The sequence below is a fragment of the Oncorhynchus kisutch genome, linkage group LG3 (assembly GCF_002021735.2).
Source record: "Oncorhynchus kisutch isolate 150728-3 linkage group LG3, Okis_V2, whole genome shotgun sequence".
Taxonomy (NCBI): domain Eukaryota; kingdom Metazoa; phylum Chordata; class Actinopteri; order Salmoniformes; family Salmonidae; genus Oncorhynchus; species Oncorhynchus kisutch.
The window spans coordinates 28,807,819-28,879,907 of NC_034176.2; the positions used below are offsets into that span (position 1 = coordinate 28,807,819).

Below are 72,089 nucleotides of genomic sequence, written 5' to 3' on the forward strand. Positions count from 1 at the left end.
GTCATGTAGTGCATGTAGCTGCAATGTATAAAATTCATATTTGAACAAATGCTATCCTATTTGTTCCTTCATACATACAGGCCAGAAACGGAATGAATTTTTCTTGATATTAGTATTTTAGGTTTTTATTTGCACAACATTGTAGAGTCTGAATCCTTAGCCCCTCGTTGATTAACTATAATAGAGTGACAATTAAATCTTATGATGGAACAAATGTAGTAATAGCGTTCTACCTATAAACATTTTCCTGATCCCATTTGAAAATAACAGATATTAGTACTGTATATTTATTGAAAGAGGGGGGGGGGGTATTGTCAATCCTTGTAAGTGTGCATCCCTAGCCCTTACTGGTCACAGTTTATCGAATTATAAGTATTGTATTTGGTTGCATCTACTAGATAACTGCCATGTGCACAAGGTCAGATTTAATACATGTTAATTTTGCTCATTAAATTCTTGCAGTCTCTTGTCAAGGTTCTTTTTTGGGCCCTCATTTGATCTCAAATTCATTCCAGGTTAACCCTTTGATATTTCAAATGCATGACATGGAGACATTGCATAGACAAGTCTCCACTGTAGAGACCCAAATAAGTACCCCATTAGACAGAGGAGTTAATATGACTCCTCTCAGGTTAGAATATCAGTGGTTAATTCTTGAATTCAATAAATAATACTATTTGATTATAGAGAAGGATCCATTCAGATTGGCATTCAGGAGACACTGTAACATCCTGTTATTATATGCAGGTAGCATGGACATAAAATCCTAGTAGTGGCTTATAGGCTACAATATTCAAGTCTGGCTAGCACATTGAACCTTTATTTAACTAGGCAAGTCCGTTAAGAACAAATTATTATTTACAATGACGGCCTACCCCGGCCAAACCTGAACAACGCTGGACCAATTGTGCGTTCTATAGTACTCCCAATCACGGCCGGATGTGATACAGCCTGGATTCAAACCAGGGACTGTAGTGACACCTCTTGCACTGAGATGCAGTGCCTTAGACTGCTGCGCCACTCGGGAGCCCAAAACCTAAACCTAGCCCTAACTGTTGATTTTAGCCTGTGGAATGTTGTCCCACTCCTCTTCAATGGCTGTGCATTAGTTGCTGGATTTCGGTTGGAACTGGAACATGTTGTTGTACACGTTTATCCTGAACATCCCAAACGTGCGTAATGGTTGACATATTTGGTGAATATGCAGGCCATGGAAGAACTGGTACATTTTCATTTTACAGGAATTGTGTACAGATCCTTGTGACATGGGGCCTTGGATTACCATGCTGAAACATGAGGTGATGGCAGTGGATGAATGGCACAACAATGGGCCTCAGGATCTCATCACGGTATCTCTGTGCATTCAAATTGCCATTGACAAAATGCAATTGGGTTCGATGTCCATTGCTTATGCCTGCCTGCCCATACCATAACCCCACCACCACCATGGGTCACCCTGTTCACAACATTGACATCAGCAAACCGTTTGCCCACACAATGCCATACACGTGGTCTGCAGTTGTGAGGCCGATTGGACGTACTGCCAAAATCCATAAAATGATGTTGGAGGTGGCTTATGGTAGAAAAATGAATATTCAATCATCTGACAACTGCTCTGGTGGACACTTCTAAGGCAGCATGCCAATTGAACGTTTCCTGAAAACTTGAGACATCTGTGGCATTGTATAGTATGACAAAACTGCACATTTTAGAGTAGCCTTTTAATGTCCCCAGCACAAGGTGCCCCTGTGTAATTATCACGCTGTTTAATCAGCTTCTTGAGATGCCAAGATAATCCATCCACTTGACAGGTGTGGCAAAGGAGAAATGCTCACTAACAGGGATGTAAACAAATGTGTGCACAAAATTTGAGAGAAGTTTTTTGTGTGTATTAAACATTTCTGGGATCTTTTATTCAGCTCATGAAACATGGGACCAACATTTCACATGTTGCGTTTTATATTTTTGTTCAGTGTATATCAAGTTTCGCAAATTCATAACATATAACACAATTTGTAGTTCGTAACATATCATACAATTTAATACATACCATACGAAATGTAAATATCATTCTAAATGGAGGGTCCCGGATTTACGTACAGAATAATACGAAATGTGCTGAGACCAGGTTTCACAATGTTGTTGGTTCAAATCCCATAAGGAGCATTTTTTTTATCCTTCAAGGTGGTTTGGTTTAAGAAATCCATTGTTTTTATTAAGTAAAGGTTTCTTATGTATTTTGTCAGCAGAGCCTAGCGGTTGGAGTGTTGGGCCAGTGAACGAAAAGTTGTTAGTTGCGTGAAATAGGACAAATGTAATTATTATTTTATGGTGTCATATTAAATGACATTGGGATCCATGCCGATCTTACTGTGAACACATTCATATGCAAATGCAGAGAGATTCAGTGGGGTCTGACTACTACCATGGAGCTGTTTGTCAATTTGTGCAATAAAAAGCTCTAGATCCTCCTAGGCGCAGCAAAGTAAACATTCAAAGTAAACATTCAATATGTGCAAAAGCCTTGAGATAATCTTCCTTACGGAATCATCAATAAAATGCAACTTGTTTGAGCACACAACCTGAGATTGTGGGAGTGATAATCATCCAAATGTTAATGAGAGGTATTTTACATCTCAGCTGGAAACAAGAGACCTGTGGATTCTTGTCATGAATGTGTCTTCATTATGGTATTTGACATTTAGAAAGTTGGATCATCTATCTCATTCTTGAGTTACATTTGCATTCCCTTCTTTAAGGTCAAATGGGTATGAATAATACATTAAGAATGGGGTTCTTAAGCTCACAGCAAGTGATACCTGTCTTCATAGAGGTGCCAGCTGAGTCTTGTCAAACTGGGGGGGAAACAATCAATTGATATCACGTTGAGAAAGCAGGGTAGAAGCAAACACACTGGAACCTTCCAGACACTTCCAACATCCTGATATCTATCGATATGGACACCAAGATAATGATAGCACAGGAAAAAGCAGTCATGATTGTATAAGTACAGGAATAATGACATATTTGACCCTATATTTGAACCCTGTATGCATGTATTACTTTAGTTGATAATCTGGTAGACTCTTTCCGTTCTGTCTGTAGACAATAACATAATTGAAATTTGAGATAAGCAGCACTCCATTTATTTTTTGCAGCCCTACCCCTCCTAGACAGCCCATGTAGAATGTGGATTACTTACTCATTCTGACTGTTATTATGGCTCATATATAAAATTTTATTTGTCACATGCGCCAAATACAACAGGTGAAATTACAGTGAAATGCTTACTTACAAGCCCTTAAACCAACAATGCAGTTAAAAAAAAAAAAAGTAAGAGATAAGAATAACAAATCATTAAAGAGCAGCAGTAAATAACAATAGCGGGGCTATATACAGGGGGTGCGGTACAGAATCAATGTGGGGCGGCAGGGTAGCCTAGTGGTTAGAGTAACCGAAAGGTTGCAAGTTCAAATCCCTGAGCTGACAAGGTAAGAAATTTGTCGTTCTACACCCGAACAAGGCAGTTAACCCACTGTTCCTAGGCCGTCAGTGAAAATAAGAATTTGTTCTTAACTGACTTGCCTAGTTACAGTGCCTTGCGAAAGTATTCGGCCCCCTTGAACTTTGCCACATTTCAGGCTTCAAACATAAAGATATAAAACTGTATTTTTTTGTGAAGAATCAACAACAAGTGGGACACAATCATGAAGTGGAACGACATTTATTGGATATTTCAAACTTTTTTAACAAATCAAAAACTGAAAAATTGGGCGTGCAAAATTATTCAGCCCCTTTACTTTCAGTGCAACAAACTCTCTCCAGAAGTTCAGTGAGGATCTCTGAATGATCCAATGTTGACCTAAATGACTAATGATGATAAATACAATCCACCTGTGTGTAATCAAGTCTCCGTATAAATGCACCTGCACTGTGATAGTCTCAGAGGTCCGTTAAAAGCGCAGAGAGCATCATGAAGAACAAGGAACACACCAGGCAGGTCCGAGATACTGTTGTGAAGAAGTTTAAAGCCGGATTTGGATACAAAAAGATTTCCCAAGCTTTAAACATCCCAAAGAGCACTGTGCAAGCGATAATATTGAAATGGAAGGAGTATCAGACCACTGCAAATCTACCAAGACCTGGCCGTCCCTCTAAACTTTCAGCTCATGCAAGGAGAAGACTGATCAGAGATGCAGCCAAGAGGCCCATGATCACTCTGGATGAATTGCAGAGATCTACAGCTGAGGTGGGAGACTCTGTCCATAGGACAACAATCAGTCGTATATTGCACAAATCTGGCCTTTATGGAAGAGTGGCAAGAAGAAAGCCATTTCTTAAAGATATCCATAAAAAGTGTTGTTTAAAGTTTGCCACAAGCCACCTGGGAGACACACCAAACATGTGGAAGAAGGTGCTCTGGTCAGATGAAACCAAAATTGAACTTTTTGGCAACAATGCAAAACGTTATGTTTGGCGTAAAAGCAACACAGCTCATCACCCTGAACACACCATCCCCACTGTCAAACATGGTGGTGGCAGCATCATGGTTTGGGCCTGCTTTTCTTCAGCAGGGACAGGGAAGATGGTTAAAATTGATGGGAAGATGGATGGAGCCAAATCCAGGACCATTCTGGAAGAAAACCTGATGGAGTCTGCAAAAGACCTGAGACCGGGACGGAGATTTGTCTTCCAACAAGACAATGATCCAAAACATAAAGCAAAATCTACAATGGAATGGTTCAAAAATAAACATATCCAGGTGTTAGAATGGCCAAGTCAAAGTCCAGACCTGAATCCAATCGAGAATCTGTGGAAAGAACTGAAAACTGCTGTTCACAAATTCTCTCCATCCAACCTCACTGAGCTCGAGCTGTTTTGCAAGGAGGAATGGGAAAAAAATGTCAGTCTCTCGATGTGCAAAACTGATAGAGACATACCCCAAGCGACTTACAGCTGTAATCGCAGCAAAAGGTGGCGCTACAAAGTATTAACTTAAGGGGGCTGAATAATTTTGCACGCCCAATTTTTCAGTTTTTGATTTGTTTAAAAAGTTTGAAATATCCAATAAATGTCGTTCCACTTCATGATTGTGTCCCACTTGTTGTTGATTCTTCACAAAAAAATACAGTTTTATATCTTTATGTTTGAAGCCTGAAATGTGGCAAAAGGTTGCAAAGTTCAAGGGGGCCGAATACTTTGGCAAGGCACTGTAAATAAAGGTTACATTTAAAAAATGAAAAGTGAAGGGTTAGCTAAAAGGGTTAGGGTTAGCTAACTTGCAAAGTAGCTAAAAAGTAGTTGGGAAAGTTGTTTGTGATGAAATTTGAACTCACAACCTTTGGGTTACTATACATTTGCGTTATACACCCACCCATCCATCCACGCTGACCAAGTAAGTCTTATGTAACATTTTATACTAAATGGAGTGTCTCGGATTTACATACAGAATAATACAAAATGCTAAGAGACCAGGTAGCATTTTGGTCTGTAAACATATCCCATTAGACCTTAGCTGCAAACTGGCCTTTCTCCTATACAGATTGTGACAGGCTCTAGTAGCTAGCAGGCCTATGCTTATTGGAAATGTTTCACAAATGTAATATGAATCTGTATATATAGGCGTCTAAACAGACCAGTATAAATATTATTCTAATATACACTTCTAAGACATATTGGAAAACATGGTTTAATGTGATATTCTATGATACTGGTGATCAACTTCAAGGTTTATCACATCATCAGTAGGCCTGTACTGATCTCTGCTGGATTCCTTTAAATATTGCAATTGGCAGACAAAACAAATCTACATTTTGGAGCGCTTGGAGTTGTGTGAACGCACATCACATTCAGTTGCATAGCCAACTTTTAATGTACAAAAATCGGATATTGGAAATCGTGAGTTTATCTGTTTTATTTGACAATGATTCAATCTGTGACGTAAAATCAGGTGTATTCATTACGCTTATTCTGTTGCAAAACGTTTCTTAGACGGAAGCAAACGGAAAGAAACGGGGCGGGATCTAGCTGAATTTGTCCAATAGAAACTGTCGTTTTACTCGCAAAACGGAACTGTTTGGACTAATAATTACACTCTTGGTTTTGGCAGACTTGAACAGTAGGAGGAAGAAGGAAGTGTTTATATCAGGATTTGAGTCATCACCTTTGAGCCAAGCATTATTGGGAACTCTTTCCGTAGTAATTTCTTATATCTGACTAGGTTTGTTTTGCCTCAAAGCTACAATGAGAACAATATCTATGTTGTTTATCGTGCTGGTTTATTTGTCTGGTGGTGTCAGAGGTGAGAGTTTTTGTAAAATATTTTTAAAAGATAGCTAGCTAATTTAGAGCTCAATCTGCTAATCTTAATTTGCCTAGACCAGGTGCATGCCATACCTACTATATAACGCTACTTAAACAAATGCTTTACCTCAAGTAACGTTACAATAACTTTGAACAGTCAATCTTTGTTTTTATGTGCGTTGTGTACCGAGACTCGCTATACGTTAGATAATCGGATATTGGAACATGAGGCAGCTATAGTAAACTCGTACATCGCCTTGATCAGTACAATTGCCCTTATTTTAGCGCCCCCAAAACGTAATACTTCCAGATCAACTGTATTGTTAATACCATTGTAAAGCACAATTTCTCCCCTTTCCAACATAATCAAATACATGACCTAAACGCTGCCCGTTTCTGCATAATTCAAGCAGGCAATGAGCCCCATTGGGTCTTTTTAAAAATGTCAGGTGGGGAAGCGAAACTAATGCGTGATAGTGAAAAGAGGATATGTGTGGGAAAATTGCTTTTTTTCACTTGAGCTGTCCAATTTATCAACTTATCGCCTCTAAAATGTAAATAAAACACTAAAGAGTTTTTATAATGTGTCATTACATACCTATTTGAAGGTTTGTGTCGAATTTTAATCAGGTTTTTAGGGCGGTGCTACAGTGATCTTAGAAGTAAACAGCGGCTTTGAGAATGATGATTGCATGTAATGACGCAAAAAATGACAAGGTATCCCTCCCTTACCCCGTCACTGTCCATTTCTTGTTTTTAAAGGATGAGAGAAGTGCTACACCTGGTGGAGAGAGATTGTAAGACAGAAATAGTTGCTTTATGCGTGCTGTACGTTACGACATGACACGTCAAGATTTAATGGAGGGTCAGTTTTTTTGAACTTTTCTCCAATACTATAGAGCCATTACCATGTCAATCACCGTTTGAATAGATACCTAGTTCACACCCCCGATTTTGAAGTCAACACAGTCCCATTAGTTTTCTTTGTAGCCTCGTTTGAATGTTGCGGTTGCGCACATTTGTACAGAATGGGGTGAGTTTACGTTAGCTAGCTACCCCAATGACGTGGGCCAATTTACATAGCGTCTATGAATGGGTTATAGCAAAACTAACTACTTTTTAGCGCCTTTTGACAAAACACCGGTTGGGGCCAAACAGACTGGGTTAGCTTAGGGTGCGTTCTTAAATTGACTGGCTATCTACTCCGATTTCAGAGCACTCTCGTTTGATGCCGTAAGCCCACCAGAGGCACATGCGTTTTGCTGTATGTTTTTGCCAGTTGTCTGTATTTGCTGCACATGTGCTTCACAAGGCTTCAGAGCATTTTGAAGCATGGAATAAAATAATTTTCGCCCTGTTCGACCAAAGCTAATAATTTGAAGAGATTAAAGTTATTATCCTATTCACCTAGTTTTTTATTAGGCTGGCAGAGCTACCAACAGGCAGGTAAACAGAAGGGTGCATTGCAACAATTCATCTAGTTTGTTTCTATTCTTCTGTCACTCATCACTAGAGACATCAATACATTGAACTGGTTACATATAGAGTACTGATTTCAAATCACTAGCTTGTCCTGCATGATGGCAGGCTAAATTGTGCACAGGACAGTTGTGCGTAATTAATTTCTCACACCATTCTGTTTGCTGGTTTCCTGAAAACTAGCCAACAGGGCACACTACCCAAGTGTAGTAATGATGAATTGTCTGTGTCATTCTTACCTGAGACAACTTTCTAGTCGTTCAGCCGGTCTCTTCTCTAACTACACAATAGTCATCATCATTTGGAACTGTATGGTGTCACCCCCGCCATGGGAACTTTTATGATCTTGCGTTTGTACCACTGCAAAGTCATGCAGTGCACAAGTTGAAAATATTGATTGCACGCCGTACACAGAATACACAGGGTGCGGCATCCCAAATGTAGCGTTGCAGACTGCTCCATTGACAATGAATGACGCCTTGATCACACCGACAGCATCATTACGCAAAATGGTACACCGCATCATCTGGATATGTGGGCAACAAAAGTTCAACATTTACCTTCTACCATTTCTGTCAAGCCATTTGATGCATATGTTTGATAAATCCAACATATGCACCACATGGGACAACTGCTTCTGCAAGGCAAACGTAATGTTCCATTGAAAATGAATGTACCTCTGGTGTACCAAAATGCAAAAACACTGTTGGGTTGATCGAGGCGTGACTTCCGAAGGAACGCAAAAATTCGAATGCATCTGCTGGACATGAAGCTTGAGTTAGGCTGGACAATAGAACGAGTCAAAATTCACCCAAAGCTGAAAAACGGAATCGAACGTTCAGAGCCTGTTTTGACTGGAGTGAAGTAACAACTTGTGTAGAAAGTAAACATCCGCACCTCAATGGTGCCAAGTGTGCTTGTCTGCATAATGAGGAAGTAGGGAAAAAATGGTAACTTCTGACTATTTCTGGACTAGCATTTGATGACAACGAGATACACTGCTCAGCCTTACATAATTAGAGAGGAGATTCTCATGATTAAAATGGTGTACAGTTAATTCAAATCTAAATATACATATTGCGAGATATTTGGCAAAATACAGACATACCTATATTTCCCTATAGTAAACAATGGGACGACCTCAGAGTAACATGAGTAATTTTTGTTGTTTACATTTTAACTATAAACAACGTGAGCAGGTCTCCATTGCCAACTATAGCAACACTGCCATTGTTACATAGTACAACAAAATTGGATTAGAATGTTCGGAAGGCGAATTGGTGCCACAGTGCTCAATAGAACTAATAGCAGCTGGCAGGGTCAAAAAGGCCCCAAAATAATGCCTGTTTTTTTTCGTGATTACTTAAAAACTACGGCAGGCAGCTGGGATATATGGTAATATTATGAAACTGGGCTCCACTGCGGATGCAATTAACTACTTTTTATTAGAAAAAAGCATTGTTAAGCATTTCATGTGTCCAGCCTACTTGAGTGTGCCAGAGCGTAGAATAACTGATGAATTTACAACACCCGTTGAATATGGCTGGTATGAGTGAACACTGGCAAAAAAAGTAATTATATTGTTGTTAGCAGCACAGTTAGTCACCAACGCTGTAGATAGCATGAACCACCTCTACTATGGGTAGTAAAATGGCCAGAGTGAGGTGTTCTCTCATTTGTCTGGAACTAGGTAGGTAAAAGGTAGCCAACTAACCAGTTAGCTTGTGTGCTTGACTGCTGTTGTGAGGTTAAAACCCTCGATCAACCCTACTCCTCGGCCAGAGCGTCCAGTGTGTTAAAGCGAAACACTCTGAATTTATGAATGGACAATCTGACAACACTCTGAATTTACCAACGCCCAGAGCGCACTCTGGCTCTACAGAGTGAATTTACAAACACACCCTTAGACTGTTGACATGTAAGCTATATTTCTTCTCCAATGTTTATTGAAAACATAAATACATTTGCACAACAAGCACATCTCTAAAATACATTGTTACAGTTGTTAGTTAGCAAGCTAGTGAATTTTAGCCATATTAGCTTTGACATGAAATCAGTCAAAAGAAGACATGATATCAATAACGAGCTGAAACGAGCAGTTTACGATTTCCCACATGACAGTTTCTTGTCATTCTTGCTAGTAATCTGGCCAACCAGAATAACAACAACATGCTGACTTCTGTCCGATGGGAAGCGCACATGGTTTTTGTGATGTCAGCGAGCCCATCTGTAGTATCTTCTGTCCAGTGTAAATTTGTTAACAGCCCAGACACTCCTTCTGAACGTTAAAACGTATCGCTTGCGGAACGGTTTTGGAAACATTAAGGAATGTATCTTTCATATCAACAATTTTGAAAAAGCTAAAATTACTACGTCTTTATATATATTTTTTTGTATTAGATATATATTTTTTATATTTTATCCCCTTTTTTCGCCCCAATTTCGATCTTGTCTTATCACTGCAAATCCCCAACGGGCTTGGGAGGCGAAGATCGAGCCATGCGTCCTCCGAAACATGCCACGCCACGCTTCTTAACACCCGCCTGCTTAACCCGGAAGCCAGCCACACCAATGTGTCAGAGGAAACACTGTTCAACTGACGAACAAGGTCAGCCTACAGGTGCTCGGCCCGCCACAAGGAGTCGCTAGAGCGTGGTGAGCCAGGTAAAGCCCTCCCCTAACCCGGATGACCCTGGGCCAATTGTGCGCCGACCTCTATGGGACTCTGATCACGGCCGGTTGTGATACAATCCGGGAACGAACCTGGGTCTAGTGACGCCTCTAGCACTGTGATGCAGTGCCTTAGACCGCTGCGCCACTCAGGAGGCCCCTTTTTATAGGGTTTTGTTCCCACACTGGCCATATGTTACAGTGCTTGTTTACCGTGGACAGACTGAAGGCGGTGGCTGAATCCCAAATCACCCTCGCCCCTCCATTTGCACATTCACTCAGGCATCTGAGAAAGCTGAGGGAGCGGAAATTATTGAGGGTGCAAGGACTAATTAGCCCCTCCGGTATGAACTTTGACTGAGCCTGCAATGCTGCCGGCTTCTTAGTAAAGTGGAATCCCACAAGTTTGCGCAACTTGATGCAAAATAATGGAGACGTCGTGCCTAATTATGACACCTGCATTTGTTTACGTCTGATGTCGAGACTTGACTCGTAAAAGATAAATACCTCCCAAATTAAATGTTAATGAGGTTTACATTTTGTAAAACGACAGGATATTTGTTCATTTGAGTTTCATGCTCGTTTTATTATTTAAAAGTGGAACATGAATTGCATCATTTAAGTCACGAGTGTGTCATGGGTTTATTGATCCCCTGCCATTCTCTGGAAGTTACCCTCAGTTTCATCAGCAACAGGTGACAACAGAGGGCCCTCTGAGAGACTTGCTAGGGGCAAGGTAGTAGTCTGCGATTCACAAGAGGTGCTCAACTGTACTATCTAGTGTGCTCCGAACACCTGTGTGTAAGCGTAACTGGGGAGGAAGTGTAGTTTGTCAACTGGAGGCACACACAGTTTGTGGATCTGTACAAAACTGCTACATGAAGTGTATTTCTTTATTTATTTTTTTAAGTGTCTTTCTCGCTGATATGAAAGATAAGGGGCATATCAGCATATGTTTCGCAAGTGGTGATTTTTTTTTACGTTTCTAAACGTTAAAACACAGCGTCTAAATTGTAGTTCAAACACAGGCAACCATGGGCAACGCTAACTGCTGAAAACCCTGCGGAGAAGTGTTTTTGAAAGCTAGATTTGCTAGTGTCCTGATGTTATACTGAACTGGCTATTTAATCTGATCAAATAATTGTTGAATGGCGGGAGCTAGCTAAAATCAGACACTATACTGCCAGTGCCACATTAGTTTTTTTAATTCACATTTTGGTTTAAACACACTGTACTCTGCTGCAGATTTCTTCCTCATATGTATTCGGGTGTGGGGTTGCTCCAGGTCTTACTATAAATAAGTGCTGCGGTCAGTTTAGTTTTCACTAAGCAGTCCAGCAGATGTTTTCAAAACATTTGAAATCAGCTCAAAGTGTTAATTTTTAAAAAATCTATATGTCCTCTTCAAGGAGACTCAAAGGACATGTCAGCACCAGGAGTATCTACTGGAAATAAACCAGAAGCAGGAGTATCTACTGGAAATAAACCAGAAGCAGGTGTACCAGAAGCAGGGGTATCTACTGGAAATAAGCCAGAAGCAGGGGTATCTACTGGAAATAAGCCAGAAGCAGGGGTATCTACTGAGAAGGAAACGACACTGGCACCAGGAGCCTCTCCTGAAAAGGAAACGACACTGGCACCAGGAGCCTCTCCTGAAAAGGAAACGACACTGGCACCAGGAGCCTCTCCTGAAAAGGAAATGACATCGGCACCAGTAGACCCAGCTGGAAAGGAAACGGCACCAGTAGACCCAGCTGGAAAGGAAACGGCACCAGTAGACCCGGCTGGAAAGGAAACGGCACCAGTAGACCCGGCTGGAAAGGAAACGGCACCAGTAGACCCGGCTGGAAAGGAAACGGCACCAGTAGACCCGGCTGGAAAGGAAACCCACGGCACACGTGATGAGGCAGAGAGCAGTCACTTCTTTGCTTATCTTGTGTGTTCAGCTGTGTTGGTGGCAGTGCTCTACATTAGCTACCACAACAAGCGGAAGGTACTTGGCTAATATCGATTTACACATTACAGCTTTTGATTCTTGGTCATAATGAGCGTCTGAGATTCTATATAAAATACATTTATTAATATACTGAACCAAAATATAAACGCAACCTGTAAAGTGTTGGTCCCATGTTACATGAGCTGAAATAAGATACCCAAGAAATTTTCCATATGCACAAAACACATTTCTCTCAAATGTTGTGCACAAATTTGTATACATCCCAGTTAGTGAGCTTTTCTCCTTTGCCAAGATAATACATCCACCTGACAGGTGTGGCATATCAAGAAGCTTATTAAACAGCACGGTAATTAGACAGGTGCACCTTGTGCTGGGGACAATAAAAGGCCACTCTAAAATGTGCAGTGTTGTCACACAACACAATGCCACAGATGTTTCCATTTTGAGGGAGCTCGCAATTGGCATGCTGACTGCAGGAATGTCCACCAGAGCTGTTGCCAGAGAATTTAATGTTTTTCTCTACCATAAGCCGCCATACGTCCACTCGGCCTCACAACCACAGACCATGTGTAACCAGCCCAGGACCTCCACATCCAGCTCCTTCACCTGCAGGATTATCTGAGACCAGCCACCTGCAGCTGATAAACCTGAAGTATTTCTGTCTGTAATAATGCCCTTTTGTGGGGAAAAACTCATTCTGATTGGCTGGGCCTGACTCCCGAGTGAGTGGGCCAATGGCTGCTCCCCTGCCCAGTCATGTGAAATCCATAGATTAGGGCCTAATTCATGCATTTCAATTTACTGATTTCCTTACATGAATTGTAACTCAGTCAAATCTCGGAAATTGTTGCATGTTGCGTTTTTATATTTTTCTTCAGTATATGAATTAGTCCATAAAAAGATACCTCCAGAACAAGCACATCCAAGACACTAGTGATATGAATGTGTTAGCTAAAAACATGTAATAGAACAGTCAATTAAACAAGTTGTGACACAGGACTATTATTGTCTGTTTTTGTCAGATCATTGCCTATTGCGTCGAGGGAAAGAGGTCGAGATCGGGACGTCGGCCCAAAGGCGCAGAGTACACCAAGCTGGAACAGAATGTAAGTATGAAAAATATGGATTGCATAGTCAATTCAATCCCTTTTTGTTGTTTTATTTATTGCTCTGTCCATACGTGGAGGGTTCTGAATAAAGATATGACGCTCCCTATGTGTGTTATAGGGTTTCAGAAGCAGATTGTAGGTTCTTTCCCTGTCTGGCACTAATTTTGTTTATTTTCTTCTTCAGTAGTGAAGAATGTCATGAAGTCATTGCCAGAAAACTGTGGATATAGGTGTTAAGATTAAATAAGGCACCAAACTGATTCCTGGGGAAAGAAGACTTGCTTGGTTTAATCAAAAAAAATATATATATTTTTTTTTACAAATGGGTATTACTAGATGTTTGTCTTTGGATGCTTATTGCATGACTATGCAGAGGATACTGTTGCTGAGAAAGATACGCATGCTTGTGTTTGCACTCCTGTGTTATTATGGTACTTTGGGGTGTCCTTTGTTCTCAGTCAGTCCATAATACCTTGATGTACTGACTCAGGCTGATTTTGTTTGTCACAGAAGAAGTTGTATTGTGAGGATTCCAACTGGTCCCTTAGTGTTTGCAAGTACTATTGGACAGTAGTTGGACACCTGCTATGATGACCACAATGTTGGCCATATGAATGTAATTGTACTTTTTGTATGTTTTGGAGTGTTGTATTTTCTTTTTAGCTTGATCCCTTCTGAGATGGCAGACGTTTTAGTTGCGTTGTGTTGGTTGGAGTGGAGTAAGTGGAAAAACAGTGAAGGTGATTGTGTGACTGATAATGCATGTGGATGAATGATACTGAAGTTAACCTAGGCCTAAGTTCCAAATATATTAGAGCAGGGGTGTCAAAAGCATTATCTTTACGAGGTTCGGAAGGCCACACGTAAAATGTGCTATTTCCTAGCTGTCAGAATCTGAATTAGAGCTCTGCTACCTGACCCAAGCCAGATGGGCCCTAACATTATACATCGGTTAGAGCCTGCTAGGCCTGTTTTTACCCACATCAATAACTAGGGTACGGGCAGGGCTCGGATATCACTAAATTGATCAGTAACATGTTGAAGCTGAGCCATTTGCTTGTGCTTTTCTGCTCCGTACAGTCATATCTAAGATCATAACATGGTGCCAGAAGTGCTTCAAATATAACGGGAGAGCTTATTTCACAAATAATGTTCCTTGAGTTTTGTAGAAGTTTAGAGTGACAAAAAGTAGCTAAAAGCCAATGTATGGTTAATCTGGCATCTGAATTGGCCGTAGAGCATTTAATGCGATGTGGTCTCTGCAGAAGTCAGGGCATTCATAATTCTTGAGGAGCAGAGCAGAGTTGTTAAGGAAGTGCGTTTGTGTTTATACGGGATGTACCGCCCCCACCTACCATCAACCAATCATGTCAATGTGGAGTGGTACGGAGCTCCCAGCATTGTTACATGCGGCCTCAGGAGGCTCTGTACAGAGGGTGTGATGCAGCTCTTGCGGAGGCCGCATCGCCTCCCAGATTTTGTATCCATGCGGAGGGCTCCCTATAGCTCTGCATTGACGTGATTGATCAACGGCTTTAACACTTCTCGCATGTCTCGTCATTGAGCAGAGCAGCCCAACGGAGCCGTTGCTATGGTTACACAGACTGAGCCGCTATTAGCATAGTGCATGCAGAGCGTGCTGCTAGCGCGAGACAGACAGAGAGGAGCAGTTAATGGATTTACTAAGTGGGGAAGTTATTTCTGGTTTCGGGCAGGGCTGGGCCTTTAAATTTGGCAGAAGTAATTGGGCCTGGGTAGGCTAGTGCTAAAATTCATGCACGTGCAGGGCTCTCCCCAGGATTTCTAGCTTGCGAAGGGGGCATTATGTAATTTATGTTCTTTCTAAAGAGGAACATTTTTATTTAACTAGTCAAGTCAGTTTATGAACAAATTCTTATTTACAATGACTGCCTACCCCAGCCAAACCCGGACGATGCTGGGCCAATTGTGCGCAGCACTATGGGACTCCCAATCACGGCCAGATGTGATTCATTCTGGATTTGAACCAGGGACTGTAGTGATGCCTTAGACCGCTGCGCCACTCATGACCCAAAAATAGCTTATCTGTCCCAAACTTTTCATGGTCTCAACAAAGCTGTCCTTTGAGGGCTTTAGGTAGGGTAGACATTTTGGCAAAATTAAGAGTATTGATTAACATTCCGAGCAATGTAGAAGATAAAAATATTATCCAATTGAAGAATATCTAAGACTGAGCCAGTGTATATTTCTCTCCTGTGGCTGTGTCCTAAATGATCACTATATTTCTACCCAGGGCCTTGTTTCAGAGAGATCTTTCCGTACAATGTGCTTTTCAATAGTCAATAGTTGAGTATGTAGTCATTTTGCACAGATCCTTTTTGTATGCTGGACCAATTTAAGCTAAATTGGATTAGAAATGACATTTTATACTATACCTACCTTGGTTTGGTCACTGTCACAACAATGCAAATGTTTTTCTTTTTTGGTGGGAGTTGAAATGAATAAAATGTATTTAACAATTCATTGTCATTTGAATTTATTTATTGTAAACTTTTCTACCCGTGGACACTTCTTACATTGGATGACACTATTGAAGTTGTAGCCTTTACAAAACAGACAAACCTTTGTTTAGTTGTAAATGGTAAAGAGACATTGTACAACTAATTTTTATTTCTGAATCAAAGTTTACAAATACATTTGAGAGGACCACTTCCAACTCAACATACTGGATATAAAACGAGTACTAATGCATTTTTACAATGGGGTTGATAATCACTTTAACAAACAGTGCATGTCAAAGAGGAAGCATATCTTTGGTCTCCTCTTCATAAATGTCAGGTATTTCACCCATGGGGGATGTGATCATTGTGACCGTGGCACAACCACGGAGCTTGCGTTCATACTGGATGAGTTGCTTCCAGAATCCACTGTTTGGTCTAATAATAGGTCGACAAGATTTGACCTTTTTGTGTGCCTCCAAAAGTGTAATTCCATGGTACTTCATTAGATACACCAAGCATAACGTAGCTGAGCGACTCACACCTGCATTGCAGTGAACCAATGTGCGTCCACACTGCTCCCCAACGAGCTGGATTTTATCCGCTACCTTATCAAAGAAGTCGCTCAGAGGAGAAGATGGAGAGTCTGTAACAGGTATATGGACATATTCCACCTCTGCAGTGGAAGTGTTTGTGATGTTTTGTGTGGCATTGATGATGCAGGTGATGTTTAAACGAGATATGACAGCCTTATCATTTGCAGCTCTGCCGTTGCTGAGAAAAAGGTGTTCGGTAATTTGACACAAACCGGCAAGTCTCTGTTCACCAGACTGATGCATGGAAACAGGTTAACCAAAGGAAGTACGTAGGCAATGTTGTGTGTGGACCACAGATAGCTGACTGGCAGACAAGATGACACTTAAAATAGATGGGAGAAAGATACTTGTTAGGCAACAACACATGAATTGATAGAATAATCTGGCTGCATTCCAAGCACCTGCAGACTACTTAACAGAAATCTAAAAGCATTGGCTTGGTGGATACATGGGTTCCATCTTTCACAAATCTCCCTATGTAGTGCACTACTTTGATCAATGCCCATAAGGCTCCTGTCAAAAGTAGCTACCTATAAAAGGCAGCTAATAGGGTGCCATTTGGGACGCACTCATGGGCTGGGCTAGGGGGGTGTTTCCACTATATTTCTTAGACCAGTCATTTCCTTTCAAATTATTGAAGGGAAGCAAATAAGTGTGTCATGGCCATATGTAGCGGACATCACGCTGCCTGCTTAGCAAGTACCCCCTACTCCTGATTAGGCTCACACCGAGGCTTGAAACCAGGACCTCTGCCTTGTTAGCACATGTGACCGCTCGCACGAAGTGTCTTACCAGTTGTGCCACGCAATAAAGCTAGTTATTCGGCAGTGCATGTGGACATCCCCATGTGCTACATTCACCCCTCAAACTTACTCCACAACAATCCTAGCGTTGAGCTGAGAGCAACTGCAGATCGGAGTCAAAGCGCCATTTGTCACGCAGCTTGCAAATTCAGGTAGATCCCTCACCGTTTTGTTTAAGAAACTTTTTGCAACGGCGTAATGAATACGTGCCAGGTGTTGAACATCACAGGTAGGCCTACCACATAGGGGGCCTTTCTTTGCAGCTATGCCTTAAAATGGGCAGCACCATTGAGGGCTTTCTCCATTTTTTAAGTAGTCAAGGGTGTTTACTGCCACCTGAAGTGTGTTGTCTGAACAGGTATAAAAGACAAGGTTGCTGATTTACTGCCCTCTACAATTATGGAACGTTTACTCTGGAGTATAATTTATTGGCCGATCTCTCCTGATGACCTGGAGGGAATTATGTGATTATTCCTTAACCCATAGGAAGTCCCATCCAGTTGACTACTTCAAAATGGTGAAAGTCAAGTCCAGAGACAGAAGAGACATCTCACTCACTTTTTTCTGGTTCATATACAGCACGTGTCAAACTCATTCCATGGAGGGCCGAGTGTCTGGGTTTTTTGCTCCTCCCTTGTACTTGATTAATGAATTAAAGTCACTAATTAGTAAGGAACGCCCTCACCTGGTGGTCTAGGGCTTCATCGAAAGAGAAAACATATACCCGCAGATACTGGGCCCTCTGTTGAATGAGTTTGACACCCCTGAATTAAGCAGACCAGACCCAGCTGCAATCGTATTGGTGCCTATGGGACAGTAGCCCCTTAAGACAGGGTTTCCCAACCCTCTCCTCTGGCCCCCGCAGACTTTCACATTTGTGCTTTAACCCTAAACTGGCAGACCTGACTCAATTAGTCAAAGGCTTGATGATTAGTTGGCTAATTGAATCAGGTGTGCCAGTTTAGGGTTTAAACCAAAATGTGAACGATCTGGGGATGGGGGGCCCAAAGGAGAGGGTTGGAAAACTCTGCTTTGAGCAGACAAGTGTATTTCTTTTCAATGGTAAGCAGCCTGAGTAAGACATTCATCCACTAATTTTGACAAGTTTTCAATGGCACTGACCATGCTAAAACAGGCTTTGGGGCACTAGAGTTAATATTGTGCTAGAGCTGTGTAAGTCGGCCTTAAAGTATATATGTTGCAGCTTTTGAAACAATATTTAGGAACTCAGTCGGGGGCTCAATTTATTGAGTTAGAATAGACTACACAAGGTGCAATTTCGAGATATGGTTATGGTCTTATGTCAGTCACTCAACAATATTTTAGATTGGTAAATTAGTCTAGTCATCTACCTAAACTTGAAGTAATTATGGCCGAATACCGACCGGGCTTGGGAACCCCATTGATTTAGTCACTCATATCAGATATCATTAACATGGCAAGTGTAGAATTTCAGGAAATGAGCTTTAACTGATTATTTTATCACCACGTTCGAGGGGATTGAACGGAGCAGAATCACTAAAACAAGTCCCCTGACCTTGCATCCCAAATACTAAAATGTATGATCAGCTCTCTGTATGACTAACCTCGTAATCATTTGTGCAACGAGTCTGAAATATTTAGCTAACTGCCTGGAACGTAGCCAGAATCTCTAGCCTCAACCGACCAGGTGACTGCGCGATTCCTTTTCACGTCGTTTCATCTGCGTCCGACTGGAACATATGCAGCCGGCTACACACACACACGTGTCCCCCGGCGACCGGCTCTGCATTAAACATGCTCCATTCAAATGCAAGGGGGTCGGGTGCCCCTTTAACGCGCTTTAATGGGGAGCCGCCGGGGGGATGTAAAAATATCTCCATGCAGCTAACAGCCAGCCAGTTGCTAGGAAGCGGCTAATCAACAGCAACTTGTACATAGCTCTGTTTATTAAAATAGTTCAATACTTTTGCCAAAATATAAATGTACCAATTATAAACATTGAAAGAATAAATACAAACTACCTCAATTCAGTTCGCGGGCTCACATTATTTTCAGGAAGAAGTAAAGTGACGTCTGTTCATTTCTCAGCTACGGAATCCCGAAGTGACCCTATCTTACAACGCGTTTCTTTTAAAGGGATAGTTTACCGAAATTACAAAGTGCTGTGTGTGCGATGAATGAAGTAGACATTTTAGCATAAGTATAATACAGGAAGGTCCAATTTATAATATAATATTTACACATGTATCAGGGAAGGGGGATTGGGGGGCAAGTGTTTTAAATTGTACAGTATTAGCAATAGTTAAGTCTGGTAGCAACAGGTGCTGTGTGTATGTACATACAGTACCAGTCAAAAGCTTGGTCACACCCACTCAAGGGTTTCTCTTTATTTTTTACTATTTTCTCCATTGTAGAATAATCGTGAAGACATCAACTCTGAAATAACACCTATGGAATCATGTAGTAACCAAATAAAGTGTTAAGTACCCACCCTTTGCCTTTTTGACTTGAATTTATACTCTGCAGCAGAGTTAACTCTGGGTCTTCCTTTCCTGTGGCGGTCCTCATGACGCACACCTGTTAATTGAAATGCATTCCAGCTGCATTCCACCTCATGCAGCTGGTTGAGAGAATGCCAAGTGCGTGCAAAGCTGTCATCAAGGCAACTTTGAAGAATCTCAAATATGAGATTCTTACAAAACACTTTATTTGGTTACTACACGATTCCATATGTGTTATTTCATAGTTGATGTCTTCACGATTATTCTACAATGGAGAAAATTGGAATTAGTAGATGTGACCACTTTTGACTGGTATTGTGTGTGTGCATATAATTGCTTTCTGTATGAGATTAAGTTCTTATTGAGATTAGGTTATAGGTGGTCACAGACAGGAGAAGTGTGTTTACATTTAATTTCTCAATGTCGTTGTGCAGGCAAGGCTATTATTAATGTGATAATTTCTTTCTTTCTTTCTTTAAAACAAACTGGACACGGATTACATTGTGGCATAGGATAGGCCCCATATTTACAGTATGCTTCATTATATTCTATCTCACCGCAGAGATTATGTTGTTGTAGCCTATTTGAAAAGGTTGGGACAGCGCATAGACACGTTTCGATTAGAGGGGACGCAGATGGTGGAGGAGACCTACGGGCATTCTGTCACGAGTTTGCAGTAACAATAGGACGTATATTTATGGCAGCTGGAGTCCGTAGCCTACACGCGCTTGTATACAAAATACAGACATCTGCATACTAGTAATTCCTCATGCCATCCAAACACTCCTTTGTCCAGTCTTTTTATTTACTCTCTTTTAACCGCCCATCAGAGGCAGCTGCTCGCCATTTACCAGACCTCTGCTCAAGCAACGTGACGCACTCCACAGCACGTCCTCATTTTAGAAGAGATTGACGCATGGGTAAATTGGAATAGGTTTTTGTGCACTGTGCTTCAAAAAACAATTGGTAAGGATTCGCTTTTAATTAAGAATATCTACACCTATATGAGTGATAATTTTGCACATCTCTCATCCTACCCGAAGAGGATCGGACAGCTCGAGCGTTTCATCGCACCCTTACTGACTGACACAGATGCTGCGAGACTGGTGCATTGTGGACCGGCGGTCAAATTTACATCATTGCAAAAGGTGGGAGACCATTGACCGATTTTCTGATATTCGTTTAATAACATGACATTTCCTTCTACATTTTAATGTGTGATGAGCTTCCAAGACCGTAGCCTCAGACATACAATTGTTGTCCCATTTACATCATGCGCAGGAGAACATTAAAACAATCATAATGTATGGTGTTTAATCATTCAAGCTGGGTTTGACAAATCGTCATTGCGAGGTGCATTTTGAAATTATGTTTTATGATGCGCTCGTGTAGCACGACAGATTTATAAGAGCTAAATACCCTTTCAATACCCATTTCAGTGAAGTTTAAAGGCAAACACCTAATACAAGAAGACACGCACACACAAAGCTCCGCAGGACCAACTAGTCTAACCCTACATTAATAATTGAGACATTTGAATGCAGCAACAGCGCAGTGAGTGTGTGTGTGAGCCACCACAGCATCATGTGCCTTGTCCGTTTTGGCAATCTGCTGTTCCACGATGGAGTTTAAAAAATGTAATCATAGGATAGGAATAATCACCATGTAGTTTTCTTTGGGCAGACATTCATGCTTGCTGCCCCTCTATGGCATCAGCATGTGATGATGCAGGGGTAGTGTGCATCAATCTAGTTTTATTACAAACAATTCTTATTTCACCCTGTCCACCTCCACTGCTGATGTTTAAATGGTGCTAATGGATGCCCTCTGTATACAGTGGCCAAACCCACAGCCCAGCTGGCAGGATGCAAGTCCCCATGACGACTGGGGTGCCCTGGTGTCCCTGACGGACTGGTGAATACAGGAGTAGGGAGAGACAGATGGGTATGTGTCCAGTATATCCTCATACTGTGGAGGGGGTTCTTGTAAAGGCAGAGGTTTAACAGCCGTTATTGATGGTAATTCTGTTTTGTGTGCTCCATTCCTTGATATTTTTTTATTGACTCTTGTTGGTATTAGTGGGGGCTGCCGTAACAAGTTATTCATTTAAATGAGGTTAGTTCAAGGTAAAACATGTCAAATAAGTTAAAAGGTAATTCAGGTCCATTAGATACTGTTCCTCAACGCTTATGATTCTTGGTGATTTTGCAGCTTAATTTAGTAACTCTTCATAGTATCTATTGGCAGTGGTCAAGGCCAATGGTCCAGTACGTCCTTGGTAGGGTTTTGGGGACAGGTGTTCCAGGGGGTTGCGTTCCACTTTCTGCTGCTCTCTGCTCTGTGTTTATCTCCAGATATATCCTGAGGAAGATGCTGGGAAGGTGCCAGCCCTCAGAGCCTATTTAGATGAGTCCACAACATGTCCTGACTGACAAGGCTGTCAACAAAGCTGTTTTTAAACAGGTAACACTATTTATCAAGCTAATGTAGATTTTCATTGAAGTCATTGACTAAGACAGCACTATTTTTTGCTAAATGACCTTGTTAATTAAGGAGACCATCTGGTAACCTACATTGAGGTAGACTGTTTTCTCTTCTCTAGATATGACTGAGGCTTTGTTAGGCGTTTGAGCAATGAGACATCTCGTTACACACTGGTTCAAGGGCCTTATACTCACACAAAGAACAGTGCTACCATTGTGCTGTACAGTATCTCCTCGTGCTGAGAGAGGGGGAATATGAAAGGGAGGGTGAGACAGAAAGTAAGGGATTAGTTTAGTGTGTTTATACAGTTGAAGTCGGAAGTTTACATACACTTAGGTTGGATTCATTAAAACTTCATTAAAACTAACTCCACAAATTTCTTGTTAATAAACTAGTTTTGGCAAGTCGATTAGGACCTCTACTTTGTGCATGACAAGTCATTTTTCCAATAAATGTTTACAGACAGATTATTTCACTTATAATTCACTTTCACAATTCCAGTGGGTCAGAAGTTTACATACACTAAGTTGACTGTGCATTTAAACAGCTTGGAAAATTCCAGAAAATGATGTCATGGCTTTAGAAGCTTCTGATAGGCTAACTGACATCATTTGAGTCAATTGGAGGTGTACCTGTGGATGTATTTCAAGGCCTACCTTCAAACGCAGTGCCTCTTTTTTTGACGTCATGGAAAAATGAAAAAATCAGGCAAGACCTCGTTAAAACAATTGTAGACCTCCACAAGTCCGGTTCATTCTTGGGCACAATTTCCAAACGCCTGAAGGTACCACGTGTACTATTGTTTGTACAGATGAACAAGTATAAACACCACGGGACCACGCAGCCGCCATATCGCTCAGGAAGGAGTCGCGTTGTGTCTCCTAGAGATGAATGTAATTTGGTGCAAAAAGTGCAAATCAATTCCAGAACAACAGCAAAGGACCTTGTGAAGATGCTGGAGGAAACGGGTACAAAAGTATCTACAGTGGGGCAAAAAAGTATTTAGTCAGCCACCAATTGTGCAAGTTCTCCCACTTAAAAAGATGACAGAGGCCTGTAATTGTCATCATAAATACACTTCAACTATGACAGACAAAATGAGAAAAAAAATCCAGAAAAATCACATTGTAGGATTTTAATGAATTTATTTGCAAATTATGGTGGAAAATAAGTATTTAGTCACCTACAAACAAGCAAGATTTCTGGCTCTCACAGACCTGTAACAACTTCTTTAAGAGGCTCCTCTGTCCTCCACTCGTTACCTGTATTAATGGCACCTGTTTGAACTTGTTATCAGTTTAAAAGACACCTGTCCACAACCTCAAACAGTCACACTCCAAACTCCACTATGGCCAAGACCAAAGAGCTGTCAAAGGACACCAGAAACAAAATTGTAGACCTGCACCAGGCTGGGAAGACTGAATCTGCAATAGGTAAGCAGCTTGGTTTGAAGAAATCAACTGTGGGAGCAATTATTAGGAAATGGAAGACATACAAGACCACTGATAATCTCCCTCGATCTGGGGCTCCACGCAAGATCTCACCCCGTGGGGTCAAAATGATCACAAGAACGGTGAGCAAAAATAAATCCCAGAACCACACGGGGGGACCTAGTGAATGACCTGCAGAGAGCTGGGACCAAAGTAACAAAGCCTACCATCAGTTACACGCTACGCCGCCAGGGACTCAAATCCTACAGTGCCAGACGTGTCCCCCTGCTGAAGCCAGTACATGTCCAGGCCCGTCTGAAGTTTCCTAGAGAGCATTTGGATGATCCAGAAGAAGATTGGGAGAATGTCATATGGTCAGATGAAACCAAAATATAACTTTTTGGTAAAAACTCAACTCGTCGTGTTGAGGACACAGAATGATGAGTTGCATCAAAAGAACAAAAGAAATTCATTAAATCCTACAATGTGATTTTCAGGATTTTTTTCCTTCTCATTTTGTCTGTCATAGTTGAAGTGTACCTATGATAAATTACAGGCCTCATCTTTTTAAGTGGGAGAACTTGCACAATAGGTGGCTGACTAAATACTTTTTGCCCCACTGTATATCCACAGTAAAACGAGTCCTATATCAACATAACCTGAAAGACCACTCAGCAAGGAAGAAGCCACTGCTCCAAAACCCAGACTACGGTTTGCAACTGCACATGGGGACAAAGATTGTACTTTTTGGAGAAATGTCCTCTGGTCTGATGAAACAAAAATGGAACAGTTTTGCCATAATGATCATCGTTATGTTTGGAGGAAAAAGGGTGAGGCTTGCAAGCTGAAGAACACCATCCCAACCGTGAAGCACGTGGGTGGCAGCATCATGTTGTGGGGGTGATTTGCTCCAGGAGGGACTGGTGCACTTCACAAAAAAGATGGCTGCATGAGGAAGGAAAGTATGTGGATGGACAATTATGTGGATATATGGAAGCAATATCTCAAGACATCAGTCAGGAAGTTTAAGCTTGGTTGCAAATGGGTCTTCCAAATGGACAATGACTCCAAGCATACATCCAAAGTTGTAGCAAAATGACTTAAGGACAACAAAGTCAAGGTATTGGAGTGGCCATCAGAAAGCCGTGACCTCAATCCTATAGAAAATCTGTGGGCAGAACTGAACAAGCGTGTGTGAGCAAGGAGGCCTACAAACCTGACTCAGTTACACCAGCTCTGTCAGGAGGAATGGGCCAAAATTCACCCAACTTATTGTGGGAGACTTGTGAAAGGCTACCCAAAACGCTTGACCCAAGTTAAACAATTTAAAGGCAATGCTACCAAATACTAATTGAGTGTATGTAAACATCTGACCCACTAGGAATGTGATGAAAGAAATAAAAGCTGAAATAAATTCTCTATTCTGACATTTCACATTCTTAAAATAAAGTGGTGTTCCTAACTGACCTAAAACAGGGAATTTCTACTAGGATTAAATGTCAGGAATTGTGAATAACTGAGTTTAAATGTAGTTGGCTAAGGTGAATGTAACCTTCCAAATTCAACTGTATATAAATCCACCGCATTTTAACAGAGCAGTCGACCTATACTGCCAGAGAAAAAAGGCAGAGAACAAAACAACCTGAAAGCAGAACCATAACTAAATCAGATTAGTCTAATCTGCTTTCATGGCTGATGAGTTAATGTCTGACATATGCCAGATCGGCCTATAAAATGTTTGGTTGTGTCAGGTCAACCAAGAGCTAGAGAGAAATAGAGGCTGCATTTGGAAGTGTAACCTACATATGTGGTTTACCAAGGTAACACACATGTCCTAGAACTGTAGTAATTCTTAGAATCCCGCCCATTGGCAAAAACCTGATTGCACACACACAAGCCCTCCTTGTTTATGACTTGAAGTTTGTGACAAAATTAGTGACATTTCATGTGCAGACTGAAACAGTAAAGTGCAGACTAAATGTATGTTGTCCTCTTCACCATAGCACCATGTCAGCCTGAACCAATGCCTGCTTTTCTGCTCCCTCCATTTGTCTTAGTTGAGGTGTCCTCAATAAAACTGCCACTGACTTTCTCAGAGCCTGTCAAACTGTCTACTACTCAGTTCGTCTTCATCTTTCTCTGCTGCTCAGTTTTCTACACATCTTACTGTATTGTGTAAAACAGAACTCAGTGACTGTTGTCATGTCATTCCCCCTGCAGTTGTCAACGTGGTTCATCCTTACCGAACTGGGACGGGAACTGGGACCTATGGCTTTCACCCACTGAGAAAGGGGCACAACATTGGCATTCACTTACTGCTGATGGGGCACAGCCACACTTCTTTAGTTATCAATATGTGTTAGAAGTGTATCACCTTGCTGTGATTATTTGGATATTTTACTTAGCCTACTTAAAATGGGATTATCATTGGCACATTGCTGGTTCCCCTTTAACCTTTTACTGCAATGAGCAAAATCAGTCAGTGTTTCTTGGTTGTCTTAACCTCTCTGGGAGATGTGTAGCATCCCACCTCGCCAACAGCCAGTGACAGTGCAGGGTGCCAAATTCAAAACAACAAAAATCTCAATTAAAATTCCTCAAAGCATACAAGTATTTTACACCATTTTAAAGATAAAATTCTCGATAATCCAGCCACAGTGTCGGATAAAAAAAATGCTTTACAGCAAAAGTACCACAAACGATTGTTAGGTCACCACCAACTCACAGAAACACAGCCATTTTTCCAGCCAAAGAGAGGAGTCACAAAAAGCATGAGAAAATTAATCACTAACCTTTGAGCTTCATCAGATGACACTCATAGGACTTCATGTTACATACTACATGTATGTTTTGTTCGATAAAGTGCATATTTATACTTTAAAAAATCTCATTTTACATTGGCGCGTTACGTTCAGTAGTAAAACATGCAGTGATTGTGCAGAGAGCCACATCTATTTACAGAAATACATTATAAATGTTGATGAAAATACAAGTGTTATACATGGAATTTGAGATACTTCTCCTTAATGCAACCGCTGTGTCAGATAATTTTTTTTTAAACGTTAAGGAAAAAGCAAACCATGCAATAATCTGAGTACAGCGTTCAGACAACAAAGCAGCCAAAAATATATCCGCCATATTGTGTAGTCAACATTAGTCAGAAATAGCATTAGAAATATTCACTTTGATCTTCATCAGAATGCACACCCAGGAATCCCAGTTCCACGATAAATGTTTGATTTGTTCGATAATGTCCATTTATGTCCAAATAGCTTCTTTTGTTAGCGCGTTTGGTAAACCAATCCAAACGTGCGTTCAGGCAGGTCCAGCCGAATGGTGGACATAAAGTTATTACATCCCGTAGAAACTTGTCAAACTAAGTATAGAATCAATCTTTAGGATGTTTTTATCATAAATGTTCCAACCAGAGAACTCCTATGTCTGTAGAAAAGCAATAGAACGAGAGCTAACTCTCCCGTGACCGCGACTCAGAGCCTGTGGCACTCTGGCAGACAACTGTCTCAATCAGCTCTCATTCACCCCCACTTCACAGTAGAAGCCTGAAACGACGTTCTAAAGACTGTTGACATCTAGTGGAAGCCTTAGGAAGTGTAATATGACCCCATTTACACTGTATAGATTTCCCACTTCCTGGTGGGATTTTTCTCAGGTTTTCGCCTGCCATATGCTACTCAGACATCATTCAAACAGTTTTAGAAACTTCAGTGTTTTCTATCCAATACTACTAATAATATGCATATATTAGCATCTGGGCCAGAGTAGCAGGCAGTTTACTCTGGGCACCTTATTCATCCAAGCTACTCAATACTGCCCCCCCCTGTCACCAAGAAGTTAAACAAATCTACTATGAAACAAGAGTATACACCTCACACATGGTTATGGGCTTTAAAAAAATACCTGTACCATATTAGAAATACATTTGAAATGTATTCAATTTTGAGTTTGCATCCCAATATTACAGTTTATATACATCAAAGAAGACAAACATTACAAAACCATAGAAACACAGAATTTTCGGCGGGTTTTTGAAATAATGTTTAATGATAAAAGATATGAATAACATTCCACCCATGAGTCCATTTAGATGGAGATTTGGTCATTTGACTGCAGGAAAGGGCTACTTGTAGTCTTTTATGCCACATTGCTCAGGACTTTATTGGATAGGACCACATTTCATGCCATAAGAGACTCATAAGGGGTGGGGTTGTAGTGTTGTGTGTCTGACACTTTGGTGCTTTGCATTTCCTTCCCTGCAATACTGTTTAACTGAGGGATGCTTTCTCTCCCCTCCTTTGTAAAATAACTAACACGTTCTGATCCCCTTCCACACTGTTCAGCTGATCAAAGCACTGACACTGCAGTTGACTAACACCTCTCTCTGATGCCTGCTTCTCCTCATGCTGTCAGCACTGTCCTTTCTCTTCTCTGTAACCTTGGCAACACTAACGCCTTACTCACCTCCGATCTCTGACGTCTAACATGACTAACAAGATTGAGTCTGCTGAGATGGCCTTGCTGTTAATTTCAATGATGTGCTCCTAACCAAGCTAGCAGGGAGCATACCCATGACAAGCCTGTGCGGATGGTTTGGTAACATTAGTCTACCCTAACGTTACAGGAGTGTTGAGGATGTTAGAGTTGTCAGTGTGTGTAGCTGTGTTGGGGGTATCTCTCAATCTTACCACCCTAGTTTTTAGATGGTTTCCCGAGGCCTGGTTTGTCTTGTGATTGCTGCATGTACTGGTAACTCTGAGTAACCTTAGCTGGAGTCGTAAAGAACTAACCAACACTGGGGTAATCCTGGTTTACTAACCTGGACTAACAGTCTAACATTCACTAATCAACCAAACTGAAACCCAAGCACTGGAGAAGTGCCTTGTCTGACTCTCCCTGGTTAAAACCATCCTTAACCTAATGGTCTGTTAAAACCACTGTGGGTGTACATTGTGTGTTTAAGAGTGGGGCTGTTACTGTCATGAATATTCTTATACTCTGAAACCAAACCCCCAACTGCCAACAGCTCTCTTGTCATTCCTTAATATATACACTAACAATAACACTCTAATACCCAACAGTACTAACGTCTGCTAACAGACCTATTGTTACTAATACTCAACTGTACTATGGATGATGTTGGCTGGACTTGTAATTTCTAACACACTCACTAACCCTTTGCTTTGTGCCCTGAGTCTGAGACAGTCCTCTCACATTTTCCTGAAACCCTTCTCCGCCAGACACAGATCACCCAAAATCATATACAAGAACTATGTATTTATCCATCTGTTGTAACCTTCAGTGTGATATGTTTCTTGAGACATGTTACTTTTGGCCCCCTAAAGCACAATGGTGAGTGATTCCAGGATCTGGGATGGAAAGCTGGATCAACCACTAGATTTAAAGAAAAAGTGCACCTAGGTCGACCACACACTTCTGCTCAGGGTGACGATTGATTAAAAAAAAAAAAAATATATATATATATATTACAAATCGTACAGTAACTATGCTAAAGAATTGTATTTCATTAAAGCTGAAGTATTCTATCTTAACAAATGGCTGACAAATGTTTGTCCCTCTGTCCATTGTGTGGCCAACCTCAAAGGTGTTGCAGCTCAGTGCTTGGTTTGCAGTCTGCATAGACACTGATGTGTTATCTTCCAAGATAAACCAAAGGAAATAGCAACCCTTTCCTGCTTTACTACTAACTGACTGGTATACTAACAACCCCATATGAGGCCTAACAATTTGGCCATTGATTCATTGCTCTTACTAACATACTGTATCTTCCCACATAAAACAATGCTACATTTTACTATAGTACATGTAGTATCCGTACATGTACTATCCGTACATGTACTACACATGATCCAGTATCCCTGGATCATGTGTAGAAATTACACATTACAAATCATTTCGGTATACAATAACCGAAAAGACACTGGTTCGAATCCCTGAGTCGACAAGGTGAAACACTTAATCCTAATTGCTCCTGTAAGTCGCTCTGGATAAAGAGTCTGCTAAATGTCTAAAATGTAGAATAGTATACTGCACACTGTAGTATCCCTTGATCATGTAGTGCTTACTATATACTTTTGTAGTATACTATACTACACACTGTAGTATCTCTTGACTGTATAGTGCTTCTATTGGCTTGTGTAGTATACTGGTGAATAATACACTCCACATTGTAATATCCCTCTATTGTGTACTGCTAACTATATACTGTAGAATACTATACTACACACCGTAGTATCCCTCATGTGTAGTGCTTACTACATATTTTTATTGTATACTGTATAATACTAGATTAAATAATACAGCATTATCTGCAAAAAACACTAGTAAATACTACAGCAATGTCCAGTTTAAAACTATAGTTATACTAGATTATTTTAATTTGCATATGCTTCACATTCCCATCCCCCATACAGTGGTGTAAAGTACTTAAGTAAAAAATAGTTGAAAGTACTAGTCAAGTAGTTGAGGTATCTGTACTTTATTTTACTATTTATATTTTTGACAACTTTTACATTCCTAAAGAAAATAATGTACTTTTTACTCTTTACATTTTCCCTGACACCCAAAAGTACTTGTTACATTTGGAATGCTTAGCAGGACAGGATAATTGTCTATTTCACAAACTTATCAAGAGAACATCCCTACTGTCTCTGATCTGGCGGACTCACTAAACACATGCTTCATTAGTAAATTATGTCTGAGGGTTGTAGTGTGCCCCTGGCGATCTGTACATTTTTTAAAAACTAGACAATTGTGCCGTCTGGAATCTTTGTTTAAAAAAAAACTTTTGATAAAGTATATTTAAAACCAAATACTTTTACTCAAGTAGTATTTTACTAGGTGACTCTCTTTAGTTTTACTCAAGTATGAACATTTTGTGCTTTTCTTCATCATTGCCCCATATCTCAGTTTGTGCTAACTATGAGTGAGATGTCTACATGCCACGTATAGACCATATATTGTCTTCCCTACAGATTATAAAAAAATAGATGCTCTGAACTATCTGATCAGACTCCAGTTCTACCTACCTACCTACAGGTTATGGAACATTTGCTATTTTTGCCCAGCAGGTTTCCTCAAGGAGAAATCCTCCATTTCTGAGCCTCTCCCGAGTCCAAACATGAGTTTGCAAAGATGGGTCAAGATTGTAAGTACCAATTGGATGTCACAAAAAAGGGGTAAAAAGTACAAACAAATACTACAAAAAACCTCATAGTAAATACTAGAGCAATATCTGTAAAAACTACAGTAATTACTATAGTATTTACTATAGTAATATTTTCAGTATTTATACTGTAGTCAGCTTTACTACTAGAGTTATGTCCACAAAAACACTACAGTGAACTATTATATACTTCCGTAAAACACTACACTGAATACGATAGTATATAAATATAGAAATACTACAGTATTGAGCATAGTATACTATAGTATTTTTTTCATATGTGACTCTTCTTTTAATCCTGTCACCCACTCCACCCTGCCCCTTGGTGAGATCAAACAGCATCTAGAAGGCCATGCAGTATATTGTCTTTACTTCCTGAGTCATCATGAGGATAGACATCCTTGTGTCCTTGATCATATGACATTTTACTAACCTCCTGAAATGGAGTGAGAACACTAACTGTTGGGCGATCCCACGCCAGTGGGAGCAGAAAATATTTTTGTTATCTCAGATTGTTCTTTCAATTCTCACAGAAACTTCATTGGGAGGAAGGATGTTTGAAATGCTTTTATTTGTATCACAAACTGTTTGAGAGAATCATGATGAAAGTAAGAAACATAAAAAGGAAATAGTCAAACAAAATAACAACTATATACAAGGAGTACCGGTACCGAGTCAATTTGCAGGGATACGAGGAAATTGAGGCAATATGTACAGTTGAAGTCGGAAGTTTACATACACCGTAGCCAAATACATTTAAACTCAGTTTTTCACAATTGCTGACATTTAATCCTAGTAACAATTCCCTGTCTTAGGTCGGTTAGGATCACCACTTTATTTTAAGAATGTGAAATGTCAGAATAATAGTAGAGAGAATGAGAATTTATTTAATTTAATTTCTTTCATCACATTCCCAGTGGGTCAGAAGTTTACATGCACTCAATTAGTATTTGGTAGCATTGCCTTAAACAATTTAAACTTGGGTTGCCTTCCACAAGCTTCCCACAATAAGTTGGGTGAATTGTGGCCCATTCCTCCTGACAGAGCTGTTGTAACTGAGTCAGGTTTGTAGGCCTCCTTGCTCGCACACGCTTGTTCAGTTCTGCCCACAAATTTATAGGATTGAGGTCAGGACTTTGTGATGGCCACTCCAATACCTCGACTTTGTTGTCCTTAATTAAGCCATCTTTTTTTGTGAAGTGCACTAGTCCCTCCTGCAGCAAAGCACCCCACAACATGATGCTGTTACCCCCATGCTTCACGGTTGGGACGGTGTTCTTCGGCTTGCAAGCCTCCCCCTTTTTCCTCCAAACATTACGATGGACATTATGGCCGAACAGTTCTATTTTTGTTTCCTCAGACCAGAGGACATTTCTCCAAAAAGTATGATCTTTGTCCCCATGTGCAGTTGCAAACCGTAGTCTGGCTTTTTTTTAATGGTGGTTTTGGAGCAGTTGCTTCTTCCTTGCTGAGCGGCCTTTCAGGTTATGTTGATATAGGACTCGTTTTACTGTGGATATAGATACTTTTGTATCGGTTTCCACCAGCATCTTCACAAGGACCTTTGCTGTTGTTCTGGAATTGATTTGCACTTTTTGCACCAAATTACATTCATCTCTAGGAGACAGAACGCGTCTCCTTCCTGAGCGGATATGTGGTCCCATGGTATTTATACTTGCGTACTATTGTTTGTACAGATGAACGTAGTACCTTCAGGCATTTGGAAATTGCTACCAAGGATGAACCAGACTTGTGGAGGTCTACACATTTTTTTTTCCTGAGGTCTTGGCTGATTTCTTTAGATTTTCCCATGATGTCAAGCAAAGAGGCACTGAGTTTGAAGGTAGGCCTTGAAATACATCCACAGGTACACCTCCAATTGACTCAAATGATGTCATTTAGCCTATCAGAATATTCTAAAGCCATGACATAATTTAAGAATTTAAGACATTTGTGGAGTGGTTGAAAAATGAGTTAATGACTCCAACCTAATTTTACTTCCAACTTCAACTGTAGGTAGGGGTTAAACTTGACTAGACAATCAGGATGGATAATAAAAAGAGTAGCAGCAGCGTGTGAGTGTGACGTCAATGTGTGTGTTGGAGTCCAGTGAGTCTGCATAGTGCCGGGGCAAGAGTCAGTACAAATAAAAAGGGGCTCAATGCAAATAGTCAGGGTTGACATTTTATTAACTGTTCAGCAGTCTTATGGCTTAGGGGTAGGAGCTGTTCAGGAGCCTTTTGGTCCTAGACTTGGCGCTCCGGTACCACTTGTTGTGCGTTAGCAGAGAGAACAGTCTATGACTTGGGTACTTCTACACCTGCATTGCTTGCTGTTTGGGGTTTTAGGCTGGGTTTCTGTACAGCACTTTGAGATATCAGCTGATGTACGAAGGGCTATATAAATAAATTTGATTTGATTTGGGTAGCTGGAGTCTGGCTTATTTTTTTAGACATTGTAACAATATACTCTTCAAACCATGTCGAATTTCCAGAGTGGGCTCTCTCACACTTTTAATGATATGACCCATTTTTATACATAGATATTGACATAGGTCACTAACCAATTCCAGTCCTCCTTTAGGTCACCGGCAGAGTTCCCTTTTAAATATTTTGTCCATTCACTGTTTCGGTGATGCTCAAATTGATCATACCTTCAGAATTAGCGGAGAGCCCACTCTGGAAATTTGATTTACTTGTAGAGCAAGGTTCCCAAACTGGTGGCCCATGGGCCGAATTAGGCTCACTGGTGGTTATATTTGGCCCCAACTTTTTGTTTATTGGAATTTTCATTGTTGGACATAAAATACTGCAAAAACACTAGGAAATCATCTCCAAGTGAGTTTTAATTTAGGAAATGTATTCCCACACGAGAGACGGGTAATCATATACAAATTTAAGCAAGGTTTGAAATGATTGTTTGTCATATTATATCCGTTTAGGTTTGTTACGGTAATTTTGCAGTCTACAAATGATTTGTAATTATGTTCCGACCATCTGCTCAAGTAAAATCCGCCCACAGCTGAATCTAGTTGATGATTCCTGTTGTAAAGTATATGCTTCCAAACAATATGTCTTAAAATGAAACATTCTAAAAAGGTAGTTTTGAGATTCATATTAATAGTTGTGAAAGGTTTTATTTCAGAACCAAGACATACATATTTTACAGTACATTATAAGAAGAATAATGACACCAAGATGTCTGTCATGTATTGTTCAAGGGGTCTTTAAAAGGATCTTAAATAGCTTCTTTCGTCATGATTTTCAACAGCCTCAAAAACTGATGATACAAATGTAAAAACCATGTCAAACATCCATCTCCCAATGAAGTTTCTGTGAGAATTGCCAGAACAATCTGAGATAGAAAAAATATTTTCCGCTGGCATGGAATTGCTCTTTTGGGACATGATAGCTCCCCATTATCTAACTAACTAACGTACTAATTATCTAACTAACTAACCTACTAATTATCTAACAAACAAGCTAAAATCATGTGCTCAGAGTTGAGGTTTTGGTTCAACAAACCATCACCTCACTTTGGTGTGTGGGCGTGCGTGCGCCTGCATGTGTGTACATTTATTCTCAAACTGTGTGCATGATGAGGTGATTTGTCTGAGTGTTAATGAGTGTTTATCAGTTTTCTGCTGAGTAACATTATGGCATAGCAATGTTGTCCTCATCCCCTATTTACAAGTGATTTAGCATAAAAATTAGACCGCATTTTATGATAAGCTTTGACAGTTTCGTTGACTATCAAATCGATCAAGCTACGGTATGAAGCAGTTTCAGAATAGCTCAGTCCTAGGAGTTAAGGATGACCAACCTAACTAAGTGACCACCACAGTGTGGAAGAGGTCTTACTTCCTTGGCTTCTCTGTCCTTTATGTACTGCCATTACTGGATTGATGAAACACATTCCCCATGTCCTTTTCACTGTGGAATAAACTGTCAGACATTTTGAAAAGCGCCTCTTTGTCTTGTTTTAGGGCTACTGTAATTATTTTTAGAAAGCGGCTAAACATTCTCCAGGCCTGGTGTTTCTTGGACCAATTTTAAGTCCAAGAATGATCTTTCTGTATGTATATTATCGCTCTGTGGGAACAGCAGGTTGCCACTCAACCATACTGCATTATCACTCTGTATTCCAGTGTGTGAAAGGCTCCCATGAAGGCTCTCTTTCTGTCTGCAGTAGGCAGCTTTCACTCAGCCAGCCAGTCATTGCTCCCCCATACCACCCACCCCACCCCAGCCTGCCTCTGTAGAGTGACAGACAGGTGACTGGGGCTATGTCTTTGGTCTCCTAATTGCAGTAATCATAGCGGCGTGTGATTACTACCACAGTGTATTTGACACATGCAGAGCCCTTAATATTCACAATGCTGAAAAACACCTGTGCTTAACAAACTTCCTCAAACTGTGGAGAGCACTTCAACAATTTCCTGTCCAATGTTTGAGTTGGAGGAATTATTTTTCTTATCAATTCAAGAAAGCAAAGTTTCAAGACATCGGATTGTTCAAATGTTAACATAAGTATAATATTTGGAACATCTTTTAATGGTCAAAATGTCCACAAATTCTTGTGTCCTGTGAAATTAAATATTCTTGTGTCCTATGAATTGGATAAGTGTAAAGTTGCTATCAGAGTAGCATTTATGTGTGACATCTGGTTGAATTACTTATACTATAAGTAAATCAGGGAATATGTACAGTACCAGTCAAAAGTTTGGACACACCTACTCATTCAAGGGTTTTCATTTATTTTGACTATTTTCTACAATGTAGAATAATAGTGAAGACATCAAAACTATGAAATAACACATGGAATCATGTAGTAACTGAAAGTGTTAAACAAGTCTAAATATTTATATTTTAGATTCTTCAAAGTAGCCACCCTTTGCCTTGACAGCTTTGCACACTCTTGGTATTCTCTCAAACAGCTTCACCTGGAAATATTTTCCAACAGTCTTGATGGCATAAGGCCTCCTTCGGGGAAGGGGGCTGGAATTTAAAAAAAAATGCTGAGCACTTGTTGGCAGCTTTACCTTCACCCTGCGGTCCAACTCACCTCAAACCATCTCAATTGGGTCGAGGTCGGGTGATTGTGGAGGCCAGGTCATCTGATGCAGCACTCCATCACTCTCCTTTTTTGTCAAATAGCCATTACACAGCCTGGAGGTATGTTCAGTCATTGTCCTGTTGGAAAACAAATGATCGTCCTTCTAAGCCCAAACCAGATAGGATGGCGTATTGCTGCAGAATGCTGTGGTAGCCATGCTGGTTAAGTGTGCCTTGAATAAATCACTGACCGTGTCACCAGCAAAGCACCATCACATCTCCTCCTACATGCTTCACGGTGAGAACCACATGTGGAGATCATGCGTTCACCTACTCTGCGTCTCAAAGACAAAAAAAAAAATCTCATTTGGACTCATCAGACCAAAGGACAGATTTCCGGTGGTCTAATGTCCATTGCTCGTGTTTCTTGGCCCAATCATGTGTCTTCTTATTGGTAGTGGTTTCTTTGCAGCAATTTGACCATGAAGGCATGATTCCCACAGTCTCTGAAAAGTTGATGGTGTAGCCTTCATTTCTCAGAACAAGAATAGACTGACGAGTTTCAGAAGAAAGTTCTTTGTTTCTGGCCATTTTGAGCCTGTAATCAAACCCACCAATGCTGATGCTCCAGATACTCTACTAGTCTAAAGAAGGCCAGTTTTATTGCTTCTTTAATCAGGACAACATTTTTCAGCTGTGCTAACATAATTGCATAAGGGTTTTCTAACGATCAATTAGCCTTTTAAAATAATAAACGTGGATTAGCTAACACAACGTGCCATTGGAACACAGGAGTGATGGTTGCTGGCCTCCGTACGCCTATGTAGATATTCCATAAAAAATCAGCCATTTCCAGCTACAATAGTCATTTACAACATTAACAATGTCTACACTGTATTTCTGATAAATTTGAAGTAATTTTAATGGACAAAAAATGTCCTTTTCTTTTAAAAAATGAGGACATTTCTAAGTGACCCCAAACTTTTGAATGATAATGTAACTCTGGATCTTCCTTTCCTTTGGCGGTCCTCATGAGAGCCAGTTTCATCATAGTGCTTCATGGTTTTTGCGACTGCACTTGAAGGAACTTTCAAAGTTCTTGGAATGTTCCATATTGTCTGACCTTCATGTCTTAAAGTAATGATGGACTGTCGTTTCTCTTTGCTTATTTGAGCTGTTCTTGCCATAATATGGACTTGGTCTTTTACCAAAAAGGGGCCATCTTCTGTATACCACCCCTACTTTGTCACAATACAACTGATTGGCTCAAAGTCATTACAAAGGAAAAGAAATCCACAAATAACTTTTAACAAGGCACGCCTGTTAATTGAAATGCGTTCCAGGTGACTACCTCATGAAGCTGGTTGAGAGAATGCCATGAGTGTGCAAAGTTGTCAAGGCAAAGGGTGTCTACTTTGAAGAATCTCAAATATAAAATATATTTTGATTTGTTTAACACTTTTTGGGTTATTACATGATTCCATATGTGTTATTTCATCGTTTGGATGTCTTCACAGTTATTCTGCAATGTAGAAAATAGCAAAAATATAGAAACCCTGCAATGAGTAAGTTTGTCCAAACTGTTGACTATTACTGTATATGAGTAGCACCTTACAATAAGTTTGTGTTCAACGTCGCCCCCACCCTCCCTCCCTCCATGTTGAGTTATCATATTTTATTCCTAGGGTTTAACAGCAGGGGGCAGTAACGCCCCAAGTAAAACCGTGTTGCTGCTGTCTGAAAATTAAGCCTGCTTAGATTATTCTTCTGGTCGTGATTGTTCAACAGCTTGGTGATAAAGGTGGGATTGTGCTCGGTTTAGCTCATGGCATCCGGTGTGTCAGCCAGGTTAGGTATTAGGCTAAAATAAGACTATGCTGTTCTTCTGGACCAATATGCCCTCCCATCCGTCCCTAAACACATACCAGGCCAAGGTCTGCACCACTGCTGATAAGGATGATAGTACTGTCATTTTATATTGAACACACTTTCCATAGATGGCACGTCAAGGGGCAATATGCAGTTGCTACATCCATTTTTGGACTTAAATAAATGACAATTGAGTTATATGTACCCAATGATTCTTGAAGAATATAGCTTATAAATGCCTCATGAGCTTAGTTCAACTCAGGTACCCCATCAGAACCCCCAATATATTAAGGCTATCCAAACACTGTATAGCCTCAACATGGTTAAGACTATACTTTTGATATCATAGAGGGTCAGTCCTTGCGGCCACAGCTGTCTATGATTTTGAGACTGGTTACATTTCTCCAGCCCCATCCCTCAGCTTTTTACCAATACAGTGGTGGGGAAACACTTTGTTTAACATGCGGACTGCCCCTTTGAAGTGATGTCATTTATTATGATTGGGCGATACCATTCTGAAGCAGCACTGCATGTACTTTGGGGATTTATGCAAATTTGTACACTTTTATGATGTAAGAAAGCTCTATTTTACTCAGAATTTTCAATCACATTACAGGAGTCATTTATTCCACTTTAAACATATGTGTTTATCCTGGATTAAGTTAAAATGGTTGCAATAATGCCTCCCACCTGGGGTGTTTAGGACTAATAGTATATGCAATCGCATGGCCTTAAATGGCTATACAAATGTACCCAATGATTCTTGAAGAATATAGCTTAAGAATATAGCTTCTAAATAAATCATAATAGCAGATCTCACAAGCAGATTATCTTTCATTACATTTCAGGACTTTTTTGGAAGTAAAAATTTTTGACCATTAAAAATAAAATGTTCCCTTAACCCTAACCCCAAAAACCCTAACCTTGATCCTAAACCTAACCCTTAAGCTTAAAATAGCATTTGAACAAATTCAGGACATGAAAAAAGTTGTCAGAACAAAAAAGTTCTACGTTGTCAGGACATTTGGGTTAATTGTTAGGACATTGGGGTCCTGATAAGGTAGGAAAACAACCACACACACACACACACACACACACACACACACACACACACTGGCCTAAAATTGCCTTTTTCCTTTGGGGGACTGACTAAATGTCCCCAGTTGTTTGAATTTTCCTTGTTTTACAATCCCTTGTGAGGACTTCTGGTCCCCACAAGGATAGCAAAACCACACACACATAATTGTGACCATTTTAAATTATGTAGATGATAATGATTATTTCATACTTTTCTGACTGGTGATAATACACATTGTGAGACGATTAATGAAAAACAGTTCAGGAGTGCTCACACAAAGTTCACCTGGAACACACTTTTTCCTCACATCCTTGTTGCCATGGATACCATGGTCAAAATGTCAGCTGTCTGCATTTCTCTGAGACTGAGAGACTCTCTCTAATGATAAAGCTATGCAGCCACCATTTGTACAATGGTAACCAATATCCATTTGTCCACAGAGACGTTTGTGCTACTTACATCTGCACATGCACAGGCCCTCTTGGACCTTTAGCTGTCAGGAAGAAACGTCCAGTTTCCGTAGTATTTTCTTACTTAGTCATTTATTTGCTTCGGGTAACTAAAGCATTGAAACTTGCACAACATTTCAGATGTTAAGGACACACCTGTCTCTCATTCTCCATACTGAGAACTTGACTGGAAAGTGTGTGTGTGTGTGTGTGTGTGAGAGAGAGAAAGAAAGAGCCCAAGATATTGTATTGCACATTGATACACATGGGGACAGGCTTGAGTAGAAACACCAGTGCCCCCACCCTGTTCCCTCCCAATAGACCCCTACTCCCACCTCCCCTCTCCCTGTATCAGAAAAGGGGTTCTGCTTTCCATTTGAGCCCAATGTGATCCAGATGAGGGGTTTCCATAGGTAGGAGCGGCGGGGCTGGGCCCAGGGTCTTCACGGGTCACTTTTATTTTACCACAGAGCTCAGCACACAGGACCCCTTCACAGAACAGGCCAGGAAAGAATTTACACGTCACACCTTTATTCATTACCATATCAAGTGGTAACTCAAGGGCTTACAAGATATACTTTTCAATACTGTTTGGCATTTATGTAAGCATGCAAATGCATATTCATCAAGTAGAGTTTCTTGTTTATTTTGCACAGTAAGCATGACTTTTTAGGGATTCACTGTCATATTGGAGGCTATCATTGTATATAAACATTTCTTCTAAATTTATAAAGATTAAATTAGTTGAAGAGCAGTGCTGTATATATCTGGTGTAAGGGGGAGACAGAGGGAAAAGTAGGTTGGCTAGATTTATTTTTTTGCTTGGTCTAAATGAACTCCTCTTGCAAGAATGTTTTAGATTTGACCAATTCTTTGACTTTTTTAGTTCTGTCCTTTGTATGCTCCTCTCCTCTTCAACACTAAAGCAGGGAGTTCCCTGGAATAACCAGATATACTGTGTGCTGGAATAGCAGCAGATTGCTTCAAACAGAATTAGTCTCTAAGCTGTAAAAGATGGTAAGGGAGGAGAGAGAAACTAAGCTTGGGAAATATGTATTTCCACAGCGCTCTAATCATTGTGACAGTGCCTGGCCATGCACAGTTTAAAATAGTAAATCTGATCGAAGACATTTCAAGGGCTGAATAGTGATGGCTCTCCCTGAATCAGTGAGGGTGCCTGTGCGAGGCTGTATACAGTTGTGAATGGGAGCTTGTAAAAATGTTTCAGCCAATGTCTTGATTGCAAGTATGTCTATCAGCTGTATGTTTTTGTATGTGCTGTATGTTTATCTAACACTTTGGTGAACATATCAGACAACCAGGAAACCTATAATTCCCAGACTGTCCTGTAGTCTTTTCCAAGCTGGACCGAGAGGAAGAAACCCTGTTCACTGTGGTTTTGAATAAGCACATATGTGTTTTTGAGCGTGTGTATCTATGTACCTCAGGCACTAGGAAAGGGGGATAAATGGGGTTGGCCTAGTATTTTAAATTTACCCCCAATTCACCTCTAGGGGGAGGGGGAAGGAGGGCAAAGTGTGGGTAAATTGCATAAAATCCTCCCTGGTGCATTCTCAAAACCACCCTAAATAGCAGCATTACTCAGTGCTCTAAAACAGCCAATAAACACATGTCCATGTATCTGTTTCTGTGCCAAGGCTGTTTAACAAAACATGTTTTACATTACAGGTTGTAACTCACCTGAAAAACCCAGGAGTACACTAAGTCTCAACAACGTTATGATGAAGCGTCTATGGTTTAATACACAGGGTTTAATACCATGGCACAACATTAAAAGTAATGATCTTGCTCCAGTGTTATTGATGGGTCACTCTGGGAGACTGGAAAATGTACACACACACACTTCCACACTCTCAAATGAAGCACATATACTGTATTAGCTAACACACTCAAATAAACACACAGAATCATGTCACATTTCAGTCTGCTGCTGGGAACAGGATTTGAGTTGATGTTTTTCTCCAAAAACATAATAGTTATGCTCTGGAAAGCTTTAAAATGAACCAGATAGTAAATGAAGCATACAAGCTGATTTGAAAACTGGGGGACTATAAACTGGGGGAACATAAAACATGTAATTCCATTTACAATGAACAAAAATATAAATGCAACATGTAAGCGTTGGTCCCATGTTTCATGAGCTGAAATAAAAGATCACAGACATTTTCCATATGTACAGAAAGCTTATTTCTCTCAAATTTTGTGCACAAATTTGTTTACATCCCTGTTAGTGACCATTTCTCCTTTGCCAAGATAATCCCTCCACCTGACAGGTGTTGCATATCAAGAAGCTTATTAAACAGCATGATCATTACACAGGTGCACCCTGTGCAGGGGGAAATAAAAGGCCACTCTAAAATGTGCAGTTTTGTCACACAGCACAATGCCACAGATGTCTCAAGTTTTGAGGGAGCTTGCAATTGGCATGCTGACTAGGAATGTCCACCAGAGCTGTTGCCAGATAATTGAATGTTAATTTCTCTACCATAAGCCATCGTTTTAGAGAATTTGGCAGTACTTCCAACCAGCCTCAGAACCACAGACCACGTGTAACCACGCCAGCACCAGACCTCCACATCCGGCTTCTTCACCTGCGGGATCGTCTGAAACCAGCCACCCGGACAGCTGATGAAACTGAGGAGGATTTCTGTCTGTAATAAAGCCCTTTTGTGTGGAAAAACTCATTCTGATTGACTGGGCCTGGCTCTCCAGTGGGTTTAGCATATGCTATTCCAGGCCCACCCATGGCTGCGCCCCTGCCTAGTCATGTAAAATCCATAGATTAGGGCCTAATGAATTTATTTCAATTGACTGATTCCCTTATATGAACTGAAACTCAATAAAATTATAGAAATTGTTGTATGTTGTGTTTATATTTTTGTTTAGTGTGGATTCATTCCAATCCCATAACATTGAGAAGCAAACAGCTTTTTAAAAGTTTAACCGCAAGAGTACTCTTTTTACATCTCACCCCTGAAATAAAAATGGCCAACGAAACAAAATATATGTTTTCCTTTTAATTATTATTATTTTTCTTATTGCTAGGTAATCTAATTCCTTCCTGTGTCATAAATTTAGCCAAAGTAAATTGCTAATGGATACAGACAGAGCTCTGAGCCTCAGTGGTCATGTTATTCTGGGATTTAGGACTAGAAGTATTGGGGAGGATGAATGGGGTTGGGTTTTTTGTGGAAGTACAATAACGGCTTTTACACCAGGCCAGTACAGGAAAATGGTCAGAGAGATTTAAAAGTAATTTCTAAGAACAGCGTGATCTCTCTCTGACAGTGAAGGGCAGGTGTATGTGTCAATATGAATAGATGGATGGTGCACCTTGCATGTGACTTTAAACTTGCCAAAATGAGTTTTATCTGCAATTCATTATTTGAATGAGAAAATGCGTATGTCTGAACCACTGATCATAGAATGAATCTACCTCATAACTTCACCTGTGGCTAGAGATGCTGCTCCAGAGCTGTTCCCTACAATCCTTTTTTACCCTCATTCTTCCTTCTTGTCCTTCCCCCTTTCCTGATCTCTCTCTCTCCTCATATCCTCCATTATACCATTCAACACAATTTGTCTTGTTTCCTTTTACATTCCACCCCCCCCCCCCCCTCCTCATCTCATTTCTCCCCACCCCGAAGTCCTGTGCAAAAATGGTGATATTAAGTCAGCGACCCGGTGCTTTCCAAACTGTCACCTTTAACCCCGCGTTCAGCCAACATAGCGAGGCTAGATAAGCGGACAGGCAGAGAGGCCCAATCTATCTGGCACGGCGCTGAATGATGGACAGTAATTAAAAGTTAGCTAATAACCTCTTCACACCTGACATTTCAACAGGGAGGTCCTGGACACCATTATCTACATATAGATTAAAAGGCGTAATTGGCGGGGAGCTAGGGTTAGGAGGATTGCGAAAGGAAGAGAAAAAATCCCAGGCCTTCACCAAACCATTAAGTGGAATATCTGAGTGACACTGATTTTGCTCCTCTGCCTAATGTGACAGGAATTTAGCTGAACTAAAATTCTGAACGAATGAAGCCTATCTCACCGCGGTTATTACCGAGGCAAACACTGGCCATGGAAAATAGCTTTAATTTCATCATAATTGCTAGATGGACGTGACTCGTTAGAGACACAATGTTCAGAGTGGGGAGGGAGGAGGACTCTGGAAAAACGATTATATGAAGCCGTTATGAAGTATTTTAGCTAGCATTGTCTAGAGGGAATAGTCAGGTGACTCAGTCCAAACTTATACTTGTACGCCTAGTGTGGTGTGTGTGTTGTTGCCAGGGGAGATGATAGGGAGAGTGCAATGTGAGGAGTGTCCAATTATATGTGCTTCTATACCTTCATACACCTGTATGGCTATGAGGAGGGAGATGTTCTGAACTGGAGAATACATGATTTTTCCACATGGAAAAATAAAGTGAGGTTGTATAACTATCTACAAGTTAATATTTTGACTTTTTTTATTGAGTTGCTACAAATGCAATTACCAATTAAAAGCAAAATGCCTTAGCTGGCAGTCAGTATTTTATCTTGTGTTTCACACTAGAATGTACAGGTTCATATAATCATATGCTTCAACTGAGACTTGGTACTTTTGAAGAAAAAGTCCCACTAGCATCCACAAAACCAGGAATAATTCCAACAGCTCTGTGTGTGTGCAGATGAAGCTCCCATTAGAGTAATCACACAGTGCATATTTGGCTCCTCTTAATTGTAAGTGCTAACACATTGCTCTGGGTATTCAGTCACAAGGGCCTCGGTTCAGCCAGGGGGAGAGAAATAAACTCGGAACATTCTACAATACCTCCCAGCAGCATATTTACACGGATCTCTATCACGTGTCTGGGGCAGATCTGCTGTTACTTCATAGTACTACTATGATATACTTAAGGCTGTTGTGGAGAACTGTAGTACTGCCTCTCATTGATTGTAGTCTGTTACATTGATTCTGTCTTGCACTGCATTAAGGTTGTTGACATGGTTTTCAACAGATAAAATACTTTGTGTGCCATGAATTACATCGTGGGGTCAAGAGCCCTCTCTAGCAGTCACAGTAACTGTAATCAATGACTTATCAGAGTGATATTTATCCAGCACCAGGTTGAAGTTGAAATGGAGGTATTCATCTGCTTCTGTCTTACCGCTGTCCTTCTCTACTCACACAGAGCACATCCCTGCGGAACATGTTATAGGTCTTGTATGCACCTGGCTCCTGGCCACTAGATGTCCCTGTTGCCCCAGTGTCAGGCGCATGTTTCGTTGTGGCGGCGTCTGTCCAGGACCTGTCTCTCCAGAGCCCAAGCTCATCCATCATGTCCAGAGGTGCTAGTCCCTCCAACACCCACATCAGAAGAAAACACCTATTTTCCTCACTATTCCCTCCCATCTTTCCATCTCTCTAAACCTCTCTCTCTTTTCCTTCCTCTCCTGTCCTGTTCCCACTCTCCGATAAAGAGATCACTTTACTGTTTACACTGCAGGACTGGTGTTGTTAACAGGTGTAGGGTAATGGGATCTCTACTAGCAGCTAGGCACTGAGAGGGTTGTACTCCCTGGGCCCCCCTCTGTCTCCTCTCCCCCCCACACACCCGTCTGATGGATTACACCCACCATTCATCTAAATTATGTCACTGGCAATGAGCAATCTGCTTAATCTGGCCTAAACGAAGCGCAGGGTTTGTTACTGTTGACACGTCCTCAGCACTCACTTCTCCTGATTACTGTCAGGCCCTGTAGGAGTGACAGCTGGCCCCCCCACACAGCCAGCCTCACAGCCAGCCAGCCAAGGGGAAAGAAGGGAAGGGGTACTTCAGTGCTGTGAGTTCCAAGGTAACAAGCTAAAACACTACCACTACTGACCTCTCTGCAGCTGTGGGTGCACCAAGACAAGGCCTAATCGCCAAACTAAACCAATAGGGGCAGGGCACAGGAGGGCAGATGTGAATGGCATGGGGTATTAAACCTGTCTGACTTCAGCAAGTAAATGCATTAGTGTTCCCTCACCCCTGCCATTTTGTTCCATTCCTGCCATTTTGGCTCCTCTCTCTCTGTTCTCCCACCCTTCCCCGAGGCCCCCCCCCTTCCCCCATTTATGTTTAATTCCTTTCTCTCCTGCTGTCTCGCTCTCTCTCCAAAATCCTCTCAGCTGCAAGGCAGATGTGGAGACATTCTCTTTCTTTGACTCTTTCTTTCTTTAACTATGTCTTTCTTTTCAGAAATACAAACTCAAGTATGTTTTGTATGGAGGTCAGGCTGCATCTGTACCGGCCGGCAGCAGCAGAATACTGATCTCTATCATTTCCATGGAGCATATCATCAATCTGTTGGACACACGCCAACAAAATAACTCATAAACAGAAAGGTTTAAACAAAATCCCACCTGTTAAAATTCCCAACATTTCTCATGATTTTACCAAAGAATTAAATGTTCTATGGGTATTCTCTATTACTCCAGTCTATGTTCTTGGCAAGGCCAGTTTGCAATAGGGGACCCCCGTGACAAAAATGAGGTGGGGGGGTTTATCAACATGTGGAGCTAATTAATCTCAGTTTATGGCTTTGTTTTCAAAGAATGTAAATGGTGAACAGTCTACTTCTGGACAGAATTACTGGCAAAGGACTCATACTTCACCCCCTTATCTCTCTCCTATTCTCTCTCTCTCCAATTCTTTCTCTTCTATTCTCTCTCTTCTATTCTCTCTCTTCTATTCTCTCTCTCCTATTCTCTTCTCTCCTATTCCCTCTCTCCTATACTCTCTCTCCTATTCTCTCCCTCCTATTCTATTTTCTCCTATTCCCTCTCTCCTATTCTCTCTCCTATTCTCTTCTCTCCTATGCTCTTCTCTCATATTCTCACTCTCCTATTCTCTCACTCCTATTCTCTTCTCTCATATTCTCCCTCTCTTATTCTCTCTCTCCTTTTCTCTTCTATTATCTCTCCTATTCTCTTCTATTCTCTCTCCTATTCTCTTCTCTCCTTTCTCTACTCCTATTCTCTTCTCTTCTCTCCTTTTCTTTTCTCTCCTATTCTCTTCTCTCCCATTCTCTCTCTCCTATTATCTTCTCTCCTATTCTCTTTATCCTATTCTCTTCTCTCCTATTCTCTTCTCTCCTATTATCTTCTCTCCTATTCTCTCTCTCCTATTCTCTTCTCTCCTATTCTCTCTCTCCTATTCTCTATCATATTCTCTCTCTCCTCTTCTCTTCTCTCCTATTCTCTTCTCTCCTATTCCCTCTCTCCTATACTCTCTCTCCTATTCTCTTGTCTCCTATTCTCTCTATCCTATTCTCTCTCTCCTAGTCTCTTCTCTCCTATTCTCTTCTCTCCTGTTTTCTCTATCCTATTCTCTCTCTCCTATTCTCTTCTCTCATATGCTCTTCTCTCCTATTCTCTATTCTCTTCACTCATCTCTCTAACCAAAATCACTCCAGCTGTCCAATCAGTCCCCTGGATACAGTAAGATGTATTAGCTTGCTAATGTGAGATACAGTATGTGACCAAACTGAAACACACCTTCTGATGTTGACTTGTTAACTAGAGGGAGGAGGGGAGAGGAAATGCTCTAGAAAAGCTAGCGCTACAGTGAGGGACAGATAGAAACAAAGAAACTGAAATAACCCACCCAAGCCACTCTAGTCATAGACGGTTCACTCTGCTACCACACGGCAAGCGGTACCGGAGCGCCAAGTCTAGGACAGCTTCTACCCCCAAGCCATAAGACTCCTGAACACCTAATCAAATGGTTACCCAGACTATTTGCATTATCCCTCTCTCTCTTACACTGCTGCTATTCTCTCTTGTTATCATCTATGCATAGTCACTTTAATAACTCTACCTACTTGTTGCCCCCGCACATTAACTCTGTACCGGTACCCCCTGTATATAGTCTCACTATTGTTATTTTACTGCTGCTCTTTAATTACTTGTTACTTTTATTTCTTATTCTTATCAGTATTTTTATAAACTGCAGTGTTGGTTAGGGTCTCGTAAGAAAGCATTTCACTGTAAGGTGAATATTGTGAATACCTGTTGTATTCGGCGCATGTGACTAATGCAATTTATTTGATTTGAAATAAGATGCCCTAAAGCACAGGTTCTACAAGTATTTCCTTACTTCCTTTTGTTAACCTGGTTGAATGTGTAAATCTTCCTTCAATATACTGCCTCTTATGCCTCCCCGTTTCCTCCAATGAACAATCCACTAAAGGTTTACCATGTTTTATTATTGCATTATTAAATGTTATGTCTCAGAGGACAAAAGGAATCAATATACCCTGTAAAGAGTAGTAATCATGTCAAATCCACCAGGATCATTGCTTTTTACTGGAGAGAGATGTGGTGTGGGCTTCTCACCCAAAACCAGGAGATAGAAATAATACTGTGATTATTGATATAAATAATGATCAATACTTAGTTTATTATCTCAAATCTCCAAGCATTTAGTACAGTATCCATATTTTACACCCAAATGCCTGACAGTTGTCTTGTTCATAGAACATCTCACAGAAAGCCATTTCACAACATTTGCATCATTCCTTAGATGTCTAGACATTGTATGGTTGTCTTTTTTTTCTACTCCTTCTACGACTAAAAACCTTCCGTCTGACGGTATAGTATGTCATCTCCTAAGAGAGCAGTATTTGACTGAAGTCACAATGTAGGCAGTACAAAGCGTCTTCATTGGTCGATATTTATAAAGGTGTCGCTATTACTGACACATTTCCTTATAGGAACAAATCACCAGTAGGGAATGGAGGAGCCTGTATGGTAGTGTTTGAAGCTTTGTGCTACTGCAGTCATCTGGTCTGAGATCAGTGCTGCGTGACGTTCACAGCACCCAGGGGGGTTTGTGAAGAGGGACTGTTTTTCTGTCCCCCCTGAGAATCCTAAAGATTTAGAAAACGAGTTCTTTCCCCTCCCTCTTGCAGGTGGTAACTAGGGAGTTGGTGGTTTGGGAGGAATGGCGATTGCTGTCCTACTCACACTAATGCTTACATTCATCTACCTCACGATGAGAGAGACTGAGCACATAGGCCCTAACTACCGGCAACACTAACTTACCACTATGGCAGAAATTGCACTCATTTGGAAGAAAATGTGTTGGTTGAAAAATTATGTGCTATTGATTGTTTAATGGGTTGAATAGACTACAATCTCTTATATTGTATTATAGATGTTGGTGTATCATAGATTGTTTGTGGTTATGTGTGCTCTATCATTACATACCACTGCTCTCCATGCCGATACACCTGCTCCAGTTGGATGGCATTGAACTCACACAGAGGTGACTACACAAGGGATTGAGTTTAGCAACAAGTCGATAGCTGAAGCACACACTGCCGGAGGTAATAGAAGTGGTGTGTGTGGAGGGGGTCTGCGGTCCGTCACTGGGCCCGGGTATTCCTCCACTGCCTCATTAGGACTGATTTACACTACAGCCAGGTGAGTAGGCAGGCAGGAACACCCCCCCCACCACACACACACACTGCCCTGACTTTCTTCCTCTCTCCTTTACTGTCTCTCTCCCTATCACCCCCTCTCATTTTCCTGCCATGCACAGACAATGGGGCCCTGGAGAGTACCGGCTTCTGCTGAATTATTCAAAACAGCAGTGGCATCAAGCCGGAGAGTGAAGGAGAGAGGCAAGGAGGAAGAGGACAGAGAGAGGGGAGGGAGAGCAAGCAAGAAAGAGAGTCAGAAAGAGCTAGCAGAGGGAGAGATAGAAACATGGTAATGTGGGGAGAGAGAAAGAGCGAGAGGGAGAAAGAGAGAATTTAGCATGAGGGCCTGCTGTACAAATTGATGGAAAGTTGTGTTGGGAGGAAAACAAACAACATTATAAAATCAATATACACAAATAACAAATGTGCAGTTAAAATTGGCAATAAACATTATTTGGGTGCGTCTATAAGTTGTTGTTTGTATGTATACGTTTGTATATGGATTAAAAACAAATTAAAATACATAAAAATACAAATAATAAAATTGGCAATCTACACAGATTTCTTTCCTCAGGGTCGTGGGGTGAGACAGGGACGCAGCTTGAGCCCCACCCTCTTCAACATTTATATCAATGAATTAGCGAGGGCTCTAGACTAGTCTGAATTTCCACTGCGCTGTGTCAGCACAGTGGACAGAGTGTGCCGAGGTGTGTGTAAGGGGGCTATGGAAAGCCACTTGGGAGGTTAGGTTTGCCTCCTTTGGGTTTCCATAAAAAGCAGGGGAAAATGATTCTCATCTCTGTGGCAGGCTAAGTGAATAACGTGAAATACCTCCACCTGTAGTATTTGACTTGGATTTACAGTGGGGCAAAAAAGTATTTAGTCAGCCACCAATTGTGCAAGTTCTCCCACTTAAAAATATGAGAGAGGCCTGCAATTTTCATCATAGGTACACTTCAACTATGACAGACAAAATGAAAAAAAATCCAGAAAATCACATTGAAGGATTTTTTATGAATTTATTTGCAAATTATGGTGGAAAATAAGTATTTGGTCACCAACAAACAAGCAAGATGTCTGTCTCTCACAGACCTGTAACTTCTTCATTAAGAGGCTCCTCTGTCCTCCACTCGTTACCTGTATTAATTGCACCTGTTTGAACTTGTTATCAGTATAAAAGACACCTGTCCACAACCTCAAACAGTCACACTACAAACTCCACTATGGCGAAGACCAAAGAGCTGTCAAAGGACACCAGAAATGAAATTGTAGACCTGCACCAGGCTGGGAAGACTGAATCTGCAATAGGTAAGCAGCTTGGTTTGAAGAAATCAACTGTGGGAGCAATTATTAGGAAATGGAAGACATACAAGACCACTGATAATCTCCCTCGATCTGGGGCTCCATGCAAGATCTCACCCCGTGGGGTCACTGATCACAAGAACGGTGAGCAAAAATCCCAGAACCACACGGGAGGACCAAGTGATTGATCTGCAGAGAGCTGGGACCAAAGTAACAAAGCCTACCATCAGTAACACACTACGCCGCTAGGGACTCAAATCCTGCAGTGCCAGACGTGTCCCCCTGCTTAAGCCAGTACATGTCCAGGCCCGTCTGAAGTTTGCTAGAGAGCATTTGGATGATCCAGAAGAAGATTGGGAGAATGTCATATGGTCAGATGATACCAAAATAGAACTTTTTGGTAAAAACTCAACTCGTCGTGTTTGGAGGACAAAGAATGCCGAGTTGCATCCGAAGAACACCATACCTACTGTGAAGCATGGGGGTGGAAACATCATGCTTTGGGGCTGTTTTTTTGCAAAGGGACCAGGATGACTGATCTGTGTAAAGGAAAGAATGAATGGGGCCATGTATTGTGAGGTTTTGAGTGAAAACCTCCTTCCATCAGCAAGGGCATTGAAGATGAAACGTGGCTGGGTCTTTCAGCATGACAATGATCCCAAACACACCGCCCGGGCAACGAAGGAGTGGCTTCGTAAGAAGCATTTCAAGGTCTGGAGTGGCCTAGCCAGTCTCCAGATCTCAACCCCATAGAAAATCTTTGGAGGGAGTTGAAAGTCCGTGTTGCCCAGCAACAGCCCCAAAACATCACTGCTCTAGAGGAGATCTGCATGTAGGAATGGGCCAAAATACCAGCAACAGTGTGTGAAAACCTTGTGAAAACTTACAGAAAACGATTGACCTCTGTCATTGCCAACAAAGGGTATATAACAAAGTATTGAGATAAACTTTTGTTATTGACCAAATTTTCCACCATAATTTGCAAATAAATAAATTAAAATCCTACAATGTGATTTTCTGGATTTTTTTTCATTTTGTCTGTCATAGTTGAAGTGTATTTATGATGACAATTACAGGCCTCTGTCATCTTTTTAAGTGGGAGAACTTGCACAATTGGTGGCTGACTAAATACTTTTTTGCCCCACTGTATAAGGGCGAGGTCAAGTTCACCAGTCGGGCCCTGTTGGAGGCCTACTGTCTCGTTCCTCCTCCTCTGCTGTTCCTATGTGGGGTGCTTTGCAGGAGTGTCTGCCCTTTGGTTAGGTGTGTGAGGTTTTCATCCCGACATTGACTGACACTGAATTGAAGCCTGGAGAGGAGAGGGTACGCTCTGACACTTTCTCCGGGCTTGGAGAGAAAATGACTCTACAGCAAAATGTTCCTGGGTATGGCATGGAAGTTGTGTTGCTGCTTGGGGGTCTGGAGACAACCCCAGTGTCCACTGTGCATTGTTAGGGGGAGAATGCTCCCTTACCTGCTTCAACAAAGGCCCATGTGGGGAAGGCCCCCGCATCGCCAGAAGGTTAGTGGACAGTGTTCAGGGCCTGTGCAAAATGTTAATCTGACTCGGAGCAACTGCTGTGGTGTTCCTTTATTTGCTCTGCCAATCTCCATTCACCAAATGGACACCATGTGGGTCAATGTGTATCTTGTACCCAGTGCTCGTTTGGAATGTGCCATTCTGCCTTGCTGTCACATGTCCATTAGTTTGGGTGGTGTGTGTCTAAGAGTGGTGGTTTGAAATATTGACCTGCAATCATTTCAGTTGAAGGGAAAATGACCACTGCTACATCCTGACAATGTTTATGCGGTTACTTGTTATGTGTGAGGAACGTGTCTCGAGCGTCATTTAAAATGTTGGGACCAGAATAAGGGGAGGGGTGTGTGGTCGAAGATGTTAGTTTCAATGTGTCAGTGTTTATCAATGCCCCGTGAAATATATATTCATCAGTGAAGTTACTGTTAATCCAAACATATTCCCCCATTCATTTGGAAATGTAGGTAATTCATTAAATATAATATACATGCCTACCATTCTCATTCTCCAAGTGGAAAAGTTGTTTGGAGAGCTCACAAACGGTGCAACTTTTGGTTTATTTAATTCGATTTACCATTACTGTCAATTTCTTCCTTGTCTTTGTTTGGAGAGCATGTGTCCGGTTTCTCCTTCATGTTTAATGTTGTGTGAACATGCGCGCTTTAGCGTGCCTAAATATACCTGGCCTGCGTTCCATTAATAGGTGTGGCCAACTGTATTTAAGTGCCCATTAAGTGTCACTTTTGGGTAACTCAAGGGGAGGCTGTATCTGAACCTGATAGACCCCACCTGTGCTTTATTGCCTGATGAGGCCCTTTTTCTTTTGAACGCTGACATTTTGAAGTCAGAACTTTGTATATATATACATTTGTAAATATCAATCATCTGTGAAACACCGGCGAGGTGTAAATAAATCCAACGCTCATTTGGACCTCTATCTGCCTTCCTCCTGCTGAATTTTTATCCTTATGACTTCTAGAAGACCACTTTTTCATGCTGATATAGCGCAGCTTTGTCCTGGCGCCGGGTCTGTCACCAAACAAGAATTCACAAAATTCACTAAATGGGACAAACACCCAATTGATCTGCATGCAGAATTCTGCAAAAAATATCCTTAGCATATAACGTAAAACCCCAAATAATGGGTTCAGGGCGGAATTAGGACTATACCCGCGAAGTATCAACATTCAGAAAAGAGTTGTTAAATTCTACATCCACATAAAAGGAAGCGTTGCCCAAACATTCCACGACAAAGCCATTACCTGCAAAAGAGATTAACCTAGAGAAGAGTCCCCTCAGCCAGCTGGTTCTGGGGCTCTGTTCACAAACAGAAACAGACCCCACAGAGCCCCAAGACAGCAACACGATTAAACCCAATCAAATCACGAGAAAACAAAAAGAGAACTATTTGACACACTGGAAAGAATCAAGCAAAAAAACTGAGCAAACCTGATTGCTATCTCACCCTAAACAAAGAGTACACAGTGGCAGAATACCTGACCACTGTGACTGACCCAAAATTAAGAAAATCCTTGACCATGTACAGACTAAGTGAGCATAGTCTTGCTATCCTTCCCATGCATAAAATGCACGCACGCATGACTGTAAGTCACTTTGGATAACAGTGTCTGCTAAATGGCATATATTATTATTATTACTATATTACTATCGAGAGAGGCCGCCATAGGCAAACCTGGCTCTCGAGGGAAGACAGGCTATGTGCACACTGCCCACAAAATGAGGTGAAAACAACTGCACTTCCTAACCTCCTGCCAAATGTATGACCATAATAGAGACACATATTTCCCACAGATAACAATGAATTTGAAAACAAATCAAACATTGATGAACTACCATATCTGTTAGGCAAAACATATTGCAGTGTGCAATCAAAGCATCAATATTTGTCACCAGTTGCCATGAGAAAAGGGCAACCAGTGGAGGACAACAACACTGTAAATATAACCAATATTCATCTGTATTTATCGTCCCCTACCATTTGTACTTCAAATATTTGCACATTGCTAAAACACTGTACACAACTGATAACATAGCATTTGTGAGTGCTTAGTGTTAATTTCTAATTGTTTTTGTTTTGTTGTTTTGTTTCTTCTCATTTTTGTTTCTTGTTTATTTCACTTGCTTTGGCATTGTAAACATATGTTTCCCATGTCAATAAAGCCCCTTTGAATATAATTGAGAGAGAGAGAAAGGTGAAAGAGCGAGACGGATGAGAGAGAGAAGGGGGGGGGGGGGGGGGCGTGGTGGGAGGTGATGGGTGCTCGACAGCCGCTTGCTGTTGGCAGGAGGAGAATGCTCCAGTAATTAGCCAGCACCCGTACAGACAAAAACACAAGAAAATGAAGAAACAGAAAAATATGTGCACTGTGAAAACAAGGCTCCTGCCAGGCTATGTTCCCGAGAGGGGAGACCTGGACATGACTGTGTGATGTGGTGTGGTGTACAGGCTGGGAACAAAGGAAGAAAAGGAGAGCTAGAGAAAAGAGAAAAAAGCCGATGAGGAGTGGGCACATGACAGCGCCTACAGAGCTGCTGGAGAATGGGAGTGTGTGTGTATGCTAATGTACGTGAGGGATGCCTTCACACAGAATTAGCCGCTCTTTGTGTGGTTCATCTCAAGAATTAGTTATTTCATTAGAGGCTCTATTTATAATTGTTTTTACTTTTATCCCTTTTTCGTGGTACCCAATTGGTAGTTACAGTCTTGTCTCATCGCTGCAACTCCTGTACGGACTCGGGAGAGGCGAAGGTCGAGAGCCGTGGGTCCTCCAAAAAACAACCCAACCAAGCCGCGCTGCTTCTTGACACAATACCCAGTTAACTCGGAAGTCAGCCGCACCAATGTGTCGGAGGAAACCCTGTGCACATGGCAACTGTGTCAGCGTGCACTGCGCCCAGCCCGCCACAGGAGTCGCTAGTGCGTGATGGGACAAGGAGATCCCTGCTGGCCAAACCCTCCCTTAACCCGGACTACGTTGGGCCAATTGTGCACAGCCCCATGGGTCTCTCGGTCATAGCCGGGTGCGACAGAGCCTGGACTTGAACCCAGAATCTCTAGTGGCACAGCCTTAGACCACTGCGCCACTCGGGAGGCCCTTAGAGACTCTATTTAACAAACCTAACATAATGGTAAATCTTGGCACTGGCAGTAGCGTTATTGGTTTGAGTGTGTGTCAGAAATATTTTTGCTATTTTCACAACCGGAATTATAGGAACAGTAGTTGGCGGTGGCGTGAAAGGGCTGGGTTTTTGTGAATAAAGAAGTTGTGGATGTGTCGAGACTTGGCCCTTCACTGGCCAATCAGAACGTGCTCCATGGTTAAATATGTGGTTTCAAGATGGCGCCGACAGACACGATCACTCTGTTTCTAGCTCCTAACCAACTTGTTTTATTTCGTATATTATTTGCTCAGAACATTTCTTGTATTATTACCTACAAGTGGAAATAACTATGGGATATTAGATTGGCGGTCACACCATAAATTAGAGCAGAAATGTGACTTCCATGAACTGGATCCTTTGTTTGAACTTCCTGAGGCAGCTCTATTTATCCCGGGGTCTGTACCAAAACGCTAACGCCGGAGAAGAGGAAGAAGTAGGGCCGTAGTCAGACTCAAGCGGCGTGCATACCACCCACCGCTTCAGAGTATATTACTCTCTAACGTTAAGTCCCTGGACAATAAATTAGATGAGCGGGCAGAAAGACGGAACTCTCCAGGAAAAAGAAAGGCGGAGGAATTTGTTTCATGATTAACAACTCATGGTGTGATTGTGACAACATCCAGAACATAAGTGCTTTTGTTCTCTGGAATACCTCACCATCAAATGCCGACCACATTACCCCCTGAGGGAATTTTTTTTTCCTTCATCTTCTGCCATGTATATTCTCCCTCAAGCCGACACCACCGCGATGGCTCTCAAAGAACTACAATGGACTATGTGCAAATTGGAAACCGCATATGCTGAGGCCGCATTTATTGTAGCTGGGGACTTTAATAAAGGATATCTGACCAATTGGAATCTATGCTTCAAGATTGTTTTGGGGCAAGCAGATTGAGAAATGTTTCGGCTCGCCTCTGAGAATAGTATCGATGTTTACACTGACTCGGTGACAGGGTTCATCAGGAAGTGCATAAAGAATGTTGTTCCCACTGTGACGATGCAGACTTATCCAAACCAAAAATTTTTGGATAGATTTGTGCAAAACTGAAAGCGGGAACCACCGCATTTAAACATGGCAAGGTGACTGAGAACATGGACGTGTACATTGCTGCTCGTGATATTTTAATAAAACATTGGTTAAAGGCTACGGATTAGGCTACTGTACGCCTCAGCTGGCAAAATCGATGCCATAATCAATTGCGTTAGTGCTAAGAACAGCTTTTGGTGAGTCTTAAATATCACTAGCGCTGCTTGAAATTTATGCACGTTTCTAAGGACACACCTCAAATATTTCCACCCCTTCCACCTAGGTGCAAGTGAGCTAATATAAGACCTGTAAATTACCAACCCTGGCGCCAGGGTTGGAAAATAGCAGACCGCTGGTTTTGTCAATATTGCCATAGTGTGCGTGCATTTGACACTAGCGCTGCCTTAGAATGAGAATTACAGAATGAGAATTGAAAATGTTGACATGATAAACTGTTTAGAGTTTACATTAAGACCGGTTTAATCTTGTCTGCATTGTTTGTGAGTCATAACAAGCTCAAGGCTTGTCAGATGTGGCGTAGCCTACATCTTGTATGTACAATCAAGACTAAAGGTGCATTGAGATCAAATGCTACATCAAAATGTGAAATGTTAGGAGACCTCTGGATTTCAAAACAAATAGATGATGTAGCCTTAGATTGGCTATTGATGTCTCCTGAGTAGATTAGAGAAGACTACAGTTTGATTGTCCACCATGGTTTGATATGAAACAGGAGATTCCAGAACGTGTACTCCGAGCATGTGCTGACCAGCTGGCAAGTGTCTTCACTGACATTTTCAAACTATCCCTTATCCGGTCTGTAATACCAATTTATTTAAAGCAGACCACCATAGTCCCCGTACCTAAGAACACCAAGGTATCCTGCCTAAATGACTATCACCCCGTAGCACTCACATCTATAATGAAATGAAATGCTTTGAAAGGCTGGTCATGGCTCACATCAATACCATCATCCCAGACACTCCTATTCGCATACCACCCCAACAAATCTACAGCTGACACAATCTCTATTACACTCCACACTGCCCTCACCCACCTGAACAAAAAGGCATTCAACACCATAGTCCCCTCCAAGCACATCACCAAGCTCAGACCCTGATACAGAACACCTCCCTCTGCAATTGGATCCTGGACTTCCTGACGGGCCACCCCCAGATGGTGAGGATAGGCAACAACACATCTGCCACGCTGACCATCAACACGGGATTCCCTCAGGGGTGTGTGCTTAGTTCTCCCACGACTGCGTGGCCGCGCACAACTCCAACACCATCATCAAGTTTGCGTTCGACACAACATTCATAGGACTGATCACAGACGATGATGAGGCAGCCTATAGAGAGTTCAGAGACCTGGCAGTGTGGTGCCAGGACAACAACCACTCCCTCGACATCAGCAAGACAAAGAAGCTGATCTTGGCCTACACTGAACAGAGGGGCGAGCACGCCTCCATCCACAATGATGGGGCTATAGTGGAGTGTATTGAGAGATTGAAGATCCTCGGTGTCCACATCACTAAGGAATTAACATGGTCCACACAGTTGTGAAGAGGGCACGACAGCGCATCTTCCCCCTCAGGAGGTTGAAAAGATTTTGCACGGGTCCTCAGATCCTCAAAAAGTTCTACAACACCACCATACCAGGTGGTGTCAGAGGAAGGCCCAAAAAATTGTCAAAGACTCTAGCCACCCAAGCCATAGACTGTTTTCTCTGCTATCGCACGGCAAGCAGTACAACAGGATAACAGGACCCTGAACAGCTTCTACCCCCAAGCCATAAGACTGCCAAACAACACGGCTAAATCTTTTCTATTCTGCACGTGACAAATACAATTTGATTTGATTTAACTACCTGCATTGACAATTTTTTGCACTAACTCTCGTGCACTGACTCTATGCATACACACTGGACTCTTCCTACAAACTTACACATATATACACCCAGGGCCTTAACCAGGGTCTGAGTTTTAATCAGGTCTGGACAGGATTCCAATAATTTTTAAGAAAGTTGAAGCTCATTTACTGCATTTCTATCCAATTGAAAAACACGAAAATGCTATTTGGATAACAGCAAAAACAAGCACAAATTTACCCAGCCATTATCATATTGGTTGCTGTAGCTTCATTCACCTCAATTAATCTACAAACACATAGCCTATTAGCTAAACAATTAGGCGCTACACATGAACTCGCATTAACTCAGCACCGGGATTACAAACTATAATTTAATGCGTACAGATGGATCTGTTAGAAGAAAATGTATTTTATTACAAATTAGTTTGCTATATAGATTTAATTTTCCTGCAATTCTATACATTTTCCCATGACTTATGCCATGTTAATATGATATCTGAGTGAGAGTCACTAACATAATCAATGTACACAACACACTCCCCACCTCTCATCATGAGCCGTCCGGCCGTTACGGAGAACCATATACTGGATTTTTTAACAGGGTCATTAGCAATTTCGTTTTTAGAGTATTTTCTGTGCCTACCTAGCTCAAATTCTAGACATCGGATTAAAACGAGACTAAAAGCATCCATGAAGTGACACTTGGACTCAAAACATTTTGCATTTACTAAATTTGTAGGTGCAACAGTTTTTTAAAATAAAATGTATAATTTATAGCTCTCACATGCTATTTTCTGTCGATTAAAAACCAATGATGTACTACCTTTTTTGTAGCATTTCTGACAATGCTAACTTATTATCTATGCATAGTCACTTTACCCCTACCTACATGTACAAATTACCTCGACTAACCTGTACCCCCGCACATTGACTCGGTACCGGTACGCCCTGTATATAGCCTCGTTATTGTTATTTTATTGTGTTACTTTTAAATGTAATTTTTTACTTTAGTTTATTTAGTAAATATTTTCTTAACTCTATTTCTTGAACTGCATTGTTGGTTAAGGGCTTGTAAGTAAGCATTTCACGGTAAGGTCTAAACCTGTTGTGTTCGGCGCATGTGACAAATAAAATTTGATTTGATATTTTCTGCCAAATCTCAGAGGTCTAAAACTGGGACCAACAACTTGGTTGATAGCTAAGTAAACTTTGTGAAACTGCCATGCTGCTAACTTATACTGTACAAAAATATATATGCAACATACAACAATTTCAAAGCTTTTACTGAGTTACAGTTCACATAAGGCAATCAGACAATTGAAATGAATTCATTAGGCCCTAATTTATGGATTTCACATGACTGGGCAGGGGCACAACCATGGGTGGGCCTGAGTGGGCAACAGGCCCAGCCAATAAGAATGAGTTTTTCCCAACAAAAGGGCTTCATTACAGACAAATGATTGTGTTGTGTGACAAAACGGAACATTTTAGAGTGGCCATTTATTGTCCTCAGCACAGCTGTGTTTTTTGTCATTATCATGCTTCTTGATAATCAGCTTCTTGATGTGCCAATCCTGTCAGGGGATGGATTGTTTTGGAGGAGAAATGCTAACTAACAGGGATGTAAACAAATTTGTCAACTAAATTTGAGAGGAATAAGGTTTTTGTGGTATGGAAAATATCTAGCATCTTTTATTTCAGCTTGTAAAACATGGGACCACCACTTTACATGTTGCATTTATATTTTTGTTCAATGTATTTATGAGATGTGTCTGTTACTTGAACTATGTGAAGCATTGGGTTGCAATCTGAGGAGCAGTTAACTTTAATGAACTTATCCTCTGCACTTGAAGTAACTCTGGGTCTTCCTTTCCTGTGGCGGTCCTCATGAGAGCCAGTTTCATCATGGCGCTTGATGTTTTTTGCAACTTTCAAAGTTCTTAACATTTTAAAGTAATGATGGACTGTCATTTCTCTTTGCTCATTTGAGCTGTTCTTGCCATAATATGGACTTGGTCTTTTAACAAATAGGGCTATCTTCTGTATACCACCCCTACCTTGTCACAACACAACTGATTGGCTCAAATGCATTAAGAATGTACTGAAATTCGACAAATGAACTTTTAACAAGGCACATTTGTTCATTTAAATGCATTCCAGGTTTACTACCTCATGAGTGTGCAAAGCGGTCAAATATAAAAATATAAAATATATTTGGATTTGTTTAAAACCTTTTTGTTTACTACATGATTCCATATGTGTTATTTCATAGTTTAGATGTCTTCACTATTATTCTACAATGTAGAAAAAAAGGGGGAAAAACCCTGTAATGAGTAGGTGTTTCCAAACATTTTTTATATAGATTTTTATTTCACCTTAATTTAACCAGGTAGGCCAGTTGAGAACAAGTAAGGCAATAAATAGGCCATAGTGGCAAAATAATTACAATTTAGCATTAACACTGGAGTGATATATGTGCAGATTATGATGTGCAAGTAGAGATACTGGGGTGCAAAAGAGCAAAAATAAATAACAATATGGGGATGAGGTAGTTGGCTGGGCTACGGATGGGCTGTGTACAGGTGCAGTGATTGGTAAGCTGCTCTGACAGCTGATGCTTGAAGTTAGTGAGGGAGGTATAAGTCTCCAGCTTCGGTGATTTTTGCAATTCGTTCCAGTCATTGGCAGAAGAGAACTGGAAGGAAAGGCCGGGCTTTACCTAGCAAAGACTTATAGATGACCTGGAGCCAGTGGGTTTGGCGACGAATATGAAGCAAGGGCCAGCCAACGAGAGCATACAGGTCACAGTGGTGGGGCTATTTTGTAAATGACATCGCCAAAGTCAAGGATCGGTAGGATGACTGAGGATGACTGAGAACGTGTGTGTGTTGGTGCATTTCAGCACGTGTACTGTATGTGTGTGTGCGTGTGTACGTATGTATGTTTGCGTGTGTATATCTGTGTGTGCTGAACCAGAATTTCACCTGTGAGCCCAGTGCTACCCTCATTACTGAAAGGGCTTGGTTCATTAATTGATGTTAGTGAGGAACTTGGGGCCAGGGCTCTGAATGCTAAAAGATAATTATCCACCACATCAGCAGCACTGAGCACAGAGAAGCAACTTCACACTGAGATATCCTTTTGTCTTTCAAATGCTCTCTAGTCTTACAGGAAACAGTAAAAACAATTAAAAGGTTGTGTCGATTAATGTCAGAGCTGGTCAGTAAAGCCATCGCTCCTTTCTGTTCCTCCCCCACCTGAGCAGGGTGGAATAACCTGGGTACTCTCTCTGCCAATGGGGTCACACAAACACAATTCTCAGAGCAGAAACTATTGATAACAAGCTGCTCTCGTGAGTGAGTCAAGCAGAATACATAATGAGAGTGAGATAGAGAGAAAAAGAGGCAAGTGGAAAAGAAGTGACAAAAAAATATAAACCACTGGAACCAAGACTTAAAAAATACCTGATATTGGCACAAGGTGGAGGGAATGTTGAACATAAGTAATGAAATGTACACTTAATCCAGTTAGTTTATACTGGATTAAGTTTACATTTTCGTTAACTGTAAGAAATTCTACGGCACAATGGCAGTCATGTCTTAAGGTTTAAACTAACTAATTACTCAATAGCATTTCCAGGAGATATGGATTATTAAGTCCAAAAGTTATATCTGTCCGAAGCATTACAATGTAAATGCACTTTTAATCCGTCTGTCTGCATATTTCAAGACATGGCGTATGAGGGTGCAGTGAGATACCCGATGGGTTGGATGATACTTTACTCATCAATCATGGAAAAAAATTGGAAATCAACCAATCCGCCGTTGTTGACACAATGGAAAGGTCAAATGCTTTATTATCTAAATGTTGAAAGTGCGTGGGGGACGGAGAGAAACAACATGGTGCAGTTTGAGGCCATGTAATGGAGAGTGATACGGGCGCCGGAGATGGAGGTGTGAGTAGGTGTGTCTGGGCAGGGGTTATGTTGTGGATGTTATTGTGCGTCTGTATGTTGTCATTTGTATGTGTACAGTATGTTGTGAATGTAAAAAATCGTTGAGGCCTACTGTGCAGTATGGGCTGAGGATCGATCCAGTCGCTGTGCCTGAGAGAAGTAGGCCGGTCCAGCCAGGCAGAGCCCCGGAGAGCCTTGACACAGGCGGGCTCTTTGTTTGACACGCTCCACGCTACTTGCAGCACAGCAGCCAGCCTTCCCTGCATCCCAGGCTCTGTCTGGAGTATCAGCCTGGCTGGGCCCACTGGGAGCTGGGTTCGGCAGCGCAGGCCACAGGGCTCAGATGGACTGCTGATGGGTCCTTCTGCCCAGCAGCCCCGCGAGGCCAGGGCAGGCAGAGGGGTGGGGAGGTAGACAGGTGTGTTTATGCTCTGCCTGTTGCCCCTCCAGGGGCCAGGACAGCTGCCCATTGCATGGGTTTTGGGAGGGGGCAGAGAGAGACAAAGAGAGAGAGTTTATTGTGTGTCAGATATTGAAATGCAAAGACATGGCTTCTGTACAGACACAGACAATGTAAGGTACAGTGTATAGTTATGAGATACAGCGCAGGTATGCACTGCGGAAGCAGAGTGGCACACTGCATAGGACTACACTTCAATAACATCCCAGTAAACCACAATTGGTTCTGTGAATGTTCCCAGAACATTCATTAGGTTGCCCCAAAAGTTCTAATAACACAAACACTGTCCCGTTGTGCTGATGATTATACAATGTTTGCAGAAAAATGTGCCTGATTTTGCAAGAACGTTCCCAGAACAATTGTTTATACTTAACCTGGAAACCTAATAAGAACCTTAGGGGAATGTTATGCTGTTTTTGATACAGATGTTGTGCACAGCATTTTTGTGAATGTTAGGAGAACATTCCAAGGATATTTCCTTGGAAAAAACTGGGGAACTGGGGAAAACTGGGGAAAAAACTATCATTTTGTTATCAAAAACATAATTTTTTATATTTTGGGGATGTTATCATCCTAATGTTTGATAAAACCCTAACTAGAACTCAGTGGGAATGTTAGCTAATGTCCTGGGAATGTTAGCTAATGTCCTGGGAATGTTAGCTAATGTCCTGGGTATGTTCCTGTTTTGCTGGGATGAGGCTCAGCCCACTGGGCACAGACGTCAATTCAATGTCTATTCCACATTGTAATTTAGTTGAAATGACCTGGAAACAACATTGATTCAACCAGTGGGAGAACACCCCCAGATCAATGATTAAAGAGTGTGGCAACATAAAAAAAATCACACATCCAGAAAGTAATTTTTTCTATATGCTCCCAGAGCAATTTTGGGTAATAAAAAGGGCCTCTCACAGTCATAACCGTTTGAGAATATTATGGGAATAGTACCCAATTTTACAGGAATATTACATGTTCTTGGAACTTCCTCTCTATATGCTAGGTTGTACACCAGGAGTTTGGAGGCAACAGAGGTTGGTCTTGGGCTCAGGGCCCAGCAGGCTGCAGGTCTCGGGGTAATCAGGGTTTGGGGAGTGTAATCATACCAATTAAGTCCTAATTACAATGTAAACACATTCTGCTGCCAAGACCAGAGCCCCCCAGAGTGAGGCCTCTGCACCAGGGCAGGCCATGCAGCTCAGCCTCCAGCCTCCCGCTGCAGAACAACTTGGCTCATAACGCACACAGCCAAATGACAGAGCACAACCATCCAGACCTACTTTGTAAAGTGACAGGACCACACTCAGTCACTTAGCTAGTAACACTGACTTACTGTACATGCACTCACTCATAGGCATACAGCACGGAAAGGCAGACCTGGAGCATTAAGCCAAAACATGCAAAGGAAATCTATTGTAGCCCATTGGTGGAGGGATAAATCCAGTATAAGTGAATGTAAAAGAGATCTAGACAGGGCAGTGTCAGCTGCCCCCTCACCCCAGCCTCTGGTGCTTGAGAATGGAGAGGTAGTATGGAGGAGCCCTCTGGAGAGGGAGCAGAGGTGACGAGATGTCACTGTGCTGTCAGCTCCCAGGATGTGTTATACAGGGGTGGACTGGGAGAGGTTGTACTATGTCTCAGGTCAAAGTGTCACCAGGACCTGTTGTTCCTTCAGAGGAAAAATAAAGACTTCCACCTCTTTCTGTCATGATGTTTATTTGATCTCTCTTTGTCTATTGCTTCCTCTGATCTCCCCTCTTTAAAAAAAAATGTCTCAGACTTTCCCTCTCTGTTTTCTCACGCTCCCTCTCTCTCTCACACAGCTAATTCTAAATGCTGGTCCCATGATTCTCCTTAACAGTGAGTGATCTGTTCCACCATCCCTGTTGTCTGTAATGTATCCCGTGACTGTCCTTGGCAGCCAGCCCTTCTTTGATTCTCTTATTGGGCCGTGGCCTGGCCAGTTCAACCCCTCATGGCCCTGGCCCTTCATCCTGGGCCTTGGCTGCCCTCCCGAGCCATGTCAGCCCAACCCCAGTGCCACATAACCAGCCTAATCATCATGCCACTTTCCGTTACCCATGTCATCCCTCACTCCACACTCCCTTGCCCATGTGCTAGTACCCAGCCAGCTGCTCCTCAGGTGGGGGTAGGTGTGGGCAGGTAATGACAGGACAGGGTGTCGCCATCCAAAGTCCCCCCAGAATCTCAGAATAATATGATCACTGTGTATCTGTAATGGGAGGCATGCATAGCAATGTTTCCTCTATTGTTTTGCTGTATGTGAAGGCCTTAGGTGCAATACTATGGTATCTTGTGAGGTTAATGATTAGCAGTATTAGGACAAAACAGGTGAGACCAGTGAGTAAAAATAAGATGTGCCAAACCTCGTATTTTCAATAAAAGTATTTTAAAGGTGGTTTATAGGCACAGCATGCCACTAGTGTTCAGTCTCTCAATGGCAGCAGCATATCTGAAAACAATGCTGAGTAAATGAAGAATACATTTGAACAGCTTGATAAGCAATGGCTTTGGTTCTGTCTCATTACTTTAGTAAATGTAATCCCCAACCCAAACAGATTCCCATCTTCTGGCTCTCTCTCCCTTCGCTCCCTCCATCCCTGTGGCTGTATGTATTACTGGCTTTTTCCATTCACAATGTAGTGTAGCTGGGCTTGACTACTCCCACACCCCCTTCTACTCACCCACTGTACAAAGCCAAATTATATTCCATAAATGAGCCAGGGAGCAGCGGCCATGGTTGAATGGTCGTGTAGCTGAAGCTGAGGCAGTGTCCAGGGGAGAAAGAGGGCGGGGCCAGAGGTCTGGGAGAATGAGAGCCTTTCACAGCCGCCATGACCTCACTTCCTGTCAGGGCAGCTCTCAGACGTTACTCCAGTGTGACCTCATGTTTTACTGTAGGTTTAAGGAGGGGTGGGGCCCAGAGAAACAATATGTTACTGGTCTATATTGGGGCTCCTCCATCTGAGAATCACTAGAACATCATGAGAACAATAGCAATAATTGTACCCTCTCCTGTCCTGCATATTCAGTTCTGGTTCATATCCATTTGCAACTGGCCAGTCGTATGTCTATGGCAATGCATCATTGTCAATCATCTGGACTCCCCCATTGCCCCACCTCTTCCAAACACGCAAACACATGACACTCAGACTGTGAAACACAAAGCGTAATGCAATACAAGCCCATGGAAAGATGATAAGAGGGGATGGAAAAGAGAAAAAAGACAGGAGATATAGGCGGGGCAAAAATGTCCAACTGACATTTTACCGCAACAAGTTCAACATGCTAAATCATCCATGGATTGAATTGGTGTGTGTGTGTGTGTGTGTGTGTGTGTGTGTGTGTGTGTGTGTGTGTTGATGGTTTGGAGGGGTCGGTGGGTGGAAATGTCTGACATAGTGATTTAAAAATTGAGGCAAAGCCCTGCACCTGAAGAGCAATCACCACACTGATCCCTGTGCCCTGACTTGTGTCACTGTCATTGGGTGAGATATATTGACAACAGAATGACACTGAAGGAGTGGTCTGTCTGTAATCTGTGGTGCTGCAGATGCCAAGGTTAAATTGTTTTGGGAGGAGGTGGAACTCTTACTCTTCTTCTTAAAGTACAACTTTGTGGCCGCAGCTTTATGTGCTGCTATACATGACATTTTTATACACTGTAAAAAATTACTCTTTGGATCAACCCCCCCAAAAATACTTCATCTGTTCAACAAATGAATTAGTTAGGTTTTCACAATTGAAAAAAAAAAAAAATTTAACCAGATTTATGATTCAATGTCAACCGTTTTTTATTATTACCAAACCTATATTTCAAGTTGCAACCTATTTATTTCGACACTCAACTTACTTTCCCCCTTTGGTTAATCCATAACAAATAGCCGACAAATGAATATTTCATGTAAATACAAAACATTCTTTCAACACAAGTGAATTAACAATAAATTCCAAAATCAAGTTGGTTTCAATAACTTCTTTAATGTTTTCAAACATATTCTTTACACTTTCAAATTTAGTAGCAAAAATATTGTTACTAAATATTGGCTACCTTATAAGGCTATTTAGTATCACATGCACTTATGCAAGTGTAATTACAGATGCTGGCAGTGTACAAGTTTAAGTTTGAATAACGAATACAACAGACTAGGGCTGTGGCAGTCATTACATTTTGTCAGCTGGTAACTGTCATGCAAACAACTGCCAATCTCAGGTAATTGACCGTTAATGGACATAAACACAGTAAGCATCTCCAGGCATTTATCCATTGGACGAACATAATAACGTAAGTCGTCCTTAAGTTAGGCCCTGATCTGGCTATGGGCTAGCAGCCTACACTAGTTCATTTAGCAGACAACATTTGCTTATAATTCCAGAGGCATTATTTTATGGTAAAAATAATACAATTGAACATAGCTGAGTAAAGTACTTTTTTCCCCCTGAACAATTTCCAAGTGAGCACATGCGGCTATTCTGTGTTGAACTTAAGAAAGTGATCATTTGAAACAGGTCCTCCTATATACTTCATTTAGAGTTATTTATGCAACTTCAACTGTGACGCAAACCTTAGGCTATATGTTTTTTATTTCAAATCAAATCAAATTCTATTTGTCACATGTGCCAAATACAACCTTACCGTGAAATGCTTACTTACAAGCCCTTAACCAACAATGCAGTTCAAGAAATAGAGTTAAGAAAATGTTTAGTAAATTAACTAAAGTAAATTCGTACATTATGTTAAGAATTAGCTAAATGTATGATATAATAAAACATGTTGTAATACATGCTAAGGCTGCATGTTGCGACTCTAACAATGATTTGAAAAAAGGTTGCATGAAAGTTATGCGCTCTGCTCTGTTTCTTGCGCAGGATGCACACACTTAACCCCTAACCCCTTGCCTAGCTAACGTTAACGTTAACCACCTAGCTAACGTTAGCCACAACACATTGGAATTCTTAACATATCATATGTTTAGCGAATTCTTAACATATGTTCTTACAACCAGGTAGACGTTACAATAGTAAACTTAAATCCAGGACACAGCAATAATTATGGTATGTATTAATTTGTGGATGATGAACATCCACTAATGAATACATACCATACTAGTTGCCGTGTCCCGGATTTACATTTACTATGTTACGTTTACCCCTGGTTGTAAGAACATGTTTCACTAGGCTGTGTAGGCTATGGGCTCTCCAACCCTGTCCCAGGGGTCCTAGGCCTTTAGCAGGGGTTCCCAAACCTTTTTTGACCACAACCCCATTTTGATATCTGAAAATTCTCACTACTCCAACGATGTGGAAAAGAATAGGTAATTAACAGCCAATGTTTATTTATTGGGGCTATGGAGGTCAATTGCAAAACATTTCTGATCGTTTTCTCAACTCACCATCATACTTTTAATGTGAGTAAGTTGACAGTCAATTGTAAATGAGTCTGACATAATGTATCTTTTCTTACCACCACTAATGAGATGGGTGTGCTTGATGCATGTCACCTCTGAGCTTCTCAAAGTCACGTGCTCACCTCATACCTCCTGTCACATCCAACCTGGATGGATATTTGTTTTTAATGCAGACGAGAGCACTGAATCAGCGTACCATGGGTTTTAATGCTCAGAGGGAGACAGCACAGTATTCCCTTTGAGTCAGGAACCACAACTCCTCCATGGTGACCCGTGAATGGGTTGTCTGCAGCATTTGGTCACATGACAGCTTGATCAGCTGTTCCATTTCACTTAGCCCACAGCATGTCAACTGAGCCAGGATCACAGTCAAGTGGATTTCGCTGATTCAGCCACTAGTCTGTAGATTTATTTTGTATTTCCCCTGCATGCTTACGTTCAGTTTCCCAAATATGTCTGTTACGTAGGCCGTGGAGACACTTTGGGATAGTTAAAAGGCCAGTGTAGAGGACCTGAGGGACTGACTGGGTACATATTTTAAAAGCATGTCTGTCACGTATTGGGGTACACAATCGTGGATTGATTTAAAAACCAATAATCTTAAAAGGAATTCTTAAACTCACTGGCAGCCAGTGCAGAGACCTTAAACCCCATTCAATGTGTGTTCTTCGTCTGGTCTTGGTCAGTACCCGTGCTGCATCAGTCTGTATGTTTTGCAGTTGACCAATGGCTTTCTTGGAGACAGGAGAGCATTACAGTAGTCAAGCCTGCTTGTAATAAAAGTCTCTCTGTATCAGCCTGAGAGAGAAATGGCCGCACCTTGGCAATGTTTCTCAGGTGGTAAAAAGCTATTTTGGTTACATTCCTAATGTTTGACTCAAAATGTTTTACCTGGTGTTTTATCTTTATTACCCGTGAATTACAATGTGTGGCTAGATTCTCTCTCTGTGCTTTGGCTCCAACAACATGTACCTCGGTCTTGTCTTGATTTAACTGGAGGAAGATGTGAGCCATCCAAGTATTTAAATCACTAATAGTCTAATAATTTATCCGTGGAGCTAAAATCCTCTGGTGACACAGAAATGATGTGTATCGTCTGTGTAGCAGTGAAAATCAATGCTGTGCTTTCTGATAACACTGCCAAGGGGTTACATCAGTGGTGGAAAAAGTACCCAATCATCATACTTGAGTAAAAGTAAAGACACCTTAATAAAAAATGACTCAAGTAAAAGTTGAAAGTCACCCAGTAAAATTCTACTTGAGTAAAAGTCTAAAAGGATTTAATTTTAAATATACTTAAGCATCAAGAGGAAATGTAACTAAAAATATATTTAAAATTGCTTATATTAAGCAAACCAGACAGCCCCATTTTCTTTTTTGTGTTGTTATTTACAGATAGCCAGAGGCACACTCTAACACTCAGATATCATTTATAAACAAAGCATGTGTGCTATGAGTCCGCCAGATCAGAGGCAATAGGGTTAACCAGGGATGTTCTCTTGATAAGAGTGTGAATTGGACCATTTTCCTGTCCGGCTAAGCATTCAAAATGTAAAGAGAACTTTTGGGTGTCATGGAAAATGTATGGTGTAAAAAGTACGTTGTTTCCTTTAGGAATGTAGTGAAATAAAAGTAAGTTGTTAAAATTAGAACTAGTAAAGTACAGATACCCCCCAAAATGACTTAAGTAGTTCTTTAAAGTACCGGACCCAAAATCGAACCTTGTGGAACACCACATGTGATTTCCATTTCCTCTGAGTTATGTTCACCAAGGGTGACAAAACACTCTCGACTGGTTAAATAGGTCCTAAACCAATTTAGAACTGGACCGGAGAGGCCAACCCACCGCTCCAGTCTGTCCAGATGGACATCATGGTCACCAGTGTTGAATGCAGCACTTAAATCTAGAGTACAAGGACAGAGAGCTGTTTGACATCTGTGTTGGCTCTAAGATAATTTACCACTTTAGCTAAGGCTGTCTCTGTGCTGTGGTGGGCACAGATTAGAATAGTTCAAAAATAGAGATGGTGCTTAAAAAATATTTAGCTGTTTGAAAACCATTTTCTCCAGAATTATTGCATAAGAATAGAAGCTTGGTGATTGGCCAAAAATAACTAAAAGCTGAATAATTAGGGGTTTCACCAGAGCAGTTTTTAGTGCAGTGGGGAAAGTGCCTGTGAACATGGAGTGATTAACAATAGCTTGCACTTCTTCAGATATGCAAATAAAAACTGTTTTGAAGAAGGTATTGGGGATAGGATCGAGAAGGCAGGTAGAAGGCTTAAGTTGTGATATCACTTTCCTGAGCATGTCTGCGTCAACCAGGGAAAATAAATCCACAGTGCGGTAGTCTAGTTGCAAACTCATCATATTTAGATGTGTAGGAAAGTTCACTTAAGTTTGGTAGGATTTATCAGGCCGTCAATGGTTGAGAAGAGCATTCCCAAATTATTCTGATTAATAGTGATCAAGTTAGAAAAATTAGCCCGTCTGGCATTTCTAATTGCCTTGTTATATATGCCAAGTTGTTCTCCCAGAATATCATAATGGACCTGCAACTTTGACTTTCTCCACTTTCGCTCTGCCTTTCGGCAAGTTTCTCTTTAATTGATTAGTTTCTTCACTCATCCAAGGGTTTGGATGTGGCCTTTTTCAACTTTACTGGAGCTATGGCATCAATGGTTGCCCTTCATTTGCTATTAAAGTTATGAACTAAATCATCACAGGAGGAAGGCAGAATAGGTGGTGGAATATTGTTCATACACTCAATAAAATCTGTAGCAACTTCAGTGGTAAGATAGCGTTTATTAATAATGCTTTCAGTATTACCCTGTGCTATGGGCAACAAGGTAGTCAAAAATAAACAGTGATGATCAGATAAAGCAACATCAACAAGATGTGTCAATTGAAAGCCTCTTGGTAATAACCAGGTCCAGAGAATGGCCGTGGCTATGGGTGGGCCCTGTAGCATGTTGGATAAAATCCATAGAGCTCAAAATATTAATAAATTCAATGGCCTTGGAGTCAGTCTCTTTGTCAAAATGAATATTAAAATCACCCAACACAATGATTGTATTATAGTTCTCAAGGACACTTTAGTTGTGGCCACTTTAGTTGTGATACAAACCTTATCAAAACATATAGGCCTATGGGCTAGGCTACAAGATGCATGCAACTATGATTGGAAAAAGTGACAAAAAAACATCTTAGACTGCACAAGCTGGGCATCAATCAAAAGTGATGATATTCTCATCCATCACTCTATTCTCAATGTAATCTTGTCTTTACATAAACTGCACTAAATAATATATGTGTGAAATTCCTTTTAGAATGAGCCATTATTATGCAGGGGGAAAAAAGTAATGTCATCCGTGTGCTTTTCCCACTGTTCATTTTCATGCCAGTCAGGTAGGCTACTCTGACTGTAAAATGAAGTAATGTGCTTAATATTTTTTATCATTTTACTTAGGCAAGTCAGTTAAGAACAAGTTATTATTTTACAATGCCGGCCTATCCCGGCCAAACCCTCTCCTAACCCGGGCAACGCTGGACCAATTATGCGTCGCCCTAAAGGACTCCCAATCAAGGCCGGTTGGGATACAGCCCAGGGTCGAACCTGGGTCTGTAGTGATGCGTTAGACCACTGCGCATAAATAAATATAAGCCTATAGAAAGCTTATGGGACCCTTCTCTTTTTAATAGGCCATCAAAACTCTGTTTTCTCACTCAGTTGCATAGCATAGCCTAGAACTATTGCGTTACATGGGCTTATAGGAACACTTATTTAATTCCATGCATCAACCAGCTACGAGGAGCTGGCTCTCACTGAGCAACATCTGATCTGATTCTGCTCAAACTCTGAATGCCAGGGCTGTCATAAAGTGTTTGATTTGATTTTTGATATCATTTGCATCAAGATCAGAGCGATTAGAGGGACAATAGAGTGCTGCGTGCCAGGCCATTAGCAACTGGCCGTTTACAAGTTTGGTAGGACACTAATGACCATCAGCGGCATCAAAAGCTCAGTTTTGGAGAAGCCTATTTACTGTGACTGCAGTCATGACTCATTACTGCCAGTGTGGCGGTCATATAGTCACTGTAACAGCCCTACAATAGACCACATAACTGGAATTACATTCACTCACAGGGGTGGATAAGAAGAACAAACTGAAAGCCATGCCCCCAATAAGCCACACCTCCAACTCTTCTGATAGGCTGCTGCCGCTACATGGCCCCCTCTGCTATTCAATGTATGCACATGAGGTGTTGTATGCAATTTAGAAGCTTTCATTCAATTCCAAAAATATCATTGATCTGTCGAATTTGTTATTTGATTTCAGCCAAATTGAATAGAATAGGTTGAATTAACCAAAGAGTAATTTTCAAAGATTTCAATCATTAAAAGCACT

The 72,089-nt window shown here is 41.3% G+C and overlaps 2 protein-coding genes and 1 long non-coding RNA gene across 6 annotated transcripts; 2 read left to right on the forward strand and 1 right to left on the reverse strand.

The window, feature by feature from the left end:
- The first annotated feature begins 6,090 nt into the window (after positions 1-6,090).
- LOC109879739 (trans-Golgi network integral membrane protein 1) lies at positions 6,091-16,018 on the forward strand. Of its 3 annotated transcripts, XM_020471914.2 has the most exons (5): positions 6,112-6,301; positions 11,862-12,040; positions 12,077-12,445; positions 13,432-13,515; positions 13,703-16,018. In XM_020471914.2, the coding sequence occupies exons 1-5, from the start codon at positions 6,244-6,246 to the stop codon at positions 13,703-13,705; spliced, it is 693 nt and encodes a 230-aa protein (XP_020327503.2). In that variant the 5' UTR covers positions 6,112-6,243; the 3' UTR covers positions 13,706-16,018. The 3 variants fall into 3 exon arrangements, with proteins under 3 accessions (XP_020327488.2, XP_020327496.2, XP_020327503.2); XM_020471899.2 differs by having other exon boundaries at positions 6,091-6,301; positions 11,862-12,445; XM_020471907.2 differs by having other exon boundaries at positions 6,093-6,301; positions 11,862-12,445; positions 13,706-16,018.
- A 98-nt stretch (positions 16,019-16,116) lies between these two features.
- On the reverse strand, positions 16,117-19,476 carry zgc:153044 (dual specificity protein phosphatase family protein). Of its 2 annotated transcripts, none has more exons than XM_020471922.2 (2): positions 19,398-19,476; positions 16,117-16,913 (listed from the first exon to the last, which is right to left on the reverse strand). In XM_020471922.2, the coding sequence occupies exon 2, from the start codon at positions 16,832-16,834 to the stop codon at positions 16,292-16,294; it is 543 nt and encodes a 180-aa protein (XP_020327511.1). In that variant the 5' UTR covers positions 16,835-16,913; positions 19,398-19,476; the 3' UTR covers positions 16,117-16,291. The 2 variants fall into 2 exon arrangements, with proteins under 2 accessions (XP_020327511.1, XP_020327515.1); XM_020471926.2 differs by having other exon boundaries at positions 19,395-19,470.
- A 929-nt stretch (positions 19,477-20,405) lies between these two features.
- On the forward strand, positions 20,406-31,714 carry LOC109872070 (uncharacterized). The gene is made up of 4 exons (XR_002252395.2): positions 20,406-20,797; positions 20,921-21,025; positions 21,715-22,340; positions 26,012-31,714. It is a non-coding gene; the product is annotated as an uncharacterized LOC109872070 (long non-coding RNA).
- The last annotated feature ends 40,375 nt before the right edge of the window (positions 31,715-72,089 follow it).

What these genes read in the sequence shown, in the direction of transcription:
- LOC109879739 (XM_020471899.2), top strand. Translation starts at nt 6,244, where the DNA reads ATGAGAACAATATCTATGTTGTTTATCGTGCTGGTTTATTTGTCTGGT. An exon ending in TTTGTCTGGTGGTGTCAGAG is followed by an intron (nt 6,302 to 11,861) that starts GTGAGAGTTTTT and finishes GTCCTCTTCAAG; the next exon opens with GAGACTCAAAGGACATGTCA. An exon ending in GCTACCACAACAAGCGGAAG is followed by an intron (nt 12,446 to 13,431) that starts GTACTTGGCTAA and finishes TGTTTTTGTCAG; the next exon opens with ATCATTGCCTATTGCGTCGA.
- zgc:153044 (XM_020471922.2), bottom strand. Translation starts at nt 16,834, where the DNA reads ATGCATCAGTCTGGTGAACAGAGACTTGCCGGTTTGTGTCAAATTACC.